General features: G+C 45.9%; 1 protein-coding gene across 1 annotated transcript; it reads right to left on the reverse strand.

Moving 5' to 3' along the window:
- Positions 1-8,373: 8,373 nt before the first annotated feature.
- Positions 8,374-39,084, reverse strand: LOC120928077. Its single transcript, XM_040339166.1, has 5 exons — positions 38,768-39,084; positions 31,384-31,641; positions 27,480-27,698; positions 21,638-21,759; positions 8,374-9,455 (listed from the first exon to the last, which is right to left on the reverse strand). Exons 1-5 carry the CDS (start codon positions 39,072-39,074, stop codon positions 9,051-9,053), a joined length of 1,311 nt encoding a protein of 436 aa, XP_040195100.1. The 5' UTR covers positions 39,075-39,084; the 3' UTR covers positions 8,374-9,050.
- Between the last annotated feature and the right edge of the window lie 33,005 nt (positions 39,085-72,089).

A 72,089-nucleotide genomic window follows, 5' to 3' on the forward strand; every position in this document is an offset into this window, starting at 1 on the left:
TTTTACAATGTTTTATTGTATTTGCTTTGCAGGTATGGTATGTTATACTGTAATGTTTGTTTTATTGTTAACCATCATTTGTTTAGCAGGTACGCCATTCAGTTGCATCGCGGATTTATTTAGCGTGACAGCAACAGCGTTTGCTCCCACGATTTATAAAGCTGTGACTCCAACGCTGTAGGAGGTGATTTCACCACCACGGTTAAAAAAAGAGCATATATGCCGAAGCATGGGGGCAGCAGGGGCGGAGGAGCGATTTTGCTCCTAATGCCGCGTACATACGGTCGAAATTCCGACGGAGGCTTGCCCGTGGAAAAGTTCGACCGTGTGTATGCGACATAACTTTTTATGCGGGAGGATGCCCCCATGCTTCGGCATGTATATTTTTTAGGCACAGGTTGCGTTAAAAAATGTTTTATTTTTTACTGTATTTATTTTTTTGGTATTTGCTTTGCAGGTATGGTATGGTAAGATCTTAATGTTAAAATGTAATGTTACTTTGTTATAATGTTTAACCATCATTTGCTTAGCAGGTACGCCATTCAGTTGCAGCACGGATTTATTTAGCGTGACAGCAACAGCGTTTGCTCCCACGATACATAAAGCCGCGACTCCAACACTGTGGGAGGTGATTTCACCACCACAGTTAAAAAAAGAGCATATATGCCGAAGCATGGGGGCATTAGGGGCGGAGGAGCGATTTTGCTCCTAATGCCGCGTACGTACGGTCGAAATTCCGTCGGAAGCTTGCCCATGGAAAAGTCCGACCGTGTGTATGCGCCATAACTTTTTATGCGGCGTACATACGTGTGTGAGCGGCATAACTTTTTTGCGGGAGGATGCCCCATGCTTCGGCATATATAAATGGTGCATGTATGCCCATCATTAGAAGTGGGTGGATGAAGGGAGGTATTCTAATGGTGGGCATACCCACCGATCAATTTTTTTTTCGTTCAGCCAACAGGCTGCATGAAAAAAAAAAAAGATTACAATACATGTCCAACAAGAACCATCAACGTATGGTATGTTGCTGGACTTTGAATGGTTATACCAGAATGATGCCTGCGGGTTTAGGTATCATCTTGGTATCATTCTTTTCAGCCAGCGGTCGGCTTTCATGTAAAAGCAGTCCTAGCGGCTAATTAGCCTCTAAACTGCTTTTACAAGCAGTGGGAGGGTATGTCCCCTCCCCGGATATAAACTGCGCCATTGGGAAAGTGGGAAAACATTTTATCACACCGATCTTGGTGTGGTCAGATGCTTTAAGGGCAGAGGAGAGATCTAGGGTCTAATAGACCCCAATTTTTTCAAAAAAGAGTACCTGTCACTAACTATTGCTATCATAGGGGATATTTACATGCCCTAAGATGGCAATAAAAATTATAAAAATAATAAAAAAAAAGTAAGGAACAGTTTAAAATAAAATTAAAAAAGCAAATTAAATAATAATAAAAAAAAAAAAAAAAAGCACCCCTGTCCCCCCCTGCTCTTGCGCAAAGGCGAACGCAAGCGTCGGTTTGGCGTCATATGTAAACAGCAATTGTACCATGCATGTGAGGTATCACCGCGAAGGTCAGATCGAGGGCAGTAATTTTAGCAGTAGACCTCCTCTGTAAATCTAATGTGGTAACCCGTAGAGGCTTTTAAAGGCTTTTAAAAATGTATGTAGTTTGTCGCCACTGCGCATTTGTGCGCAATTTTAAAGCATGTCGTGTTTGGTATCTATGTACTCGGCCTAAGATCATCTTTTTTATTTCATCAAACATTTGGGCAATATAGTGTGTTTTAGTGCATTAAAATAAAAAAATATGTATTTTTGCCCAAAAAAATGCATTCGAAAAATCGCTGCGCAAATACTGCGTGGTAAAAAAAAATGCAACACCCACCATTTTAATCTGTAGGGCCTTTGCTTTAAAATAATATATAATGTTTGGGGGTTCAACTTAACTTTCTTGCAAAAAAATAATATGTTTTTATGTAAACAAACAGTGTCAGTGGTTAGAAGAGTGGGTAATGTGTGACATAAGCTTCTAAATGTTGTTCATAAAATGCCAGGACAGTTCATAACCCCCCCCAAATGACCCCATTTTGGAAAGTAGACACTCCAAGCTATTTGCTGAGAGGCATCTCGAGTCCATGGAATATTTTATATTTTGACACAAGTTGTAGGAAAGAGAATTATTATTATTTTATTTTATTTTTTTTTGCACAAAGTTGTCACTAAATGATATATTGCTCAAACATGCCATGGGCATATGTGGAATTACACCCCAAAATACATTCTGCTGCTTCTCCTGAGTACGGGGATACCACATGTGTGAGACTTTTTGGGAGCCTAGCCGCGTACGGGACCCCAAAAACCAATCACCACCTTCAGGCTTTCTAAGGGTGTAAATTTTTGATTTCACTCCTCACTACCTATCACAGTTTCGGAGGCCATGGAATGCCCAGATGGCACAAAACCCCCCCAAATGACCCCATTTTGGAAAGTAGACACCCCAAGCTATTTGCTGAGAGGTATGTTGAGTATTTTGCAGATCTTGCTTTTTGTCACAAAGATTTGAAAATTGAAAAAAAAAAAAAAAAAAAAATATTATATATATATATATATATATATATATATAATCTTTCTTCATTTTCAAAAATAAATGAGCACTGTAAAATACTCACCATGCCTCTCAGCAAATAGCTTGGGGTGTCTACTTTCTAAAATGGGGTCATTTGGGGGGGTTGTCTGCCATCTGGGAATTCCATGGCCTCCGAAACTGTGATAGGCAGCGAGGAGTGAAATCAAAAATTTGCGCCCTTAGAAATCCTGAAGGCGGTGCTTGGTTTTCGGGGCCCCGTACGCGGCTAGGCTCCCGAAAAGTCCCACACATGTGGTATCCCCGTACTCAGGAGAAGCAGCAGAATGTATTTTGGGGTGCAATTCCACATATAACCATGGCATGTGTGAGCAATATATCATTTAGTGACAACTTTGTGCAAAAAAAAAAAAGTTTGTCATATTCCAGCAACTGGTGGCAAGATATAAAATATTCCATGAACTCAAAATGCCTCTCAGAAAATAGCTTGGGGTGTCTACTTTCCAAAATGGGGTCATTTGGGGGGGTTGTGTGCCATCTTGGCCTTTTATGGCCTTCAATACTGTGATAGGTAGTGATCGGTAGTGAGGAGTGAAATCAAAAATTTATGTCCTTAGAAATCTTGAAGGCCGTGCTTGGTTTTCGGGGTCCCGTACGCGGCTAGGCTCCCAAAAAGTCCCACACATGTGGTATCCCCGTACTCAGAAGAAGCTGCAGAATGTATTTTGGGGTGTAATTCCACATATGCCCATGGCATGTGTGAGCAATATATCATTTAGTGACAACTTTGTGCAAAAAAAAAAAAAATTGTCATATTCCCGCAACTTGTGGCAAAATATTAAATATTCCATGGACTCAACATGCCTCTCAACAAATAGCCTGGGGTGTCTACTTTCCAAAATGGGGTCATTTGGGGGGGGTTTGTGCTATTTGGGCATTTTATGGCCTTCAAAACTGTGATAGGTAGTGAGGAGTGAAATAAAAAATTTGCGCCCTTAGAAATCCTGAAGGCGATGCTTGGTTTTCGGGGCCCCGTACGCGGCTAGGCTCCCAAAAAGTCCCACACATGTGGTATCCCCGTACTCAGGAGAAGCAGCAGAATGTATTTTGGGGTGCAATTCCACATATAACCATGGCATGTATGAGCAATATATCATTTAGTTACAACTTTTTGTAATTTCTTTTTTCTTTTTTGTCATTATTCAATCACTTGGTACAAAAAAAAAAAATATTCAGTGGGCTCAATATGCCCCTCAGCAGATTCCTTGGGGTGTCTACTTTCCAAAATGGGGTCATTTGGGGGGATTTTGTGCTATTTGGGCATTTTATGGCCTTCAAAACTGTCTTGGGTAGTGAGAAGTGAAATCAAAAATTTGCGCCCTTAGAAATCCTGAAGGCGGTGCTTGATTTTCGGGGCCCCGTACGTGGTTGGGCTCCCAAAAAGTCTCACACATGTGGTATCCCCGTACTCAGGAGAAGCAGGAGAATGTATTTTGGGGTGCAATTCCACATATAACTATGGCATGTGTGAGCAATATATCATTTAGTGACAACTTTTTGTAATTTCTTTTTATTTATTTTTTTTGTCATTATTCAATCACTTGTTACAAAAAAAAAAAATATTCAATGGACTCAACATGCCTTTCAGCAGGTTCCTTGGGGTATCTACTTTCCAAAATGGGGTCATTTGGGGGGGTTTTGTACTTCCCTGCTATTTTAGCACCTCAAGAAATGAGATAGGCAGTCATAAAATAAAAGCTGTGTAAATTCCAGAAAATGTACCCTAGTTTGTAGATGCTATAACTTTTGCGCAAACCAATAAATATACGCTTATTGGCATTTTTTTTACTAAAGACATGTGGCTGAATACATTTTGGCCAAAATGTATGACTAAAATTGAGTTTGTTCGATTTTTCTTATAACAAAAAGTAGAAAATATCATTTTTTCTCAAAATTTCCGCTCTTTTTCCGTTTATATCGCAAACATTAAAAATCGCAGAGGCAATCAAATACCATCAAAAGAAAGCTCTATTTGTGGGAAAAAAAGGACACAAATTTTGTTTGGGTACAACATTGTATGGCCGCGCAATTACCAGTTAAAGCAGCGCAGTGGAAAATTGTAAAAACACCTCTGGTCTTAAGGCTGACAAATGGTCCGGTGGGAAAGTGGTTAAAAGAATTCCCCCTCACCGTCTGTGTCGTGCTCAGAAGTGTGGCTACAGAAGGAGGGGGCATGAGTTATGTTGAAGTGGGCAAATTCACTGGCAGGGACGGGGGTTAACCACTAGGAGGGGGGGGGGTTAAGTGTGTCCTAGGGAGTGATTCTAACTGTGGGGGGGCTGGGATACAAGTGACACAATGGTGATCTACTGCTCCTGTCATCAGGAGCAGTGATCACTGTCCTGTCACTAGGCAGAACAAGGAAATGCCTTGTTTACATATGCATCTCCCCGTTCTGCCACTCTGAGACGATCGCGGGTAACCAGCAGACATCGAGTCTGTGGGACGGAGCGCACCCCCCCCCCCCCCCCCGCACTGCAGCAACTTTAAAGCAGCTGTGCCTTTCTGCCGACGCATATCTACAGATGGCGGTCGGCAAGTGGTTAAATAGAAAGAAATTTCACAAATGTAATATGGGGGGGGGGGGGGGGGTGTACTAATGGGTGTGTTATTTTTTTTGTTCCGATTTAAAAGAAAATAATGCTTGAAATATATCACTGTGTGTGTAATGCATCTATATAATATACGAGTTTAACTCTTTGAATTGAATTACTGAAATAAACTTTTTTGATAATATTCAAATTTTGAGATGCACCGGTATACAGTCCTTTGAAAAAGTATTCATACCCCCTGAAATTGTTCAAATTTTGTCATGTTACAGCCATAAACATAAATGTTATTGGGGTTTGTGATAGACCAACACAGTCCACCTGTGTGCAAATTAATGTCCCTCTCTAGACGTGTAAAGCTGGTAGAGACATCCCCCCAAAAAAAAAAAAAAATATCAATCAGTTGGGGGTGTTTGTTGTGTTTGGATTTGGGCTTTAGGCCGGGTTCACACTTGTCCGACAAATGCTCAGACATTGGGAGCTCATGTCGCATGACATGTGAAAATCAATGTTTCCCTATGAGAGCTGTCTTAAAGGGTAACTAAAGGAACTTTTTTTTTTAGCTAAATAGCTTCCTTTACCGTACTGCAGTCCTGATTTCATGTCCTCATTGTTCGTTTTTGCTCTGATGTTGCTGTAATCCTTCTCTGTTTTGGACACTTCCTGGTTGTCCGTTTCCTGATGACCACAGTACTGGGAGATTCTAGTTTCATTTTCCGAACCATCACTGCTCTATGGCTCTGTATAGCACAGAGGCAGGATAACATGCAAAAATGAAACTAGATGCAAAAACGAAACTAGAAGGTACATTATATGATTGATTTGTATCTATTTTTAATCAATTTTAAAAGGAATCAGTTAACTATTATGTCTCTACCCTGTGTAAAAAAAAAAAAAAAAACATTTCCTTTACAACTCCTTTAACGGGAGTTTTTTTTTCCCCCTAAATAGCTTCCTTTCCCTTAGTGCAGTCCTCCTTCACTTACCTCATCCTTCCATTTTGCTTTTAAATGTCCTTATTTCTTCTGAGAAATCCTCACTTCCTGTTCTTCTATCAAGGCTTTCTCCCTCGTGTGAAGTGTCGTGCTCGCCCCCTTCCTTGGACTACAGGAGAGTCGGGACGCTCTCTACGTTGCAGATAGAGGAAAGAAGCCGTGTGTTAGAGAGCGTCCTGACTCTCCTGTAGTCCAAGGGAGGGGGCGAGCACGACACTCCACACCAGGGAGAAAGCCTCGCATTACTGTGTGGAGTTACAGACAGAAGAACAGGAAGTGAGGATTTCTCAGAAGAAATAAGGACGTTTAAAAGCAAAATGGAAGGATGAGGTAAGTGAAGGAGGACGGCACTAAGGTAAAGGAAGATAATTAGGGGGGGGGGGGGAGTTACCTTTACAACCCCTTAAAAAAAAAAAAAAAAAACCCTATATAAAATGGTTGTTGTACATTTTCTATTTTAGGGGCAAAACTACAACAAACTAAAAATTTAAGAGGAATCTTTTTTTCTGCCAGGTAAATAGGAGGAATTTTGCAATAAAGTGTGTCCTTGAATCCAGCCTACCCGGTGGAGCTCTGGTCTCTCTTTTTCAAACGCTTTTAAGTCTATTCTTATCTTTGCAAAACGATGTTCACACAACCTGAAATATTCACACACACACACACACACAATTTAGTCAGAGCAAACACCCCCCCCCCCCCCATCTCACCCTCTGCAGATATCCCGGAGTGCTCAGGGGATCCAGTGTCATGGCACAAACAATACTAAACATTTTTTGTAATAAAGATTTTATTAAAAAAAAAAAAAATTGTATATATTAAAATTTAGTTTAAAACCCATATACATATTTTTCATATGCACAAACGCATAAAAGTTTTCATACAAATAGGAAACGGAATAAGTTACATTTATACAATAGTAGGAATTTACAGAAATGTTTGACAAAAAACATGTACGAGAACGGAGGACAGTATAGAACCCTGGTGCCCAAAATGGGCTGCAAGAGATCCTCGGGCCACATCAGTCCATTGTGTGTGTGGCCTGTGAGCTGTTGGGCACCATTTACTTAGAGTGGCAGTGAGGTGGCAGGAGTTCTTGTGTTTCAGCACTAGGCCATTGAAGGATAGTAGACTGTACTCCCCAGACAGGGAAGGTAAAGTCCCGGCTGGTGGATAGAGGTAGAGCAGCACAGGAGTGTGCAATTGGGCAAGTGATCACCACCGACGAGGTTGTTGGGGGGGTTAATAGTTGCCATGTCCACCAAAGCAGGGGCAATGGGGCCACGGACACCAATGGGGTTATTTTCTATCTTTAGGCTGCATTACACCTCGGCGTACTAAATCGCGGCGTTTTGTCCCGCGAATTGCGGCGACAAATAGCGGCATTTTGTACCGCGATTCGCAGCGACAAAACGCCGCGAATGCAGCCTTCACCCCCTCTATGGAGATGGTTCACATCTCCTATGCCGAACGCCGAAAGACGCCTGAAAAAAAAAGGTCCAGGACTTTTTCTTCAGGCGACAGGCGTTCGGCGTGGAGATGTGAACCATCTCCATAGAGGGCAATGTTACATCATCCCTCTGGCGTGTCGGGGCGGCAGCGGGCGTCACACTACAGGCGACAAAACGCCTAGGTGTGAATGGGTCCTTAAATTCTTTATTTAGTAATAGAAAGTATAAACAAACTAGGGCTGTGCAAAAAAATTGATTTGAGTTAAAAATGGAGTTGAAGGTCAAATTGATTCAGATTTTGACCAAATCGCTGACACCGCACTGGTCCCGAGGCCTCGCCTAAAAACTCCTGCCCCCAGCGCCTCCTCAGGACTGGCTTGGTGTCCATCACAAAAATAATAAAAAATCGCCCAGCTCCAAAACAAACCATATCTGAAAAAAAAGGGACAAACAGTAAAATAACAAAAATTACAACAGTAGTCACATATGGAAAAAATATTTCCACAAAGGAAAAAAAATTGATAATGCTATAAGTGAGTAATGCATTTTGACAAAAAGCGATCAGTACCACGGCAGCAGACAAGTCGCTGTCAATAATAAATTAGGGGGAAATGGGAAAGCTAGGGGGGAGGAGAACGGGTCAAAACTGCAATGCTGATATTCAATGGATGAGGGAAAAAAAGGTCGGTAAAAAAAAAAAAAAAAAAAGAAAATAAAAAAAAAGAAAAGAAAAAATGAAAAGAAAAAAAAATTATTAAAAAAATAAAAAAAGGAAAGTCAGTTTCCAGAACCCGTTATAAAAACAAAAAGTCTTGTACTTCACAGAACACACACATTCCAGTGGACCCGTCTTAAGAGCATCGCCCCCGTCTATTCTGGGCAAAAAGCACCGGGTCTTCCAATGAGTTTACGTCTTCCACCTTATGGAGCCACAATTAGATAGAAAGGGGGGTGTGGGCCTTTCCATCTCAATGAAATGCAGAATGTCTTGGCATGGGAGGAGGAGGGGACGGTTATTGCATCCACCGACACCAATGCTGGGAGCCATTGCATTCACTGACTGAGGTCATTATTGCACACACTGACACCAATGCCGGAGTATTGTACTCCCAACTTCATCAGTGTAAATTGCGATACATTGCAAAAAAATAAATAAAAAAATGCAGCAGAACCAAACGTTTTTGGGGCACGGAGGTGGGTTCTAGCTGCCAATTTGATGTAATGCACCTCAATGCATGAAAATGTGCTGCTACGGTGCAGCCCTCTGGAAGTGTTAGGAACACAGATGAGTTTTTTAGTTCAAGTTGACAACCATTAGTATAAAGCTTCACATTGTACACAGTGCAAGATATCGATCTCCCGATCCTTCCAGTGACTGAATCGCATGATCTGTTGGCTACAGGGCAGTCTGCCTCATGCATAGATTTGTGACCGACAGCAACTCCAGTCTGAATAATGTTTTTTTAGATCCATTTTGGGTGCGACAGTGGGTACCGACCCGTTAGCCTGGGCAACAGCAGGCGCTGACCCGTTAGCCTGGGCAACAGCAGGCGCTGACCCGTTACCCAGGGCAACAGCAGGCGCTGACCCATTACCCAGGGCAACAGCAGGCGCTGACCCGTTACCCAGGGCAACAGCAGGCGCTGACCCATTACCCAGGGCAACAGCAGGCGCTGACCCGTTGGGTACTATAGCGACAAATTCATTATTCTCTGCGACAGTGGGCACGGATCCATCCTGGGGTGGTACGGTGGGCAAAGATCTATACAGCACATCATCTTGAGTTGCAGTTTCTGGGATCCGATTTCTTGAACGTTTCTGAGCATATAAAGAAAAGAAGACATGTCAGATGATGGATAGGATACCCCTCATAAAATAACGCTTACTGTAGCCAATATAAAAGCCGATTGTCCAGTGGAAGGCTTACTTCCACGCACCAATTCCCCCCCCATGTTTCCTGGGCTCCACTATGCCCCCCTGTGAACCTGGAACTGGGTAGAGGGAGGGAGGCCGGCCAGTGAATGTCCTTTGTGTCATCTTTCCTACCTAGTAAGCAACATGCATTAGGCTCCATCCAGAATTGTCAGGCAACTTTGGACATCAAAGTTGCACGACAAGCGTTTCCCATGTTTTCCAATAATAACCATTCATTTATGTGTGACTTAAAGGGGTTGTAAAGGTACAATTTTTCCTAAATAGCTTCCTTTCCCTTAGTGCAGTCCTCCTTCACTTACCTCATCCTTCCATTTTGCTTTTAAATGTCCTTATTTCTTCTGAGAAATCCTCACCTCCTGTTCTGTCTGTAACTCCACACAGTAATGCGAGGCTTTCTCCCTGGTGTGGAGTGTCACAGCTCCTTTATCTGCAATGTAGAGAGCGTCCTGACTCTCCTGTAGTCCAAGGGAGGGGGCGAGCACAACACTCCACACCAGGGAGAAAGCCTCACATTACTGTGTTTAGTTACAGACAGAACAGGAAGTGAGGATTTCTCAGAAGAAATAAGGACATTTAAAAGCAAAATGGAAGGATGAGGTAAGTGAAGGAGGACTGCACTAAGGTAAAGGAAGCTATTTAGGGAAAAATAATAATAATAAAAATAATAATAATAATAATAATAATAATAATAATAATACCTTTACAACCCCTTTAAAAGTGTTAGAAACTTCAGAGTAGTTCATGCACTACTTCGGTCGGACTTTCATGCAACTTGAGGGCCATAGATTTCAATGTTAAACCTCAGAAGTTGCATGAAAGTCGTACCTGAAGGTTATACAATGCAACTTGTGTGCAACAGTTATTCATTATCACTCAAGTCATATCCAAGTTGCATCCAAAGTTTTTTGTCAAAGTTGCTCTCCAAAGTCGGTGTCACTTTGGAGTCGTACAAGTCTGAATGGAGCCCAACATCACTTTTGGGTTCAGCCGTCCCTTTCTCTGGATGCTGGGGCTGGGTGAAAGCCAATGGTGCACAATTTGACCTCCATTAGCTTCAATTGAGGGCAGGTGAGACATAAAATTTCAGTAAAGAGAACCTGTCACAACAAAACTGCATCACATAGGGAACCTTGGCCCCCAATGTGATCTAATAATAAAAAAAAAAAAAAAAAAAAAAAAAAAAAAAAAGTCCTTTCTCCCCCCACTAAAATACACACACAACCCCCCCCCCCCCCAAAAAAAACAACAACACCCCTTTGATTCCCTGCCGCACATGGATGTAAAAACCACACAAGTTTGGGGTACCCCATGTATGGAAATGTAGATTGCGCAATGTTATATCAGAGTGAGATCAATAATTGTAGGGCCAATATTGACTGTTAAAAAGCCCCTACAGGTTATCAGTTTAGAGATAAATCATCACCTATGGAAGAATGGAGGCTACAGAAGTTTGTTGCCATTTCTTAGGCACAAGCAATTTCAAGGCTTCATATTTGGAATCTATAAACACAACACAACCTCTTATATTATCTTTGTGTTTCCCAAAATAAACTAAACTATAGTGCATTTCTACTGAAATAAAAAAAAAAAAAACTGTTGATAGAATAACAAAAAGAAATTGCATCCCATCACCATTTTAATTCTGGAGGATTTCTACTTTCTGAAAATATAATCACTGGCAGCTGCAAATACTGTGGCGATGCTTAACCACTTGACAACCGAAGGCCGTTAACGTCCTCAGCTTTGTGCGGCGATATCTGATTGATGGGGCAGCTACAGGCATCAGTCAGAAATCGCCGTCTTCAGCCGCCGATTCTCTGCACGATAAGAATGATCAAAGCGGCAGTTCCGCCCCTTGATTGTTTTTATAGGCTGCGGGAGAGGATATCCTCCCCTCCCGCCACCATCCGGTGCTTCCCCGGGCTCTCCCATGCCATCGGGGGCCCGGAGAACAAATCTGCCGGCGCTGGCTGGGAGGCATAGAGATGACTATGACCGTCGGAGGCCGAGCGCGACATTATGACGTCACGCCCGGTAGCCAGAAGTAAACAAAGCCGCAATTGCGGCTGTCGGCATGTGATCGAGAATTTTTTTTCACTGATTTCATGCTTGTAAGCCTGGAGGAGAGATGTGGGGTCTTATTGACCCCATATCTCTCCATAAAAAGAGGACCTGTCACACTGATTCCTATTACAAGGGATGTTTACATTCCTTGGAATAGGAAAAAATAGGATTTTTATAACAGCTTACCTGTAAAATCCTTTTCTTTTGAAGTACATCACGGGACACAGAGAAGCATAGTAATTACTATGTGGGTTATAGTGAGTACCTTCAGGTGTGGACACTGACACGCCCTTAAGGCAAGAAGTTCCCTCCCCTATATAACCCCTCCCATACCGGGAGTGCCTCAGTTTTGTAGCAAGCAATAAGTGTCCCAAATACCCCAAAAAGAGGGGCGGGTGCTCTGTGTCCCGTGATGTACTTCAAAAGAAAAGGATTTTACAGGTAAGCTGTTATAAAAATCCTATTTTCTTTATCGTACATCACGGGACACAGAGAAGCATAGTAATTACTATGTGGGACGTCCTAAAGCAATGCTATGAGGGGAGGGAGACCCCAAGAAATAAGCCGGTCGCCATCAGACATGAGGAATCAAACTGCAGCCTGCAGCACACTGCGCCCAAAGGCGCTCTCCTCATTCTTTCTTATGTCCAATTGATAAAACTTAGTGAAAGTATGGACAGACGACCATGTCGCGGCCTTGCAGACTTGAGCCATGGAGGCTTGATGATGTACTGCCCAGGAAGTACCCACTGCTCTAGTGGAATGTGCTTTAACCTTAAACAGGGGAACCTTTCCCCTCAAGCCATAGGCTTGAGTAATGACCTGCCGAATCCATTTGGAGATAGTGGACTTCGACGCTGCCTGCCCACATCTGGGACCTTCTGGCAGGATAAACAATGTATCAGTTTTCCGGACCTGAGCAGTAGCCTTAAGATAGATCTTAACTGCTCTTAATACGTCTAGCGTATGTAAAGACTTCTCCCTTGCAGAACTAGGTTCTGAGAAAAAAGACGGGAGGACAAGATCCTGATTCAAATGAAATTTTGAAACAACTTTAGGTAGGAAAGCCGGGTGGGGCCGTAGGACCACTCTATCCTTATGGAATATAAGGTACGGTTCCTTACAAGACAAGGCCGCCAACTCCGAAACCCTCCTAGCGGAGGTTATGGCTACCAAAAATATCACCTTCCTGGTCAGAAGGACCAAAGGAATATGAGCCAAGGGCTCAAATGGTTGTTTCTGTAAGACAGAAAGGACCAGATTCAGATCCCATGGACACAAGGGAATCTTGACTGGTGGACTAAGCCGGATCATACCTTGCAAAAAAGGTTTTGATCAGGGAATGTGTAGCTAGTGGCCTTTGGAAAAAAATCGATAAGGCCGAGATCTGGCCCTTAATGGTGCTTAGGGCCAACTTCATGTCTGCCCCTAACTGCAGAAACTCCAGAATTCTGCCAACGAGATACCTCCGGGGATGCCAACCCCTGGTCTCGCACCAGGCCACATAAGATTTCCAGACTCGGTAATAGATAAGTCTGGATGCCGGTTTTCTGGCATTAATCAAAGTAGATGCCACCGCATTAGAGAGACCCCTTTTCTTTAAGATATGGGACTCAATAGCCAGACCGTCAAATTGAGAGACGGTAAGGAAGGATGGAATATTGGCCCCTGGGACAATAGGTCCGGCCGAAGCGGAAGGGACCACGGTTGCCCCACGGACATCCTTACAATGTCCGCGAACCAGGCCCTTCTGGGCCACGCTGGAGCCACCAGAATCACTGGTCTTCCTTCCGACTTTACCCTGCGAAGAAGACGGGGTAATAATTGCAGCGGAGGAAACGCATACATTAGGGAGAACTGGTCCCATGGGAATACCAGTGCATCCGTGCCGTAAGCAAGTGGATCCCTTGTCCGGGACAGAAAGTTGCCCACACTTGCATTGAACCTCGATGCAAAGAGATCGACATCTGGTGTTCCCCACCTCTGACAAATGTTCTGGAAGATGTCGGGGTGAAGAGTCCATTCCCCCGGAAGCACCTGTTGGCGGCTTAGGTAGTCTGCTCGCCAATTGTCTATTCCCGGAATGAACACTGCAGATATGCATGGGACATATTTCTCTGCCCAGGTCAGGATTCGATTCACCTCTCTTTGGGCTGCACGACTTCTTGTGCCCCCCTGGTGATTTATGTATGCCACGGCAGTGACATTGTCTGATTGAACCCTGACCGGAAGACCCTTCAACCTGTCTGACCAAGCAGACAGGGCTAGATAGACTGCTCGAATTTCCAGCAGATTTATGGGTAGAGACCTCTCGGAGGCTGACCATATCCCCTGGAGAGACAAACCTCCCAGGACTGCACCCCAGCCTAGCAGACTGGCGTCCGTGGTCACAACCTGCCATGTCACGGGAACAAAGGACTTCCCCTTTAGCAGGTTCCGGGGAACCAGCCACCAACAAAGGCTCTGCCGGACTGACCGGGAGAGAGACATAGGGAGATCCAAGGCTTGAACCTTTCTGTTCCAAGCGGACAGAATGGCATGTTGAAGCTCCCTTGAGTGGAACTGCGCAAATGGGACGGCCTCGAACGAGGCTACCATCTTTCCCAGTAACCTCATACAGAGGCGAATGGGAGGCTGACGCTTTGCTTTGACTAGTTGAACTAGTTCTCTTAAAGCCTCGAACTTCCTTTGGGGCAGGAAGACCCTTTTTAGCTTTGTGTCTATGAGTAGACCCAAATATTCGAGCCTTTGCACAGGCATTAAGGCTGACTTGTCCAGGTTGAGAACCCAACCCATGGATTCCAGAAATTTCACGGTTCTGTATACCGCTGAGTTTAGATCGGCCACTGACCGGTCTACTACCAATAGGTCGTCTAGATAGGCTACTATGGATATGCCTTGAGACCTTAGATAGGCTAACAGTGGAGCCAATACTTTCGTGAAAACACGAGGAGCGGTGGCCAGACCAAAAGGTAAGGCCACGAACTGGAAGTGGCGCTGATTTACCGCGAAGCGAAGCAGCTTCTGATGGTCGAGAAAGATAGGAACGTGCAAGTATGCGTCCTTTATATCGATGGACGCTAGAAGTTCCCCTCCTTGCAGGGAGGCCACCACTGACCTGATCGATTCCATCCGGAATGATTGGACCCTTAGGAACTTGTTTAAGGCCTTGAGGTCCAGGATGGGTCTTACATCCCCGTTTGGTTTGGGGACGGTGAAGAGATTGGAATAAAACCCCAAACCTTGTTCTTCCACTGGCAGCTCTCTGATTACCCCTTGGGATAACAGATGATCTAAGGCCAATGCTAAGGACCTTCTTTTGCCGAGGTCCTTTGGGACGTTCGAGGTTAAGAAGCGCGGCGGAGGAAATTCGCTCAACTCCAGCTTGTAGCCCCCGGAGACCGTAGAGAGGACCCACCTGTCTTGGATCCTGTCTAGCCAAGCCTCCGCAAACAGCTGAAGTCTTCCCCCCACCCGGCTGAGTGGGGGAGAACCTTCATAATGCTGACTTAGTTGCTGGCTTGGCCTGTGGCTTACGGTTCCAAGGCTTTTTGGGGGCCTGAGGCTGGCCCTGTGGCTTCCCACCTGCATTGAATCGTCCAGGAGGCCGTCTGAACTGCCTGGTACCGGAAGTACTAGGGATAGGAGAGGAGGATCGCTTAAAGGAGGGGGGGACCCCTAAACCCTTTCTTTACTGGCAACAGTGTACTTTTGCCACTGGAAATTTTCTGAATGTAAGCATCCAGATCTTCCCCAAACAAACGCTCTCCATGAAAGGGAAACCCCGCCAGTAATTTCTTACACGGGGCTTCAGCAGACCAGTTCTTCAGCCAGAGTAACCTGCGCATATGAACTAGCGAGAGAGTGAGACGTGAGGACTGCTGAATGGAGTCCTTAATAGCATCTATGGCAAAACATAATGCTCTGGGAAACTCAGCCAAATTCTGGGCCTGTTGTGCCGGCAATTCCTTTAAGACCCCTTTAAACTGGTCCTTCAAGGCCTGGCAAATCCCAATAGCCGCAATTGCAGGCTGGGTTATTCCTCTCGCCGAAACAAAAGAGGTTTTTAATAAAGTCTCTAATCTCTTGTCTGTCGGATCTTTGAATACCAGAACATTGTCTACTGGACAGGTCAAAGATTTGTTTACGCAGGACACAGCTGCGTCAACCTTGGGGATGCCCCATTTTTTTAGTGAATTGTTCCTCCATGGGGTATAAAACCGAAAACTTTTTAGGAGGAAGAAAATATCTATCTGGATGTTCCCAATCCTTATAGATAAGCCCTTCCAGCAGGGGGTGAAGCGGGAAGGAATAATTAGCTTGAGGAGCTTTTAAGGAGCCTAAAGATAAGACTGTACTTGAAGCTGGCTCTGAAAGTGGCAACTTGAAAGCCGAACGGACCATCTCAGTGAGGGACTGGACCAACAATCTTTCGGATTGCGACGCCGAAAAGGGTTCTCCCAAAGTGGAATCCTCAGATTCCACTACTTCCAGCTGACCTTCTGCCAGATCTCCAGAGGGTAAATCAACCTCTTCTGAGGATGCATGCCCCAAATCGAGGGACTCCTCAGAGGGAGAGGGGGACCTTGTGCGTTTTTCCCTTGAGAGAGAGGATGTAATCAAGGTCGTTAATCTCTGCTCCAGACCCCCCATAGCTGAGGCCATAGCCTCCTGTGTCACAAAAACTGGAGCAAGTGGGACAAGGGCAGAACAGACATCTGACAGCCCTGATGGTTCACCTTGGGCCTCCTTGAATTTTTCAGGAGAGGAAGCCGCCGCAGGAGCATGCCCGAGATCCTCTGAGCCAGATGGCGATCCCTTTGCTCTTTTGCTTCTAGTCCCTGAGCCCTTAGCCATGATAAAGCTGTGGTGCTCACAATAGTTGCAACTACTTGCGAACCTATAGACCAGCACTGACGCTGCTATTTGATGGTTGGCAAGGTGCAGAGCCCAATATGCGCCTTAAGCAAATGTCACTGTCTACCCCCAGTACTAAATACTGAAGTATGTGCACAAGATCTCTGTGTCCACCGTCAGCCAGAACCAGTTAGGTGGACTGGAGCATATAAGGACTAGGTGTATCACCTGACCTGCTCTGTCCTGTAATCTCAAGTCTCATAGAGAACAGCTGAGATAGACCCCCTGCGCGCACCGCTGTTAGGCGTGCACCACGAGGCTACGCGCGCACACGTAGCCGCACGCGCGCACATGTCGTCACACGCATCTCACGGAGCACGCCGCGCACATTCGTGCGCCTCGGAGCAGCGTACAAAAAATTCATTTGTGCGCGTGCGCCTAAGACACATCAATGTCGCGCGCGCATGACGCGTGCCATGCATGAGGATGGAACCACAGCTCCATGTGAGAACCAGGTAAGCCAAGTGAAGCCAAACCTTTTGGACAACTTTTTTCTGCTTTTAACCTGCACAAGAGGGGCTAACTACCTGACTAGAGATACCCCTCCTCCCCACAACACACAGGACCATATAGGAGAAGCACAGACAGTTAGCTTTAGGCAAACATAATGGCTCAAATAAAGGAAGGTTACTCCTAGGACCAAGTCCTGAAGCACCTTCACTTACCTGATCCAACGCTGCAGGACTCTGCATAACAGACAGTCCAATCTTCACTCATCACGGAGAGCAGCGTCTATAGACCTTCAGGGACCGGGGTCCATGGACAGGAACACCACACACCTGGACCCATATCGCACCCTGTCAGTAAACTTTTGGTATTAGGAAATTGACCAAAGTACTGAATAACCAGGATCCAGCTCTCAAAGAGAAGCATTACAGGCCAAACCCCGTTCTTCTTAACCGGGGCCCGGGTACCGTCCACTTTGGCTCAGAAGCACTTTGGACGGATCCGGATTTCATGGAGGCTTTTTACATCCAATATGGATCCCTCCAGTAGAGCTCCTTGGAGCACATGTTCACTCGTGACCAACACCTAGACACTGACAAAAAACTGAGGCACTCCCGGTATGGGAGGGGTTATATAGGGGAGGGAACTTCTTGCCTTAAGGGCGTGTCAGTGTCCACACCTGAAGGTACTCACTATAACCCACATAGTAATTACTATGCTTCTCTGTGTCCCGTGATGTACGATAAAGAAAAAGTGATTTAAAAAAAAAAAAAAAACGCTGTTCAAACCCCACATATGAGGCATCGTCGCGTGCGTTAAAGTGTGTGCAACAATTCTAGCACTAGACCTCCTCTAACTCGAAAATAGTAACCTGTAAAAAAAAAATGGAGATTTTTAAGTACCGAAGTTTGGCGCCATTCCATGAGTGTGTGCAATTTTAAAGCGTGACAAGTTAGGTATCTATTTACTCGGTGTAACATCATCTTTCACATTCTAAAAATAAAAAAATAAAAATAATTGGGCTAACTTTACCGTTTTGTCATTTAATTCATGAAACCGTTTTTTTCCCCAAAAAAAAAAAGGCATTTGAAAAATTATTGTGCAAATACCGTGCAAGAAAAAAAAAGTTACAATGACCGCCATTTTATTCCCTAGGGTGTCTGCTAAAAAATATATAATGTTTGGGGGGTTCTAATTAATTTTCTAGCAAAAAAAAAAAAAATTTGATTTTTACATGAAGGACAGAAATGCCAAAATAGGCCCAGTTATCAAGTGGTTAAATCCAGGGGAAAAAAAAAAAAAAAAACTAGGGATGCACAGATACTGGTGCCGATATAAAGCATTACAGAGTACTGGTAAAAAAAAAAAAAATACTCCCGATAACGAAACGGATACTTTGCAGTGCGATTGTGTGCACGTGTAGGGAAGGGAATAGCACCATCTAGTGGGCATTTTATTACAAATAAATAAACCTTGCATATCTGGTCAAATGCAAAATCTGCATAGGTGTCTCAGTCTCAGGAGGGCGCGGCTCGTAGAGCTTACATTATAAAAAGGAGGGGTGGGGGTACAAATGGTAATAGCTGCAAAGAATGATTTGATGGGGGTGGCTCGGGACAGTTAGGTGGGGTGGGCTTCCCTGAATAAATTAGTTTTCAGGGATCTTCTAAAGGTGGCGAGGTTAGGGGCTGATCGGACATACTGGGGCAGGGAGCTCTAAAATGGGAGAGGCTCTGGAGAAGTCCTGAAGGCGAGCATGGGAGGAGACAACAAGGGAGCTAGAGAGCAGGAGGTCCTGGGAGGAGCGGAGGGGAAGATTTGGGTGAGATCTACAGAGGTTGGTGATGTAGAGGGGGGGGCGATGTTGTGAATGTCATTCTATGTTATGGTTAGCATTTTGAATTTTATACAATGGGGTAGGGGAAGTCAGTGAAGGGATTGGCAGAGAGGAGCAGCAGTCACGGATCAATTAGTGAGGTGTACAAATCTAGAAGCAGAATTCATAATTGAATTAAATGGCGGGGGGGGGGGGGGGACCTGCGCATGGGTAGGCCATTAAAAGGGAGAGAGTTGCAGTAGTCAAGGGGGGAAATAATCAAGGAGTGAAGAAGTTGCTTTGTGGTGTCAGTTAGGAAGGGCTGAACTCTGGAGATGTTGGAGGTTAAGGTGGAAAGATTTAGCCAGCGATTGGATGTGGGGGCTGAAGGAGAGGTCCGAGTCAGGGATTATACCCAGGACCCAGGACCTTGGCAATGGCTGTGCTGTCGATCTTAAAGCGGTTGTATACCCGCTGTCTTTTTTTTTTTAAACCTGAAAAGCAAAGCAAAAGCCATAATCAGCTAGTATGCACCGCATACTAGCGGATTATGAAATACTTAAAGCGGGAGTTCACCCAAAAATCAACTTTCTGCAGTTAGATCCAGCATACTGCTGACATCTGCAGTATACTGATCTTTTTTTTATTTTTTTGGTACTTATCGGTTTAGCAGTATTTCCTCTATGGCTCCGAGCGGGGAATCCTTCGGGGAATGGGCGTTCCCGAAGGCAAGCAAGTTGATTGACGGCCTTCGATAGCGCGTCACGGCTTCCGAAAATAGCCGAGGTGACACTTGGCTGTTTACGGCGCCTGCCGTGTAGAGCTGACTGCGCAGGCGCCGTAAATTGCCGAGTGTCACTCGTGTGTATTTTCGGAAGCCGTGACGCGCTATCGAAGGCTGTCAATCAACTTGCTCGTCTTCGGGAACTCCTATACCAGGAAGTAATCCCCGCTCGGAGCCATAGAAGAAATACTGCTAAAATGATAAGTACCAAAAAAAATAAATAAAAGAAGACCAGTATATTGCAGATGTCAGCAGTATGCTGGATCTAACTGCAGAAAGTTGATTTTTGGGTGAACTCCCGCTTTAACTTGGAACGAGGTGAGAGGAACTTACCTGGTCCACGCTGAGGGAGATGTCATCTTTCCTCGGCGTGTCATCTTTCCTCTGCGTGTCTTCCGGGTATCGCCGCTCCAGCGCTGTGATTGGCTGGAGCGGCGATGTAGTCACTCCCGCGCATGCACGCGGAAGACTTCCCTCCGGCAAGGTCCAGCGGCCCTTTAGCCGAGGATCCCGACTGCGCCGCTGCAGTCAGCGGCGCATTGTGGGGGGGGGGGGAGAATATCTCCTAAACCTTACAGGTTTAGGAGATATTCCTTAACCTACAGGTAAGCCTTATAGGCTTACCTGTAGGTTAAAGCCGAAGTACAGAGTTTACTACCAGTTGGTAAAGTCATTTGGGGGGGGACCAGGAAAAGGGAAATCCAACAAGCTCAGCTTTAGAAAGATTGAGTTTGAGGAAGTGGTGTGACATCCATTCCAATAAGTCATTCAGCAAGTCTGATATGTGAGGAGATCGAGGGGGCGAGTTGAGGAGTGGAGACAGATCTGGGTGTCATTGGCATAGAGGTGGTATTGGACACCAAGGGGAGGATATCAGTTGGCCCAGGGAAGAGCGACAATAGGTGGGCCCAAGGGCAGAGCCTTGGGGTACCCCAACAGGAAGAGGAGATGGAGTTGTAAGTGCACTGCGATAGGTAGGAGAAGCAGGATAAAAGCAGAATCACGGAGGCCAAGGGAGTGGGTGGTCAACTGTGTTGAAGGCAGAGAGGTCCAAGAGTAGGGCAGTTTGTTCCATGAATGAGTCATGGAAATGCCGGATTAAGATCGTGAGGGGTTGAATCGGGAGTGTATACACACACACACACACACACACACCTTGATCTCCTGTCCCAGGAGAATGCTTGTAATCCAAAGCACTTGCATATGAAAGCAAGTTTCCCCATATAAGTCAATGGAAACAGATAATTTGTTCAGCATTGACTTTTATTGTATGCAATACTGCATGTGGCCAGGGGTGGGGGGGGCCTCGGCGACAGCTCTGCTGTACTCGGAAACACTCTGGGCCCCGCACCTCTGGCCATATGCGGTACTGCAGAGGCTTGAATCCTGTTCCTTTTGCGAGACACTAGCAAACCAAGTATATATATATATATATATATATATATATATATATATATATATATATATATATATATATATATATATATATGTATGTATGTATGTATGTATGTATGTATGTATGTATGTATGTATGTATGTATGTATGTATGTATGTATGTATGTATGTATGTATGTATGTATGTATATATATATATATATATATATATATATATATACATACATATACATACATACATATATACACACACACACACACATACTATAAACTAAATTAGAGATGTAGATGGAGGAGATCACTGTGCTATAGGCATCACACACACACACACACACACACACTGTATATGTATACATATGCATTGCCATAACCCCTTATGTAGGTGGCAATGAGAGTTAATCAAGAAAATTACCAAACTGAAGGCCTCATATAATGGTGTCAACATTTTTAAATGCAAAGTAGTTATTTTACAGAGTAAGCCAAGGCTTCATAATGTGGTCTATCAGAAGGATTTGCTTACCAATGATGCGCACCTGCTGGCTGTGATCTGATAATGTATTAAATGCTTCTGTACCCCCCCCCCCCCCCAGCTGACTGCACATCATTGCAAAAAGCATAAAGAGAGATAGGTCATCACTTACCCGACGTTTCATGCAGATAATCCCCACTATCACCATCACTACTAGGGCGACGACAGCAAAAATACCGACAACGATGCCGACAATGATGCCGACAATGATGCCGACAGAGGTGCCTTCATTTTCTGTGATATAATAAATGTGATTTAGAAAAAGATTTACATGTAACATGTTTCTATCTGCTGTTATTGTTGTACTACTGTGGCCACTGTGGGCCTGACTCCTGTTATAAACAATTAAAAAAAGAAAAAAAAAAAAAGAAAAAGAAAAAGATTTACAAGACTTGGATAAATACAAAATCACGGAATTTTGACTTGTCTGTGAATGCTGTAACTTGGAATACAGTGCAGAACACAGGCCTACTACTCATAGGCTGGGTTACAGGATGGAGCCTTTGTATGTTTGGACACTGGCAAAGCTTTTTGAGGACTCGCCCCTTGGGAGCCTTTCCTATAGGTCGACCCCATTCCAAATTATTCGTTTTTTAACCACCAGACCATTTTGTAACTAAAAAAGGACCTTGCCCCCTTTGCGATTCTGCACGGCGTCACTTTAACTGACAATTGCGTGGTCGTGCGACGTGGCTCCCAAACAAAATTGGCGTCCTTTTTTTCCCCCACAAATAGAGCTTTCTTTCGGTGGTATTTGATCACCTCTGCGGTTTTTATTTTTTGCGCTATAAACAAAAATAAAGAGTGACAATTATATAAAAAAAATGTTTTTTTATAATATATATATTTTCCTCAGTTAAATATCGCAATAAGCCATTGATTGGTTTGCGCAAAAAAGTTACAAAAATAGGGGATAGTTTTATGGCATTTATATTTATTTTTTTGCTAGTTATGACGGCGATTTTTATCGTGACTGCGACATTATGGCGGACACTTGACACCATTTATTGGCACCATTTTGGTGCGATTGTCATTTTTTACAGTGAAAAGTGCTATAAAAATGCACCGATTACTGTGAAAATAGCACTGGCAGTAAAGGGGTTAACCTGTAGGGGGCGCTGAAGGGGTTAATAGTTTCCTAGGGTGTGATTCTTACTGTGTGGGGGCGTGGCTTGTGACGTCACTGATCGTCTGTTCCCTGTCATAGGGAACGACCATCAGTGACACTCACACTAGGAAGAATGGGGAAAGGTTTGTTTACACTCACCTCTCACCGTTCTTCAGCTCTGTGACCCAGTCGCTGCAGCCGGCCGGTGATCAGCGAGTATGAGACTTTTTTTTTTTTTTTTTTAACACACCGATCATCAGTCTAGTGTCCCCACAATGTAAAAAACACCGAAAGTAAACACACGTCCCCAAAACGCATTAAAAAAAAAAACACCTGTCCCCCCACATAAGTCCCAGTAAAATATGTCCCAATGATCATACAAACCAGTTCAAAAAGGTAAGGGGAGGGGGAAACATAAAGGCACTCACTTTATTATCATATTCTCGCCGAAAGATAATATTGCTTGTGAATGTATATCCTGTACTTTTTCACTGTATTTTATTGAAGTTATTGTATGTAAATTTTTTGTAATTAAATTTATATTTTTCTAAATCCCTATGTCCCTGTGATTGCCTGAAAAAGTCCGCCCTGTCACTACCTTGTGTAGTACGTTTTTCTTGATCATACAAACCAATTATACACTTAACGGGATTTTTTACCAAAAACATGTAGCAGAATACATTTTGGCGTAAATTTATGACAAAAATAGGATTGTTGGATTATTATTTTTTTTTAAATAGAAAGAAAAAATATTGCTCTTTTTCGCTTTTATCAAAAAAACTGAGTCGTGAATTACCACCAAAAGAAAGCTCTATTTGTGTAGTGAAGTTACTACCAGAGTGGGTGAAATGGAGTAGAGTGCATTCACATTGTAACGCCGCGTATGCGGCGTATTTTGCCGCGATTTGTTTAACTTTTTTTTTTTTCACAAATTATTTCCATTGCCGTCTATGGCCGAACGCCAATACCGCCTGAAAAAAAAGGGTCCGGGACTTGTTTTCAGGCGGCAGGCGTACGGCGTTCGATGTGAACCATCTCATAGACAGCAATGGAAATTCGCCCCTCCAGCGTCGCGCTTCAGGCGTTTTGTCGCCTAGGTGTGAATGCAGCCTTAGTGTGTCTAAACTTGATGGGTGTCTACCACTAACAAAATCCTCATGCCAAAAGGCTTAAGGCTGGGTTCACACTACTACACTACTTTCATCCTACTTTGCTCTGTGTTCAATGTTTCCCTATGAGAGCGTCTTGTAGCGTCCTACACAAGTCGGTCCGACTTTGAAAATGCTCCCTGTACTACTTTTGGTCCTACATTGATCCTACTTCAGGCCCATTGAATATCATTGAAGTCGGACCAAAGTAGTATCCCGTTCATGAAAGTAGGATGGATGTAGGACCAATGTAGGATAAATGTAGGACCAATGTAGCAGAGCAAAGTAGGATGAAAGTAGTGTAGTAGTGTGAACCCAGCCTAAACCAGTGGTCATCAACTCCTGTCCTCAAGGCCCACTAACAGGCCAGGTTTGCAAGATAACTGAAATACATCACAGGTGATATCATTTGCTGCTCAGTGATTTCAGTATTCTAGTCTGCATCTCCCCATGGTAATACATAAAACCTGGCCTGTTGGTGGGTCATGAGGACAGGGTTGACGACTACTGGCTTAAACTACTCACTGAAGACTAAGCTCTGCATGATGAAATTTTAGCATCAAGTTTGAAAAAGTTTAACACTGTATAAAAAGGGAATACGTTTCAAAACACATTCCCAGTTTCCTGATATTTTAAATGTACGAAAAAAATATTCAGGGTACACCAAGTGTAAAGCAAATGGCAAGTATGAGACATTAATTGGGCTACAGTTATGGCTCATATATAAAAAAGATTTACCATGCCTTACATACCACTAATCCCTATATAGGGTCCAGTTATCCCCCCATCATAGTGGGCATACCCATGAAGGGGGGGTCTTTAGGGTCTTGATGCTGTGTAGAGCAGTGGTCATCAACCCTGCCCTACAGGGCCCACTAACAGGCCAGGTTTTATGTATTACCTTGGGGGAGATGCAGTCTAGAATACTGCAATCACTGAGGAGCAAATGATATCACCTGTGATGTATTTCAGTTATCTTGCAAACCTGGCCTGTTAGTGGGCCCTGTAGGACAGGGTTGATGACCACTGCTGTAGAGAACCCTGAGGCCAACCACATTCGTTGCACCAAGTGTAGCATCCAGTGCCTGAAGCATCATTATAGGCTGTCCCCATGGAGTGGGGTCCAGGTACATCTTTCAAGGTGTTACAAGGTTCCACCAAGCAAAATGCACTACTTCTATTTTACGAGACAGTGAAGAGTTGATTGAAGAAGTCAAAAGTAAAATAAAAAAATAGTTCAGGAAATGTTTTTTTGATCGTGGACACACCAACTTTATTTTAGCACCACATCCCTGGATGTAATCGATGAACGGGGAAGATATTTGGGGATTTTTTGTTTTAGGTGCAGAAATAATATCAAATATAATTATTTAAAGGGGTTGTAAAGGTTCATTATTTATTTTCTAAATGGGTTCCTTTAAGCTCGTTCATTGTTGGTTCCCTTACCTCAGGCCGCGACAAAATCCAGGCGCCAGGTCGCAATGGTGTCAAGAAATTGTGACCTGGCGCCCGCCAGCAATTGAGGCCGCGGCTTTGAAGGCCGCGGCCTCAATTACCGGCCGTCACGGTGGTGCAGGATCCTGCGTCTCCGTGCGCCCCCCCCCACCTCTGCGCGGCGGCCGGTAATTGAGGCCGCGGCTTTGCAGCCTTGCGAAGGCCCAAGCCGCCTTCTGTGACCTGGCGCCATCTGGTGGTGGCCGTTGGCATTACAAGTAAAACAGCAGTTCTAATGTGTGTGTTTTTACTGTTTTCACTGCCATCTCCTTCCCTCCAATTAGAATCCCCAAACATTATATACATTTTTTTATTCTAACACCCTAGAGAATAAAATGGCGATCGTTGCTATACTTTGTCACACCGTATTTGCGCAGCGGTCTTACAAGCGCACTTTTTTTGGGAAAAAAATGTCCTATTTTTTTAATTAAAAAAATAGGACAACAGTAAAGTTATCCCAATTTTTTTTTACATTGTGAAAGATAATGTTACGCCGAGTGAATTGATACCAAACATGTCACGCTTCAAAATTGCGTCCGCGCGTGGAATGCTGACAAACGTTTACCCTTTAAAATCTCCATAGGCGACGTTTAAAAAAGTTCTACAAGTTGCATGTTTTGAGTTACAGAGGAGGTCTAGGGCTAGAATTATTGCTCTCGCTCCAACGATCGCGGCGATACCTCACATGTGTGGTTTGAATACAGTTTACATATGCGGGCGCTACTCACGTATGTTCGTTTCTGCGCGCGAGCTTGGCGGGACGGGCGCGTTTTCTGGCTCCTAACTTTCTTAGCCGACTCCTAGATTCCAAGCAAATTTGTCAAACCCTGCCTTACCTTTTCCTCCGATTTCCCTTCTAAATGTTTTTTTTCCCCCCTTTGTCTGAATTTCTCACTTCCTGTTCCTCCTCAGCAAGCTTTCCACCATCATCTGAGCGGTGGAAAGTCAGTCAGAACAGCTTACTGAACACCTTACTGAGGAGGAACAGAAAGTGAGAAATTCAAAAAGTGTGGCGACATTTGGATCTACTTTAGGAGATACAGAAGGCTTGTACTTCAAAACTGGACAGCCTCCCCTGAAGCCCAACATGGGCGAAACATGTTGGGAAATGCACCTTACAGTGCTGTCCTGCCAATACTGTACTTGCCAACTGTTTTAATAATTTTATTTCTCCAAATATTTTTTTATTTTTTATAATATTTGATATTACCGTGTTTCCCCGAAAATAAGCCCGGGTCTTATATTAATTTTGGCAACAAAAGACACAGTAGGGCTTATTTTCAGGGTAGGTCTTGCCATGTAATGTGCTGTTTTCACTCCCCCTCTCCCTCCCTGCCTGTCAGGAATCCCCAGTGTGAACTGAGTTAAAATGCTTGTAAAATCTTATAATCCACTCTATTACAGTATTATATAATGTACAATGTGTGTTTCTGTAATATAATTGTGCCAAATACCTTCTTTATAGTGCCACTCTACACTTCTGTGACCCGGCTGAGCTCTCGTCCCCGCATATATTATATTACAGAAACACTCACATTGTACATTAATTAATACTGTAATGGAGTGTATTATAGGATTTTAAAAGCATTTTAAACTAGGTCTTATTTTCGGGGTAGGGCTTATATTGCAACCCTTCTGAAAATAACGCCAGGTCTTTTTTTCGGGGTAGGTCTTATTTTCAGGGAAACAGGGTATTTCAGCATCTAAAAAAATGCCAATATATCTTCCCCATTCATCTAGTGAAGTTCAGGGTGATCTCTGGAAAAGGGATGAGGTCTATCACCTGAGAATACTCGCATAAAGCCGAGGACTCTTGAATGGAGGTAGGGTTATGGGTGGGTAGGAAACCCAGGGGGGAGCGTCTTTAAAAGCTTTGCCAGCGTCCAATCACCTGAAAAAGTACCAGCCCACAAACCATGGGTCCATGGATATCAAGTATGTGACCTTTACTGTATAAATTAAGATACATATGAGAGTTCTTCAAAAACATTGCGCACTTTTTCTTGTAAAAAAAAAAAAAGTGGGGAAACTTTTTGAAGACCCCTTGTACACTCTGTATCAGTTTGTATTTCTGGTGGTCACGTGATGTCTAATCTTCCATTAGGAGAGAACATATAACATGACACAATGTTACTATTGCGTGTCACACGCCAATATATCATCTATACAGATCACATTACTACCCCAGTAATTGCCCCTCTCACCTCTATTCTCTTTAGGAATCGGGATCGTGATCTCAACCCCGAATCTTCTCTTGGCGTCATCTCTCAGCGTCCCATTGTCATCCATCGACCGATTTTCTTTGGGGAGAGGCTCCCAGGTCACATTTTTATCTTCCTCAGACAAGAGGACATTCATATCCATGTCCTCGCCCAGCCGGCTGCTGTTACAGGTGATGTTGAAGAGGAGAACCGGATCTGAAACTATCAGGACAGTCACAGGTCACCACCACAGAGCCCAGATACATGAAATAAGAGTGCTAGCTCTTGTACATGCTCCGATTAGTCACACGATCAGCAGCCCCCCCACATACAGTACCCAGTGTTCAGTTTCCCTCAGTACAATGAGTAAGAAGTATCTAATAGTAGTTTCTCAATTCAACTAGGCTTGTTCTGTAATGTTAACCACTTAAGCCCCGGACCAATATGCTGCTAAATGCCCAAAGGCGTTTTTACAATTCGGCACTGCGTCGCTTTAACAGACAATTGCGCGCTCGTGCAACGTGGCTCCCAATCAAATTTGGCGTCCTTTTTTCCCCACAAATAGAGCTTTCTTTTGGTGGTATTTGATCACCTCTGCGTTTTTTATTTTTTGCGCTATAAACAAAAATAGAGCGACAATTTTGAAAAAAAAAAGCAATATTTTTTATTTTGTATTCTACATATTTTTGGTAAAACAAAAAAAAAAAAAAAAACGCAATAAGCGTTTATCGATTGGTTTGCGATTTTTTTTGTGACTGCGACATTATGGCGGACACTTCGGACAATTTTGACACATTTTTGGGACCGTTGTCATTTTCACAGCAAAAAATGCATTTAAATTGCATTCTTTATTGTGAAAATGACAGTTGCAGTTTGGGAGTTAACCACAGGGGGCGCTGAACGTGTTAGGCTTAACCTAGTGTGGGTTTACAACAGTAGGGGGGTGTGGCTGTAGGACTGACGTCATCGATTGTGTCTCCCTATAAAGGGGATGACACGATCGATCCCCGTGCTTCACTGTGGCGGTGTAAGCTGTGTTTACACACGGCTCTCCCCGTTCTTCAGCTCCGGGGAGCGATCGCAACGGAGTGGCTATAAACGAATAGCCGCGCCGTCGTGTCAGATCGCGCCCCGAGGGAATCCGCCCGCAGAGGGGGGGTCCGGATCGGACCCCCGACCCGCGCAAAGGCAAGGACGTATATATACGTCCTTCTGCCTACCGTGCCATTCTGCGGACGTATATAGTCGTGCGGCGGGCGTTAAAATGTTTTACTCTTATTTAGAGGCACTTGTAGAGCATCAACAATTTATGCAGCGATCTACATATACACTCACCGGCCACTTTAAAGCGGGATTCCACCCGCAAATTTTTTTTTTTTTTAAAGTCAGCAGCTACTAACAGTGTAGCTGCTGACTTTTAATATGGACACTTACCTGTCCTACTTGCCCGCGCTGATGGCCCCCCCGATGCCGATCCCACGATCGATGCAGGTCCCGTGCCGCCATTCACACTAGGGGAAACAGGCAGTAAAGCCTTACGGCTTCACTGCCCATTTCCTACTGCGCATGCGCGAGTCTCACGCCGACTTGTGAATGGGCGGCTGCTCTCTGAGAACACACACACAGTTCCCAGAAAGCAGCGCACCCCATTCACTCGGAGAAGATGAAGAAGACGGACCGCAGCTACGGAAGAGGCAGATTACGAACTTCCGCATAGCAACAGGTATTTCGGGTGAGTATAATTTATTTATTCCACATTTTTTTTCAATTTTTTTAATGATTTTTGGGCAAATGTTTTTCCTGGGTGGAACTCCACTTTAAAGAGGAAGTAAACCCCAATGAGTTTTACTTCCTCTTTGTTACCCTGCAAAGGTAAAGCATAATGGGCTACTATGCATCACATAGTAGCCCATTATGCGTCACTTACCTGAAACCGAAGCCTGCGATGTCCCAGAATTCCTCGCCTCCACGAAGCGTCCATCTTTCACCCTCTTCCTTCTGGGTATCGCGGCTTCGGCGGGAGCAGTCAGTCACGGCACGATCTCCTTTAGAAATGGCACGATCGCCGTTTCTAAAGTGCGCCTGTGCCGTACACATCTGCACCCGTCTTGCAAACCTCTTTAGGAGATATTTCGAGCACCTACAGGCAAGCCTTAAATCTATGCTTACCTGTAGGTAAAAGTGGTTGTAAAGGGTTTACAACCACTTTACTATAGGTACACCTGTTCAATTGCTTCGTATCAGAAATTGCTAATCAGCTAAATCTCATGGCAGCAACTCAAACGCATTTAGGCATCTAGGATGTGGTAAAAAAGGACTGGAAGTACAAACAGAGCATCAGAATGAGGAAGAAAGGGGATTTAAGCTACTTTGAACGTGGAAGAACAGCAAACTGAGGCTACGATTGGCACCAACATTGGACAATAGAAGGTTGGAAAAACGTTGTCAGGTCTGATAAGTCGGACTTAAGCTGCAACAATCAGATGGTGGGGTCAGAATTTGGCATAAGCATGGATCCATCCTGCCTTGCATCAATGGTTCCAGCTGGTAGTGTAATGGTGTGGGGGATTTTTTTTTTTTTGGTACACTTCGGGGCCCCTTAGTACCAATTGATCATCATTTAAACGCCACGGGCCTACATGGTCAGAGTATTGTTTCTGACCATGTCCATCCCTTTATGACTACAGTGTCCCCATCTTCTGATGGCTCCTTTCAGCAGAATAATGTCACCATGTCACACAGGTACAAAGATATACACTCAGGGGACAACCCCCCCTTATTTGCAAAATGACCAGGGCGGGGTAAACTTTACCTCCTCCAGTAACATGACAGGTGTATTCAACTTTCCAGCAGTAGACGTCTTTATGGAGGGGCTTCTGGAGAAATTCCCCACTCCCCCCCCTAGAATCGAACCCACATAATACTTTGCTCCCAAGGCAGACAGAAATAGAACAATGGGATACATGCACTTAACACATTGCAACCCCCACCCCAAACTATCTAGCAATGGTCCGAGACGAAAGGCGCAATTTATCTTTATATTTCTTCAGGGGTACCGTTCATAAATATAAATTAAAGAGCCCCTTCATTCCTTCAGCACAAACCACACATCTAGAACCCAGGATAACAGGGGTAAAAGGGAAATGCTGAGTCCAGTGTGGTTGTATGGAGCGTTGGATTAGTGCAGACCCGACTGGGGTTCTCAGTCACCTTGTGCCCCTAATAGACACAAGGTGACTTAAACCTAGGTGGGGCCGGGGGAACTGGACAAGGAGTTTCCCAAACTCTCCAAGGTAAGCTGGGTTCCACAAGCCCTCCCCCAAAATGACTCCCGTCACAGCCATGAACAAAAAGTGTGAATTTTTATTTTTTATATAAAATAAAAACCCTGTTGCAATTCCATAACCCATCACAGTGCAATGTGTTCATTTGTCAAGTTACATGGCTGAAGGTGTGAATTCTTAAATTGGTGGAGAAAAAGACATCTTAAAACGGCATTATACGTGGGTGGTCACCACCCCTGTTTAGCGATTCTGGTTTGATATAGATGGCCCTTTTCATACCCTTTGAGAACAAGTTGTCCTCTTTTAGGAAGAGTGAGGTACATTATACAATACACTTTTACATCTTGCACAAAACATCTGTCTTGAGCCATTCCATGGCGACGGGATGGAGGTAACCGAGATAACCGTGTATAATAGAATACTTGTAAGTGAAGCGACGTAAAAATAAAAAAGAAACCCACCACTGTATTCATCCAGCACACAAATCTCTTGCTGAGCAGTAGCACTGCTAGAGACTCAGTGATGAGAGGCCAGAACTCCGAGATATGGCTACAACATTACCAGTGTGACACCATTGATCACCTTCTATAGAAATCAGATTACCCCAATAATTGCCCCCTCACCTCTGATCGCCAGCTGGCAGTGCCAGGTGTCCTCAATGACCGGGATTGTGATCCTGACCTGGAACCTCCTCTCGGCACCGTCTCTCTTCATATTGGAGATAATCAGCGTCCTATTGTCATCCATCAGGCGGCATCCATTGGGGAGAGGCTCCTCGGCCCCCACCCAGGTCACAGCACCCACAGAGTAGTGAACCCTCACAGCAATGTCCAGACCCAGCAAGCTGTGGTTCATGGTGATGTTGAAGAGGAGAACCCGATCTGGAATTAGGAGAAGAACAGTCACCATCAGTCATGTGACACCAACAAGGAGTCCAGATACATGAAATAAGAGTGCTAGCTCTTGAACATGCACTGATTATTGGTCATGTGATCTGCAGACCCTCCCCCACATATACAGTTCCCAAGTAAGGAGTTGCTAGTAGTTAGTTGCATTCAGTTGGACTTGTAATGTAAAAGATATTAACCACTTCCGGACCGCCTCCTGCACATATACATCGGCAGAATGGCACAAGCACGTATATATACGTCCTGTACTTGTACCCGGTCGCGCTCCCGCGACCCGGTCCGAAGCTCCGGGACCGCGGGTCCCGATCGCCTCTCGAGTGCGGCGATCGCTCCCCGGAGCTGAAGAACGGGGAGAGCCGTGTGTAAACACAGCTTCCCCCTTCTTCACTGTGGCGGCGTATCGATCGAGTCATCCCCTTTATAGGGGAGACACGATCGATGACGTCACACCTACAGCCACACCCCCCTACAGTTGTAAACACTCACAAAGTGAACCCTAACTCCTACAGCGCCCCCTGTGGTTAACTCCCAAACTGCAACTGTCATTTTCACAATAAAGAATGCAATTTAAATGCATTTTTTGCTGTGAAAATGACAATGGTCCCAAAAATCTGTCAAAATTGTCCGAAGTGTCCGCCATAATGTCGCAGTCACGAAAAAAAAAAAAAAAAAAAAAAAACGCTGATCGCCGCCATTAGTAGTAAAAAAAATAAAAATGCAATAAAACTATCCCCTATTTTGTAAGACAAAAGAGAGAAGCGCCTCTGAGTATACTGCTTTTAATTTTAAAACATAAAAATATATCCAGCACTTACATCATAGTAGTATGGTGCAGTCGTGGGAGCTGGTGTACATCTGTAGCAGACAGTCCGCAAGGCATGAGAGCTGGGCAGCCGGGGAGAGAGACGGCTAAGTCCTCGTTGTTGTGCCGCTGCTAGGCAATGAGTTCATCAGCTGTTGCGTGACGTCAGATCGGACGGAGGCTGAGGGGGACCACAACGCGTTTCAGAGCATGCGCCCTTTTTCTAAGAGTCAGTGTCCCTCCCCCTTACATTTTTATATTGTTATTTATATATATTTTTTATATATATTTTTATATATATTTTCCTACACTCTATTACGTATCAGTCTCCATCTACATTTGGGCCTGCTATGCTCAATGATCGTTCCTACTTGTCCTTGTATTGTATTTCACTTTTGATATGATCATTATTTATTTAAATTCACATTCAATTCTATGTTTGTATCTGCCTCATTATGGCTCTGCGGGTTTTATACTAATATTAATATTGCCACTACCCGTAGTAATGCCATTTATAAGCATTCTCATTATAATATCATTTTAAATTTTAAATTGAGGTGCCTTCTATATATTCTTACTCTGGTGGCCCCCTAGTGTCCATTGTCTGCAACACGTTGCCTCTATTTGTCAATCATGCTTCCCCCTCTATATGTATATATAGACATAGCCCCTTTTTCTATACATATATTTATTACATATAATCTCTTTATATATACTTCATTACAGCTAAATTCACCCTCTCCAGATTATACTTTACAACATCTCCCAGTTTAAGTATTTTTTGTCCCGCTGTCCGTTTTAACTAAGCAACTTCATTTATTTTCATCTGCTCGTTATCCTTGCACTCCTATTGGTCGGCACTGATCACATGATTGTTTAAAATATGAGTCTTGTCTTCTATCCATTACACTTGAAAAAGGAGCGCGCTGGTTGTTTCCGTGCGCATGCTCTGAAACGCCTTGTGGTCCCCCTCAGCCTCCGTCCGATCTGACGTCACGCAACAGCTGATGAACTCATTGCCTAGCAGCGGCACAACAACGAGGACTTAGCCGTCTCTCTCCCCGGCTCCCTCCGGCTGCCCAGCTCTCATGCCTTGCGGACTGTCTGCTACAGATGTACACCAGCTCCCACGACTGCACCATACTACTATGATGTAAGTGCTGGATATATTTTTATGTTTTAAAATTAAAAGCAGTATACTCAGAGGCGCTTCTCTCTTTTGTCTTTCTCCTGTATACACTGAGCTGGCTTCGCTCCCGGATAGCAGCCCTGATTTACTGCCTTCATCCACAACAGTTCCTCATTGTCATCAATCACAGCCTTTTTTGGCATTCTGCTGGGACTGAACCTATCATGGACTTTTGAATATGAACAGTCATACCGTATATCCCCAATGTGGTTTGTGATTTTTATCTTAAATTAATTGATCCTTTAATTCCATTATTATTTTTATTATTATTTTTAACTTTTAACCCTTTGTTGATTGCTTTGTGCAAACACCCTGAGCGCTGTACTCCATCCATTTTTTCTGATCCCCTATTTTGTAAACGCTATAAATTTTGCGCATATCCAACCGATAAACGATTATTGCGATTTTTTTTACCAAAAATAGGTAGAAGAATACGTATCTGCCTAAACTGAGGGGAAAAAAAAATTATATATGTTTTTGGGGGATATTTATTATAGCAAAAAGTAAAAAATATTGCATTTTTTTCAAAATTGTCGCTCTATTTTTGTTTATAGCGCAAAAAATAAAAACCGCAGATGTGATCAAATACCACCAAAAGAAAGCTCTATTTGTGGGGAAAAAAGGACACCAATTTTGTTTGGGAGCCACGTCGCACGACCGCGCAATTGTCTGTTAAAGCGACGCAGTCCCGAACTGTAAAAACACCTTGGGTCTTTAGCCAGCATATTGGTCCGGGGCTTAAGTGGTTAACCACTTAACCAAGGAACTTTTTCAGCTCCAATGACTGTCAGCAACATACAACAATTCCAGCCGTGTGGGTAACTGTTAGCTCTATAAAATAATTGAATGTGTTGGGGCAGATGTTGATTGACTCGAAAGTTTGTAAAACTGTTTACAAAACTGTTTACATTCATTTCGTGAATGCAATGGGCCTATGTGCGCAAGATCGTAGATTGGGCCTCTTACAATAACCCCACAACACGGCAATGCATATATGGAAGAGCTCTCGATCACAAGACCAGGCTCTCACCGAGAGACCAGAGTCTCCTAGTAACCAATCGGGAACCAGAAGCCCCGTTCTCCTGATCACTGTGATTGGCTATTACAGCAATCCATCATGGTGGATCCAGCTTTTTCTTTTTTTCCCTTCCTCTGAATGCAGAGAAAGACACATTGCATCTTTCTCCTTGCCAGGGGTGTTAGGGTTTAATTGATGAACAGAGATTTTTTGAGGTGCTAGTCATGAAATATTATTAATAAATTACAAAAAGTAAATTTTTATTGAAACATACTATTAAAAGCATACATGATATGCACCATTTTTTTTCTTGGTTACAGTTTCCAAAAATGTAATTTGCTGTAAAGTTTTTCTTTGCGATGTAGTCAGTCAATCTCGACATGTTTTGCTGTAAAAAGCTTCTTCGGGAGATATCAGTTACCACACCTCAAGGACAGTGATAATCAGTTGACAAAACAAAAATCAAGACTTTTTGAAGGGAGAAAAAAAAGGGAGAAGAGAGCGAAGGGATTCCAATCTTGAACCCTCACAAAAAAAAAAAAAAAAAGGAATTGGAAGTCCAAGATCGGACAAACCCTGTATCTTCTTGGGGACCGTGAACAGATGGGAATGAATAACCCTGGAACCGCTCGGACTTGTGTACCGGGACAATCACTCCCCGATTAAGCAAGTCATATACAAGACCTGCAAACACTCTAGTGGGAGCGAAAGATTGAAGGGTACAAAAATCTGTCCGGTTAAATTAATGAAGTTTCATCTTGTACTTGGAAACCATTAGATCGCGAACCCACTTGTGAACAAAAGCGGTCCATGGATCCAAGAACTGGCAAAGACGACCCCCAACCTGGAAGGGAACAAACCTTCATTCTGAAGCGGGGATTTTTCTACAGGCTCGGAAAGCTTCTGGGACCAGGGGCACTTAGAACCACCTACAGGGGCCCTCAAAGGCTTAGAAATGGCAGGGGGGGGGGGGGGAATAAAAAATCCATTTATGACCCGTGAAGACAGGCCCAGGCTTTCGACACAACTCATCCCCCCTTTTTGGCTTGTGCTTTTGCCACCAGCATGCATGCTAACGATATCTCCAATGTAGCCCCAAATAAACAGTAGCCCTGGAAAGTCCATCTGGGCATTCTTTGAAGTCTGATCAGCAGACCAACACTTGAGCGACTGAACGCAGCCTCTACCTGGGAGACAAACAACTGCAGGACAAAAGGCGGTGCAACTAATGGGACATAGGGACTGGAACGATCCACCCCCTTTAGCAGAGGATCAGGAGGGGAAATATGCAAAACAAGGGACCCTGAAGGAAGGAGACAGTCAGGATAGCCCAACAGAGGGAGATACTCCTCACCTCCAGCTCCCCCAAGACGCGATGCATGTCGGCCCTGTGTGCCAACCTAGTCCTACAGCAGCTGCCGTGTGCCAGAGAGACCTAGAGTCCACACCCACAGGATATAGAGATGTTAAGGAAAATCAAGGTGGCCACTGCGATCCGACCCCACAAAAAAGGCTGCCCAAGCCTGTCCAGCCATCTTCCACAGCAAGGCCACCAGAACCCCTGGCAATATGGCCTCCAGAAACAGTCAACAGGACCACATGGTAGCCACAAACAGGCTTTACTAGGCCCCCACAGGGAGAAAAGCACCCGCAGCCAACCTCCCCTCTCTGCAACACCCCAGCAGTAGGGAAGGGGGTAAAGGGCAGCTAGTGTAGAAAGGCAGGAGGGAGATACAAATTGTAAAAAAAAAAAAAAAAAAAAAAAAAAAATGTAAAAACATGATATTTTCTACTTTGTTATAGAACATTTCCAATTTAATCAAATTACCTCAAATACACACACACATATATATATATATATATATCGTATTTATCGCGGGATAACGCGCTCCCGCGTATACCGTGCACCCCTAAAGTTGCCCCGAATCCTGTGGAAAAAAATATTTTTTGCATATACAGTTTTGGTGTCTTGCGCGGCGTCCTTCGGCGGGTCCGGCGTCCACCCCGCTCGTTTCCCGTGCCGACATATACAGAGCGCAGTACACTCGTGCAATGCTCGGCTACCCGCGCTGACGTCCTGTACGTCCAGGACGTGAGCGCGGAAGGAGCCGAGACTGCCCGACTATACCCGAGTGTACTGCGCTCGGTATATGTCGGCGCAGTATTCAAAACTCGGCGTGGGAAAGCGGGTATCGGCGTATACTGTGCACGCACAATTTTGCCCTGATTTTCAGGGCAAAAAAGTGCGCGGTATACGCCGATAGATTATAATATAATAAATATATATATATATATATATATATATATATAAATTTATCAATTCTAATGGCCGATTTAATGTCATCTGGGAGGCCCCAAAACGCCACAACAGTACAAATACCCCCCAAACGATACCTTTTTTGGAAAATAGACAGGCCAAGGTATTTAGTAAGAGGCATGGTGTGTTTTTTGTTAAAAAAAAATTGGAAAATAAAACGTTTTTTTTTTTACAATCTAATTGCTTATACAGTGATGATCACTCTATAAACAAACAATAGTTTTAGCTGTCCTGAATGGGTTAATTATTCATGAACATCTTGCTTATGGTTTGATCTGCGATTGGCCAAGCTAATAACATGGTACAGGTAGCCAGATACCATGTCATTGTTTTGGGCCAATTACAGATCACAACAGTAGGCAAGCTGTTCAAGAATAGATATCCATTCATGATAGATTTCTATTGGCATCGTGATTGCTGTGACCAATCATAGCGATCATACAATACCCAGTTAAGAGAAAAAGACTGCCGCTCCAGGTGAGTGCAATAAGCAATCAATGTCCTCCTCAGAAACCATGGGTGCCGGCAATGCACAAGGCAAAAATCAGGAGAAAAAAAAAGTATATGGACAGCCGTACACCAAAAATAACCTTGGAAGGTAGCCTTTATTTGTGCAAAAGGATAAAAGCACTACAAAACACAGCAAGCAGTGGGAAATAAATACCCAGTTACTGGATACTTATAATAGTGATCCGCTGTATCTGATTTAAATCAATCTATTTTGATTTAAATCAAATCCACCCTGTATACCAGGGGGGTCTCAAAGTGGTGGCCCTCGAGCTGTTGCAAAACTACAAGTCCCATGAGGCATTGCAAGGCCGACGGTTACAAGCATGACACCCACAGGCAGAGGCATGATGGGACTTGTAGTTTCACAACAGCTGGAAGGCCACCAGTTTGAGACCTCTGATGTATACAAATCAATGTATATGGCAATGGTGATAAAACTAGTAGCAGAGCTATTGAGATAAGACAGAGGGAGAGCTATAGACTGGCGGGGGGGGGGGGGGGGGGGGGGGTGATGATGGTCAGAGGTGGTGGTTAAACTGTAGTATAATGGGTAAGAAAAAAAATATCCAATAAGTATCATTCTTCGTTCAAATGTTTTCCTTTCCTTTCATGGAAAGCGGCTGAACCAAGAATGATACTTTTTTTTTTTTACACAAAAAAATAACGGCCTAAATTTAGATATTGGTTTCCTTACCCCATTAGTCTACAGTTTAACCACCACCTCTGTGACCATTACCCTGTGACCCCCCATGTCTATAGCTCTCCCTCTGTCTTATCTCACTAGCTCTGCTGATTTTATTACCATTGCTATATACTTTGATTTGTACGCGCAAGGCCCCTTTCACATTGGAGTGTTTTTCGTGCGTTTTTTTTCAGACGCTTTGGCATTTAGAAAAAAGCCTGTAAAGCGCCTAAAAGAAGCCTCATCTGCAATCCCAATGTGAAATCCTGAGTGCTTTCAGAGCCCTTTCACACTGCCAGCACCCAAAAACGGCAGGTAAAGTGCCGCTAAGACCCCTTTCAAACTGGGGCGTTTTTCAGGCGCTTTGGCATTAAAAAAAGCTCCCTCAATGGGCAGGGGCACTTTAGGAGGGGGGTATTCAATGCTCCTAAATTGCTGCAAAGAAGCTGCTTGCAGGACTTGCAAACATCACAGAAGTCCAGGTGAATGTGACCGACTTCTACCCGATACACCATGACCCGGATAATGGAGACCCTTCATAGACAGTGTGGGAGGGGGGGGGGGTATATTTTGGTTCTTACCTAGAACTTTGAAATCTGTAGGGACATCTTGAATGTTAGGGTCGGCATGACCGGTCTTATACACACAGTATTTATTCTTCTGATCTCCTAGCAGAATCATGCAGCATGTTCTCGGGTTGAAGAGGACTCCAGGTGCAGAAAATGTTATAGAGTTAGAATTACAGTTAAACGTCAAGAGAGTAACTATTCCTATTCCGCACTCGCTGTACAGATTCAGGATATCTTTCGGGTTAATACACTTTATACAGCCAGTGAGGTATCTTCCAGGCTGTACAGACACCATCACTGAGGACACCGCCGCAACCATAACGCATAGAAGACCTGAAAGAAAGAAAGAAAGATTTTTTTTTAATATTTTAATCTTCTTATTAAAGTTTTCAAGCAAATAGGCTTCCCTAGCGAGGGAAAGACAACAGAACACTAATAATGTTAACTACAAACGTGTCCCCCCTTCTGTAATTATTGAGTCATCACACTCGGTGACGGGCTGAGGAGGACTCTGGAGGCGGGGCCATAGAGATTGGCAATCAGATGAAATTGGTTAAGCAAATAAAATTCTACAAGTGTGCGGGACTGACCACAATCCCCACCCCCCCCCCCTTTTTTTTTTCTTAAAACCACACAAACCTTCAGATAATGCAGTTTTTGCACACAGCCTGAAACTATCCAAACTCCAGAGTCATCGTCCTCCCCAGAGCCCACCCGATTCCCCACACATCCGTCCCCAAGAGCCCACCCTATTCCCACACGACCATCCTCAAGAGCCCACCCTATCCCCCACACGACCGTCCCCAAGAGCCCACCCTATTCCCCACACGATCGTCCCCAAGAGCCCACACGTCCGTCCCCCAGAGCCCACCCGATTCCCCACATGACCGTCCCCAAGAGCCCACCCGATTCCCACACGACCATCCTCAAGAGCCCACCCGATTCCCACACGACCATCCTCAAGAGCCCACCCTATTCCCCACACGACCGTCCCCAAGAGCCCACCATATTCCCCACACGACCGTCCCCAAGAGCCCACCATATTCCCCACACGACCGTCCCCAAGAGCCCACCCTATTCCCCACACGACCGTCCCCAAGAGCCCACCCTATTCCCCACACGACCGTCCCCAAGAGCCCACCCGATTCCCCACACGACCGTCCCCAAGAGCCCACCCTATTCCCCACACGACCGTCCCCAAGAGCCCACCCTATTCCCCACACGACCGTCCCCAAGAGCCCACCCTATTCCCCACACGACCTTTAGATAATGCAGTTTTTGCACACAGCCTGAAACTATCCAAACTCCAGAGTCATCGTCCTCCCCAGAGCCCACCCGATTCCCCACACATCCGTCCCCAAGAGCCCACCCGATTCCCCACACGACCGTCCCCAAGAGCCCACCCTATTCCCCACACGACCGTCCCCAAGAGCCCACCCTATTCCCCACACGACCGTCCCCAAGAGCCCACCCTATTCCCCACACGACCTTTAGATAATGCAGTTTTTGCACACAGCCTGAAACTATCCAAACTCCAGAGTCATCGTCCTCCCCAGAGCCCACCCGATTCCCCACACATCCGTCCCCAAGAGCCCACCCTATTCCCCACACGACCGTCCCCAAGAGCCCACCCTATTCGCCACACGACCGTCCCCAAGAGCCCACCCTATTCGCCACACGACCGTCCCCAAGAGCCCACCCTATTCGCCACACGACCGTCCCCAAGAGCCCACCCTATTCGCCACACGACCGTCCCCAAGAGCCCACCCTATTCCCCACACGACCGTCCCCAAAAGCACACCCGCCACACGACCGTCCCCAAGAGCCCACCCTATTCCCCACACGACCGTCCCCAAGAGCCCACCCTATTCCCCACACCTCCTCCCATGCTCGCCTTCAGGACTTTTCCCAAGCCTCTCCCATCCTATGGCACTCCCTACCCCAATATTTCCAATTATCTCCTACTCTGTTTTCTTTTAGACAATTCCTGAAAACCCTGCCCCCACCTAAAAACTGTACTTTCATTTTCTCCATCACCTCCTCCCCCACAGTCATTACCTTTTGTATCACTTGACCCCTCACCCCTCCTAGATTGTAAGCTCTAATGATCAGGGCCCTCCGATTCCAAAAATTGGATCTGTTACTGTACTATCGGCCCCAATGTTGTAAAGCGCTGAGAAAACTGTTGGTGTTAATTATACAGGATCTATACAAGTATATCATGTTTGTGATTTAAACAGAAAACAAGACTAAAATGGTAGAAAAGCGCAGGTGGTTTAACCACTGGGCACTTAAAGGGGTTGTAAAGGAAACATCCCTTGTACCACTTCTGCAGTCTCTGACCATCTCTTATACCACTTCTGCAGTCTCTGACCATCTCTTGTACCATGTCTGCAGTCTCTGACCATCTCTTGTACCATGTCTGCATTCTCTGACCATCTCTTGTACCATGTCTGCAGTCTCTGACCATCTCTTGTACCATGTCTGCAGTCTCTGACCATCTCTTGTACCATGTCTGCAGTCCCTGACAATCGTCTACAAACTATGGGATAGATTTATGGCATTTATATTTAAATATTTTTTACTAGTAATGGAGGCGATCATTGATTTTTTAGCGGTACTGCAACATTGCAGCGGACACATCGGACACCCAATTGAGTTCTGTAAGCAACACCTTATTTTCTGGCAGTGCCCCTCCCGAGACTAGACTCTGGATCCGCCCTTGGTCAGGACACTACTTTTCAGATAGAGAAAGGAGCTGTGTGTTAGTGGGCATCCTGACCCTCCTGCTCGCCCCCTCCCCCCTCAAGATGCTTTCCCCACACCAGGGAGAAAGCCTCGCATTACTGTGTGGTGTTACAGACAGAAGAACAGGAAGTGAGGATTTCTCAGAAGAAATAAGGACATTTAAAAACAAAATGGAAGGATGAGGTAAGTGAAAGAGGACTGCACTAAGGTAAAGGAAGCTATTTAGGGAAAAAAAAAAAAAAAAAATCCTTTACAACCCCTTTAAACCCCCTTCCTAACCAGACCAATGTTCAGCTTTCGGTGCTCTCACACTTTGAATGACAATTACTCAGTCATACAACACTATACACAAATGATGTTTTTGTCCTTTTCCCCCCCAATACAAATAAAGCTTTCTTTAGTTGGTATTTGATCACCTCTGGGTTTTTTTTTTTTGGTTTTTTTTTGCGCTATAAATGAAAAAAGACTGAAATACATTTTTTTCTTAATTTCTGTGATAAAATTTTGCAAAATTAGTAATTTTTTCTTCATAAGTTTTGGCCACAATTTATACTGCTACATATCTTTGGTAAAAAATAACCCAAATTAGTGGATATTATTTTGTCTTAGCCCAGGTTCACACAGGCCTGCAGGAGTGAAGCCGTGCGAGTTCAGCACCGATGGCCGTGGCGATATCGCGTTCCAAGCTGACCCTGTTTTCCCATAGGCGCTAATGTTAAATTGGTGTCCTAGGGGCACTGCCTTTGGGTACCCGATACCAGCCGGCCGTAGGTGCCCTTGACCCCACACTTGGCATGAATATGGCTTAGAGTGTCCCCTACCAGTGTGCAAAGTGTGGGGCCACTAGTTCCTGAGATATTACATTTTAAATCTACTTTCTGAAATGGGTGCAGCGTCACAGATGCCATTGCCGGCAAATGCCGCCCTTTTGACATGCGATTTGACATGTCAAAACGCACCAGTGTGAACCAGTGAAAGTTAGAGTCCACAAGCTATGGTGCCAATCTCTAAAAAATGATCACACCTGAAGTACTGATGATCCATCTCATTTCTTGAGACCCCAACATGCCAGAAAAGTACAGATACCCCCCAAACCACCCCTTTTTGGAAAGAAGACATTCCAAGGTATTTAGAAAGAGGCATTGTGAGGTTTTTGAAGTTGTATTTCCCCCCCCCACACACAATTCTTTGCAACGGATTTTTTTTTTTGTTCACAAAATTGCCAGCACAGTGGTGTAGTGGTTAGCTCATTCACTCAGCAGCAAAAGGGTCGCTGGTTCGAATCCAGAGCACGACACCATCTGCCTGGAGTTTTCGTGTTCTCCTTGTGTCTGCGTGAGTTTCCTCCCACACTCCAAAGACATGCTGGTAGGGTAATTGGATCCTGTCCAAAATTGACCCAGTATATATGTATGTACCAAGCGTGTTGAGATCCTACGGGGTAAATGACCGCACACGCTAGGAAGTCACTGGCTGCAAAAAGCGCCTAGAGGCGATTCAGTTTGCATGTGTAGCGTTATACAAGTCACTCATTCATTCATATTATCAGGTTATTTCTCACACACAGCATATGCATACCACAAATTACACCCCAAAACACATTCTGCTCTCCATGGCCTCGGCCCCCAAAAGCCCCCCTGCTCTCCATGGCCTCGGCCCCCAAAAGCCCCCCTGCTCTCCATGGCCTCGGCCCCCAAAAGCCCCCCTGCTCTCCATGGCCTCGGCCCCCAAAAGCCCCTCTGCTCTCCATGGCCTCGGCCCCCAAAAGCCCCTCTGCTCTCCATGGCCCCCCAAAAAGCCCCTCTGCTCTCCATGGCCCCCCAAAAGCCCCTCTGCTCTCCATGGCCCCCCAAAAAGCCCCTCTGCTCTCCATGGCCCCCCAAAAAGCCCCTCTGCTCTCCATGGCCCCCCAAAAAGCCTCTCTGCTCTCCATGGCCCCGCCCACCTGCTCTCCATGGCCCCGCCCACCTGCTCTCCATGGCCCCGCCCATCTGCTCTCCATGGCCCCGCCCCCAAAAGCCCCTCTGCTCTCCATAGCCCCGCCCCCAAAAGCCCCTCTGCTCCCCATGGCCCCGCCCCCAAAAGCCCCTCTGCCCCCGGTGGAGCCCCCCCATATCCATAGATGAAGCTGGCAGTGCGGATATTCCGGTACAGTGACTCCCCTCCCCCATATCCCGGGCCTGTCAATGATCTCGCCGGCCGTGACATATCAGAGCCGGGCAGACCGGCTGGCCGCTTCCCGCTGTGTGCCGCCCGCATCTCCCCTGACAGCCGGACACAGACAGCGCTCCCACCCAACACACCGGAGACCCGGAGCGGTACCTATACCCAACACACCGGAGCGGTACCTATACCCAACACACCGGAGCGGTACATACCCAGAACCGGCACACCGGAGTTCCGCATCTCTGAGAGGCAGTCGCCGAGTCCCGCGAAAGATCTCAAACACAAGCGTCACGTCATGGCGGAGAGGACCAATCATCTCCTGGGGGGAGGGGGCACATGACGTGCGAGAAGCAATAACTCCCGCCCCCTCTACACAGCTGTGTTCGGGAATATTCCACGCGTTACATTATGTACATATGTCACCCGGAAGGGGCGGGGACACCGGTCACCATGGAGATCACCGATACACAACGTACTACGCTGATCTCCACTTCCTAGAGACAGGAACACCTATAGAGATCATAAGAGCCCCCCAATCAGAAATCACAAAGCACTCCTCCGCCACCACCCACTCCTCCGTCGTGCCCCCCCCCCATGTCAGAAATTACAGAGCACTCCACCACCCCCCCCCCCCATGTCAGAAATTACAGGGCACTCCACCACCACATCCCCCCCCCCATTTCAGAAATTACAGGGCACTCCACCACCCCCCCCCCCCCCCCCCCATGTCAGAAATTACAGAGCACTCCACCACCCCCCCCCCCCATTTCAGAAATTACAGGGCACTTCACTGCCCCCCCCCCCCATGTCAGAAATTACAGGGCACTTCACTGCCCCCCCCCCCCCATGTCAGAAATTACAGGGCACTTCACTGCCCCCCCCCCATGTCAGAAATTACAGGGCACTTCACTGCCCCCCCCCCATGTCAGAAATTACAGGGCACTTCACTGCCCCCCCCCCATGTCAGAAATTACAGGGCACTTCACTGCCCCCCCATGTCAGAAATTACAGGGCACTTCACTGCCCCCCCCCCATGTCAGAAATTACAGGGCACTTCACTGCCCCCCCATGTCAGAAATTACAGGGCACTTCACTGCCCCCCCCCCCCCCCCCATGTCAGAAATTACAGGGCACTTCACCGCCCCCCCCCCCATGTCAGAAATTACAGGGCACTTCACCGCCCCCCATGTCAGAAATTACAGGGCACTCCACCGCCCCCCCCCCCCCCCCTGTCAGAAATTATAGGGCACTCCACCGCCCCCCCCCCCCCATGTCAGAAATTACAGGGCACTTCACTGCCCCCCCCCCCCCATGTCAGAAATTACAGGGCACTTCACTGCCCCCCCCCCCCCATGTCAGAAATTACAGGGCACTTCACCGCCCCCCCCCATGTCAGAAATTACAGGGCACTTCACCGCCCCCCCCCATGTCAGAAATTACAGGGCACTTCACCGCCCCCCCCCCCCCCATGTCAGAAATTACAGGGCACTCCACCGCCCCCCCCCTGTCAGAAATTATAGGGCACTCCACCGCCCCCCCCCCCCCCCATGTCAGAAAAATTACAGGGCACTCCACCGCCCCCCCCCCCCATGTCAGAAAAATTACAGGGCACTCCACCGCGCCCACCCCCATGTCAGAAATTACAGGGCACTCCACCACCCCCCCATGTCAGAAATTACAGGGCACTCCACCACCCCCCCCCCCATGTCAGAAATTACAGGGCACTCCACCGCCCCCCCCGTCAGAAATTACAGGGCACTCCACCGCCCCCCCCCGTCAGAAATTACAGGGCACTCCACCGCCCCCCCCCCCATGTCAGAAATTACAGGGCACTCCACCGCCCCCCCCCCCCCATGTCAGAAATTACAGGGCACTCCACCGCCCCCCCCCCCCCCCATGTCAGAAATTACAGGGCACTCCACCGCCCCCCCCCCCCATGTCAGAAATTACAGGGCACTCCACCACCCCCCCAATCAGAAACTACAGGGGTCCTCTGTGCACCTCAATCAAAAATTACAGGGCACCCCCTCCACAAACTACAGAGCAAGGGCACCCCTACAATCAAAAATTGCAGGGCACCCCTCCGTCCTGCCTCCCGCCCATATGAGAAATTACAGGGCATTCCTTCACCGCCACCTCCCCCATAAAGAAATGGCAGAAACCCCCTCCATATCAGAAATTACAACCCACTCCTTTTTTGCCACCCCCCTGTAATTTTTGATTGGAGCGCAAGAAGGACCCCAGTAGTTTCCGATTAGGGGGTGGAGAGGTGCCCTTGCCCTGTAATTTCTGGAGGGGGGGTCCTGCAATTTTTGATTGTGAGGGTGGTGATGGAGGGAGCACCCCTTCCACCACCCCACCCCCCAATCATAAAATGACATATCCCTCCCCCATATCAGAATTTACAGGGCACTCCTTCGCCGCTGCCACACCCCCCGCCATTAATTACAGGTGCCCCCCCACCTCCATATCAGAAATTACAGGGGCCCTTCTATGCGCACCCCAATTAAAAATTACAGGGTACGCCGCCACCACCCCCCCCCCCCCCATTTAGAAATGACAAGGCACCCCTCCACCAACTCCCCCCTCAATCAAATTGCAGGGGCCCTGCATCACACCCCCATATCAGAAGTTACAGGGCCCCCCCCTCCATAAATTACAGAGTTTGTCCCCCCCCCCCACCAGAGATTAAAGGGCTCACTTTACCCAGAGGACATTTTGACAGGAGGCCACACCACCTGCAGTGCAACCCCTGCACTTAGGGCTCATTCAGCCTTGTGGGGGGGGGGGGTAAACCAGATGGTTGAGCTGTATTTTTTTTATACCCCCATAAACTGCATGGACGGGGAAAATCCATGCTGCATCACAGCACAAGTGATTCCCAGTGTCGCATTTGCCGGGCAGTGTCGCAATGGGGCTGCGACTCAACCACGCACACTGCACATAGTGCCGATGGGTCAGCATTTACAGGGTTAAAGCCGTAGTAAACCCAAAAATGTCATATTGCAGCGCACCAATCATTAGTTCGATCCACCAATCCGTTTGAGAGATGCATTTGGGGCGCCATTAAAAATAACCGCCACCCACGCCTGTCTCGCAGCGGCAGCACGTTCACGTCAGTGTGGGAAACACGCATTCAACGCACCTTTCCCGCACGGCCCTCCAGTCAGCGTCGGCCCTTAGATTAGGGGCACACTTGTGTGGTCTTCGTTTCCCACAGGAAAAAAAGGCGCGCACCTTTTCCAAACAGTCGCAGGGAAAACGCATGGGGACTTAGAGCAGGAGTTCTCAACCTCAGTCCTCGAGTACCTTCAACAGGCCATGTTTCCGGGATTTCTCTTACATAAAATATCTGAACAAAATACCAAACTATTGTCTCCTAAAGCACCTGTGCAAGATGAAGGAAAACCTGAAAACATGGCCTGTTGGGGGTACTTGAGGGGGGCAGGGTTGAGAAGCACCGATTTAAACCATGCGACTTCCATACAGTTCCTGCAACTGCAAACACGCTGCGGGTTGAAATGCGTGGGAGTGCCATTCAGAATGACCTGCGCATCTCCCAAGAGCAGCGCGAATTGGCTACCGGTGGGGGGGGGGGGGCGATTGGTCGACAGCTGCGATTCCTGCACCCCCCTGACCACAGAACCCTACACCCCCCTGACCACAGAACCCTATACTCCCCCCCCTTACACCATTCTGACCACAGAACCCTATACCCCCCCCCCCCTTACACCATTCTGACCACAGAACCCTACCCCCCCCCCCCTTACACCATTCTGACCACAGAACCCTATACCCCCCCCCCCTTACACCATTCTGACCACAGAACCCTATCCCCCCCCCCCCCTTTACACCATTCTGACCACAGAACCCTATACCCCCCCTTACACCATTCTGACCACAGAACCCCATCCCCCACCTTACACCATTCTGACCACAGAACCCCCAACCACACAATTTTTCTGACCATAAAACCCCCCTCACCATAATTCTGGCCAGGGATAGGTACCTCTCAGTAGGTGGCCATGCTGCCAGTGTTGTTCTCTTCCTCTCTCCTGTACTCCCGTATATCAGAGAACATTCCCCGGTGTGGAAGCTCCTCCCCCCGGACACCGGACAGAACGGAGGACACCGGGGGATCTTTCTCACTCTTCCACACATTCCCGCCATCTCCATACTGCGCGGGAAACGTTGTGTGACGGAGAGATGACACCTGGTGGGCGGGGCCAGAGCGGAAGCCGATACATTGTATAAAGTGTAATCTGTACAGTGTGTGTGATCTCTATGTACCCGCCAAGCTGACCGAGAAGGAGAGGGGTAACCCTATCAGTACCATGGAGAAGGAGAGAGGTAACCCTATCAGTGCCATAGAGAAGGAGAGGGGTAACCCTATCAGTGCCATGGAGAGGGAGAGGGGTAATCCTATCAGTGCCATGGAGAGGGAGAGGGGTAACCCTATCAGTGCCATGGAGAGGGAGAGGGGTAACCCTATCAGTGCCATAGAGAAGGAGAGGGGTAACCCTATCAGTGCCATGGAGAAGGAGAGGGTAACCCTATCAGTGCCATGGGGAAGGAGAGGGGTAACCCTATCAGTGCCATAGAGAAGGAGAGGGGTAACCCTATCAGTGCCATGGAGAGGGAGAGGGGTAACCCTATCAGTACCATGGGGAAGGAGAGGGGTAATCCTATCAGTGCCATGGAGAAGGGGGTGTTGTACCATGTAACACTATCACTGCCAGGGAGGAGGAGTCTTCAAAACTATTGGCAAAACATTTTCAAACGCAGCCACTGTGCCAATCAATTGCCGCCACTGTGCCATGAAACGCAGCCACTGTGCCCGTCAATTGCCGCCACTGTGCCATCAAACGCAGCCACTGTGCCATCAAACGCAGCCACTGTGCCCATCAAACGTAGCCACTGAGCCAATCAATTTCCGCCACTGTGCCATGAAATGCAGCCACTGTGCCCATCAAACGCAGCTACTGTACCCATCAAACACAGCTACTGTACCCATCAAACGCAGCCACTGTGCCAATCAATTGCCGCTACTGTGCCATCAAACGCAGCCACTGTGCCCATCAATTGCTGCCACTGTGCCATCAAACGCAGCCACTGTGCCCATCTAACGCAGCCACTGTGTCATCAAACGCAGCCACTGTGCCCATCAAACGCAGCCACTATGCCCATCCAACGCAGCCACTGTGTCATCAAACGCAGCTACTGTACCCATCAAACGCAGCCACTGTGTCATAAAACGCAGCCACTGTGCCATCAAACATAGCCGATGTGCCCATCAATTGCCGTCACTGTGTCATCAGACGCAGCCACTGTACCCATCAATTGCCGCCACTGTGTCATCAAACGCAGCCACTGTGCCCATCTAACGCAGCCACTGTGCCCATCAAACACAGCCGATGTGCCCATCAATTGCCGCCACTGTGTCATCAAACGCAGCCACTGTGCCCATCTAACACAGCCACTGTGTCATCAAACGCAGCCACTGTGCCCATCAAACATAGCCGATGTGCCCATCAATTGCCGTCACTGTGTCATCAGACGCAGCCACTGTACCCATCAATTGCCGCCACTGTGTCATCAAACGCAGCCACTGTGTCATCAAACGCAGCCACTGTGCCCATCAAACACAGCCGATGTGCCCATCAATTGCCGCCACTGTGTCATCAAACGCAGCCACTGTGTCATCAAACGCAGCCACTGTGCCCATCAAACACAGCCGATGTGCCCATCAATTGCCGCCACTGTGTCATCAAACGCAGCCACTGTGCCATATCAAATGCTGTCAGTGTGCCCCCCGCCCGCCGTCTGCACTTACCCTGTCTCAGTGGGGCAGCGGGTGACAGCAAGCAGTGTCCTTTGTGTCTTCTCTCTTCCCATCCTCTGCTATGATTGGACGCCTGACCAATCACAGCGCCTGTCGTTTCAACCAATCAGGTGACGGGTAACAGATCCGAGCACCTGATTGGCGGAGAGGCAGTTTAGTGTTAGGAAAGCGAATATTCATTCGCTTTTCTAACACAGCTGAGTGCCCTGCGAGTGCGCCCAGCATGGCGCTCGCAGGTTACCTTTTTTGACGCCTATCAAAACCATAAAAAGAAAAAACCCGCCGCTGTAATTCAGGCGCCGGGCGCCTGAATAGTGGGTGGCAGTGGCGGCCATAGATTCAATGCATGAATCTATCTATTGATGATAGGGGGGGTGGCTGGAGAGAGGGGGCGGCACCGGAGGGGCCCTTATGGGGGGAACCGCCACTGAGGGTAAAAAAATCTGAAGTTTTTGCTCTCTGTGTGCTATTGGGGGACGTCCCATCGCCGTTCTTCTCATAGCCAAACAGGAAGTGAGAGGAAATCCCCGGTTGTCACCGGAACTAGTGTCCCCATTGGCAGATTTCCCCTCTTTGCTCTCTATGAATGACATCTATTGATCTCTTCTATATAACATGGAGTCACCTTCACCGCACTTTAGTCTGGTGATCGGTGTGACGTCATAGTCAGAGATTGTGGTAAATTATTATAAACAGTTTATATCCTGAATTTGTCTGCTATAAACTTTTCTCGTTTTTTTTTTCTTGTATCTATATTGGGGATTTTGTATCTTTATTTCCTTCCCCGGTAATTTCCTCTCTGCTCCCCCCGGTGTCCGGTGATCGGTGTCTTCTCTCTCACACTCTGTACAGATGATCGGAGACGCTCCGCCCACACTGACTGCAGGTATCCGCCCACCCTCCAATCAGTAGCCCCCGTTCTGTAGCTGGGCGGGGCTCTGCGCACATGGCTACTTATTATTCATTACCTCAGACGCTGACGGGGGAGGAGCGCTATTAGCGTGAAGGGGCGGGGCTGTGAGTAGTGGAGGGGCGTGTCTGTGTGGTGAATGGAGGAGATGAGTGACAGTTGTAGGAAATGAAATAAAAGGATACAATGTTTAACCACTTCTCTACTTTGGGTGTTTTTCAGATTTGGTGTTTACAAGACTAAAACAGTTTTTTTTGCTAGAAAATTACTTAAAACACACAAACATTATATATTTATTTTTTTCTAACACCCTAGAGAATAAAATGGCGATCATTTCAATACTTTTTGTCACACCATATTTGCGCAGCGGTCCTACAAGCGCACTTTTTTTTGGAAAAAGATCACTTTTTTGAATTAAAAAATAAGACAATAATAAATTTGGCCCAATTTTTTTATATATTGTGAAAGATAATGTTACGCCGAGTAAAATGGTACCCAACATGTCACGCTTACAAATTGCGCCCGCTCGTGGCATGGCGTCAAACTTTTACCCTTAAAAATCTCGATAGGTGACGTTTAAAAAATTCTATAGGTTGCATTTTTTGAGTTACAGAGGAGGTCTAGGGCTAGAATTATTGTTCTCGCTCTGACGATCGCGGCGATACCTCACTTGTGTCGTTTGAACACCGTTTTCATATGCGGGCGCTACTCGCGTATGCGTTCGCTTCTGCGCATGAGCTCGTCGGGACAGGGCGCTTTAAAAAAAAATTTTTTTTTTTTTTCTTATTTATTTTTATTTATTTTATTATTTTTTACCCCCTCTCCCGCCGCCGATAACAGCGATCTCGCGGCGAATCCGCCGCGGAGACCGCCGTTATCGTTAAGAGAACCGCTGACACTAAACATTGATACCTCGGTTGTGGCAGCAGCTGCTGCCGTTACCGAGATATCAATCTTTAAAGTTAGGCTGTATAAAGATGTACGGCGGTTTAGAAGTGGATAACAATCACTGATCACCATTTATATCATCACCGGAAATCTCATCCAGAGAGAGCCGAGTCATGAGGGAGACATCCAGAGAGATCAGACAATTCATCAGTGGGGGAGGTGAGGGGGGGATAGGCTGCAGAGTAATGGGGGGGAGGGGTAATTAGATATAAACCAAATCACTAACATCTTATGTAAGCTTTACTATTACAATGTCATTTTAAAAGTCACTTTTAAAATGTTTAAACATTATATTTAATACCGGACATTTTTACCCCCTTCCTGCCCAGGACAATTTTCAGCTTTCAGCGCTGTCGCACTTTGAATGACAATTGCGCGGTCATGCTACACTGTACCCATATGACATTTTTTATCATTTTCTTCCCACAAATAGAGATTTCTTTTGGTGGTATTTGATCACCTCTGGGGTTTTTATTTTTTGATAAACAAACTAAAAAAGACCAACATTTTTGACAAAAAAAAATGTTTTCTTAGTTTCTGTCATAAAATTTAGTTTTCCCCTTCACTGACGGGCACTGATAAGGTGGCACTGATATGTAGAATTGATGGGCACTGATATGTAGAATTGATGGGCACCACTGATAAGGTGGCACTAATATGTAGAAATGATGGGCACTGATATGTAGAATTGATGGGCACCATTGATAAGGTGGCACTAATATGTAGAATTGATGGGCACTGATATGCAACACTGATGGGCACCAATAGGCGGCACTGACAGGCGGCTGTAATGGGCACTGATAGGCAGCACTGATAGGTGGTACTGATTGGCACTGACAGGTGGCACCGATGTGCAGCACTGATGATGAAGTACTGATTAGTCACTGACAGGTGTTACTCCTGGGCACTGTGGTTGGCACTGTAATGGGCACTGGCAGGAGGTTTTGATGGGGCATTGACTGGGCACCTTGGCAGCTTATTAGTACATTTGATGGGGGCTGTGCAGCACAGACTCCCCCCCCCCCCCCCCTGACAGGGTGAGCCACCGATCAGGGTGAGCCCAGGCCTATTTTCGTCACGGTCACGCTTTGAATGACAATTGCGCAGTCATGCAGCACTGTACACATATGACATTTTTATCACTTTTTTTTCACACGTGTAGCGCTATCCCCTCAGGAGCCGCTGGTTGTTTTGGGATCGGCGTATTAAGTTACCTCTATGTGATGTCTAGGGGTGAAGGTAGTGAGTAGAGCAGTAATTGAATGTCCAGTCTGCAGGTGAAGTTTTCTGAATGCTTTATTTCTTGGCCCAACACGACCAACATCAACTTGAGGTAGACAGAAAAGGTCGATGAAATAAAGGAACTTTGCAGTATCAGGCCTTGGATAAGGAAACGCAGTCCTGCTTCTCTACAGCTGTAACGATACGTCGCCACTCTAGCCAGAGTGGGTGAAGTGCCCCCGGACAGACCTCTGCCACAGGCCTGGCAGCCAGGGTGTCACTTTAGAAATGACACTTTGTATCTACAATGTTGTGTAGTGAGTGTGCAGCTTGTATAACAGTGTACATTTGCCGTCCCCCTCAAAATAACTCAACACGCAGCCATTAATGTCTAAACCGCTGGCAACAAAAGTGAATACACCCCCTAAGTGAAAATGTCCAAATTGGGTCCAATTAGCCATTTTTCCCTCCCCGGTGTCATGTGACTCGTTCGTGATCTCAGGTGTGAATGGAGAGCAGGCGTTTTTAAATTTGGTGTTATCGCTCTCACTCTCTCATACTGGTCACTGGAAGTTCAACAACATGGCACCTCATGGCAAAGAACTCTCTGAGGATCTGAAAAAAAGAATTGTTGCTCTACATAAAGATGGCCTAGGCCAGTGATGGTGAACCTCGGCATCCCAGATGTTTTGGAACTACATTTCCCATGATGCTCATGCACGCTGCAGTGTAGTGGAGCATCATGGGAAATGTAGTTCCAAAACATCTGGGGTGCCAAGGTTCGCCATCACTGGCCTAGGCTATAAGAAGATTGCCAAGACCCTGAAACTGAGCTGCAGCACGGTGGACAAGACCATACAGCGGTATAACAGGACGGGTTCCCCTCAGAACAGGCCTCGCCATGGTCCACCAAAGAAGTTGAGGTCACGTGATCAGCGTCATATCCAGATGTTGTCTTTGGGAAATAGATTTCTGAGTGCTGCCAGCGTTGCTGCAGAGGTTTAAGGGGTGGGGGGGGGGGGTGTGTTAGCCTGTCAGTGCTCAGACCATACGCCGCACACTGCATCAAATTGGTCTGCATGGCTGCCGTCCCAGAAGGAAGCCTCTTCTAAAGATGATGCACAAGAAAGTCCGCAAACAGTTTGCTGAAGACAAGCAGACTAAGGACATGGATTACTGGAACCGTGTCCTGTGGTCTGATGAGACAAGATAAACGTATTTGGTGTCAGGCGTGTGTGGCGGCAACCAGGTGAGGAGGACAAAGACAAGTGTGTCTTGTCTACAGTCAGGCATGGTGGTGGGAGTGTCATGGTCTGGGGCTGCATGAGTGTTGCCGGCACTGGGGGGGCTACAGATCATCGAGGGGGACCATGAATGCCAACATGTACTGTGACATCCTGAAGCAGAGCATGATCCCCTCCCTTCAGAGACTGGGACCGCAGGGTAGTATTCCAACATGATGACCATTGCCTTGCTAAACAAGCTGAGGGTAAAGGTGATGGACTGGCCAACCATGTCTCCAGACCTAAACCCTATTGATCATCTGTGGGACCCGACATCCTCAAATGGAAGGTGAAGGAGAGCAAGGTCTCCAACATCCACCAGCTCCATCATGGAGGAGGGGAAGAGGACTCCAGTGGGAACCTGTGAAACTCTGGTGACCTCCATGCCCAAGAGGGTTAAGGCAGTGCTGGAAAATAATGGCGGCCACACAAAATATTGACACTTTGGGCCCAATTTGGACATTTTCACTTAGGGGTGTACTCACTTTTGTTGCCCATCGGTTTAGACATTAATGTCTGTGTGTTGAGTTATTTTGAGGGGACAGCAAATGTACACTGTTATTATACAAGCTGTACACTCACTACACAACATTGGAGATACAAAGTGTCATTTCTTCAGTGTTGTCACATGAAGAAAATATTTCCAAAAATGTGAGGGGTGTACTTACTTTTGTGAGATACTGTATATCTGAAATATGATCGATGTACTGATGATCAAATTTCTTGAGGCCTGAAATGTCAAGACAGTGCAAATGCCCACCAAATGACCCCTTTTTAGACAGTCCAAGGTATATAGTAAGCGGCATGGCGAGTTATTTGACATTGTATTTTTTTGGCACCATTTGTTTTATAAAATGACATCTTAAAAATGATATATATATTTTTTTCACTTTCTTTTTTTACATGCTGCACCAGTGCAGTACGGCGTCATCATATTACTGTTGTGGTGGTGGCAGGGACACTGGTGACAATATATATATATATATATATATATATATATATATATATATATCAGGGGTCTCAAACTCAAATTACCTGAGGGCCACAAGACAAGTTTTCATATGCCATGGGGGGCCGCATGCAAACTTTCAAACTTCAAAAACAACAGCACTGGTGTCAGCGAGCGCATTATTACCACCAGCACTGGTGTCAGCGAGCGCATTATTACCACCAGCACTGGTGTAAGTCAGGGTTTGACAAATTTGCTTGGAATCTAGGAGCCAGCTAAAAAAGTTAGGAGCCAGAAAACGCACCCCGTCCCGACGAGCTTGCGCGCAGAAGCGAACACATACGCGAGGAGCGCCCGCATATGTAAACGGTGTTCAAACCACACATGTGAGGTATCGCCGCGATTGGTAGAGCGAGAGCAATAATTCTAGCACTAGACCTCCTCTGTAACTTAAACCATGCAACCTGTAGATTTTTTTAAACGTCGCCTATGGAGATTTTAAAGGGTAAAAAAGTTTGTCGGCATTCCACAAGCGGGCGCAATTTTGAAGCACGACATGTTGGGTATGAATTTACTCGGCGTAACATTATCTTTCATAATATTTAAAAAAATGGGGATAACTTTATTGTTGTCTTATTTTTTAATTAAAAAAAGTGTAATTTTTTCCAAAAAAAGTACGCTTGTAAGACCGCTGCGCAAATACGGCGTAACAGAAACTATTGCAACAATCGCCATTTTATTCTCTAAGGTGTTAGGATAAAAAATATATATAATGTTTGGGGGTTCTAATTAGAGGGAAGAAGATGGCAGTGAAAATAGTGTAAAATGACATTAGAATTGCTGTTTAACTTGTAATACCAACGTCCACCACCAGATGGCGCCAGCTCACAAAAAAAAAAAATTTTTTTTTTTTTTGCTCCCCCCACTTCTGCCCTGCCTGGGGGCCATTTATAACTGGTCCGCGGGCCGCAAATGGCCCGCGGGCCGGTACTTTGCGACCACTGAGATATATATATATATATATATATAAAAAAAAAAAAAAAAAAAACTTATTCATTTTTCTTTTTCAAATTTTTTCTTTTTTAACCACTTAAGGACCACCTAACACCGATATACGTCGGCAGAATGGCACGGCTGGGCACAATCACGTACCTGTACGTGATTGTTAAATGCCTAGCAGTGGGTCGCGGGCGCTTGCGACCCAGTCCGCGGACCCGATCACCAACAGAGTCCCGCAATCGGTCACAGGCGCTGAAGAACGGGGAGAGCCAAGTGTAAACACACCTTCCCCGTTCTTCACAGTGGCGCTGTCATTGATCGTGTGTTCCCTGATATAGGGAAAGGCAATCAATGACATCACACGTCCAGCCCCACCCACTTACAGTTAGAAACACATAAGAGGTCACACTTAACCACTAGGGGGCGCTGAAGGGGTTAACTCCTAACTGCAATTGTCATTTTCACAGTAAACAATGCATTTTTATAGCACTTTTTGCTGTGAAAATGACAATGGTGCCAAAAATGTGTCAAAATTGTCCGATGTGTCCGCCATAATGTCGCAGTTACGAGAAAAAAAAAAAACGCCGATTGCCGCCATTAGTAGTAAAAAAAAAAAAAAATTATTAATAAAAATGCCATAAAACTATCCCCCATTTTGTAAACGCTATAAATTTTGCGCAAACCAAATCGATAAACGCTTATTGCGATTTTTTAATTTTTTTTTGCAAATATAAGTAGAAGAATACGTATCGGCCTAAACTGAGGAAAAAAAATGTTTTTGATAAATAAAAGTGGGATATTTATTATAACAAAATTCAAAATTGTCGCGATTCTTTTGTTTATAGTGCAAAAAATATAAACCGCAGAGGTGATCAAATACCACAAAAAAAAAAAACTAATTTGTGGGGGAAAAAAAAGGGACGTCAATTTTGTTTGGGTACAGCGTTGCACGACTGCGCAATTGTCAGTTAAAGCGACGCAGTGTCGTATCGCAAAAAAATGGCCCGGTCTTTGGGCAGCCAAATCATCCATAGCTTTAACAAAGCCAGTTCGAAGCTTTGTTTTGAAGCAAGTGTAAACTAGCCATTGATGGGTGTAGAAGCCGAAACAAGTGTAAATGAGCTGGCCCCTCCCTGCTTGTTGAGTGCCCCCACATTAAGCAGCTTGCTATGGGGGCACCCGAGCCGAGCTGCAGCTCTGTGGGCCGGATTCATGTAGATCTGCGGATCTTTTAGATCCGCTCGATCTACCTGGTTTACGATCCGCCGGTGCAATTTAGCGAGGCAAGTGCATGATTCATAAAGCACTTACCTCGCAAACTGCACCGTCGGATCCTAACTCCCCCCTGCGGAATGCAAATTCCGCGGCTAGGGGGAGTGTACAATTTAAATCAGGCGCGTTCCCGCGCCGATTTAACTGCGCATGCGCCGCCGCGAAAAAGCCCAGTGCGCATGCTCCAAATGACGTCGCTAGGACGTCATTGTTAGCGGCGGGTACGTCAATTGCGGCCATCGGGATTCCCGACGGACTTATGCAAACAACGGAAAAAATTTTAATCTCGGCGCGGGAACGGCGGCCATACTTAACATTAGCTACCCCTCATATTAGCAGGTGTAGCTATCCGCCGGAAAAAGCTGAACGCAAACGACGTAGAAAAAGAGCGACGGGCGGGCGTACGGACGTGAATCGGCGGTTTTCCTCATTTGCATATGCGACGTGTAAAAAATAGCGACGACACCTAGCGGCCGGCGGGAGATTGCAGCCTAAGATTTGACTGGTGTAAGTCACTTACACCAGTCGGATCCAAGGGAGATCTATGCGGAACTGACTCTTATGAATCAGTCGCATAGATCCGACCGTCGGGTCTCACAGATACGACGGCGGATCTGTGTATCCTTTTAGACACAGAGCGGTTATTTGGCTGAGTTTGATCAACAGCAGTGGGTGCCAATGGGGCTGCTGCTTTGTCTCAGCCAATCAGGAGGAGAGGGCCCTAATGGACAGACTGCCACTTCATTTTCTTCGCAGAAAATAACCTTCTATTGCTCTCAGGCTCCTCCAAATCTTGAAATTTGTTTTAATTTGCTGCTGTGATCAGATTTCCTGTTAGAGCAGTGGTCTCAAAGTACCGGCCCGCTGGCGCCATCTGGTGGTGAGCCGTTGGTATTACAAGTTAAAGCGGTAGTTCACCCTCCTTCACCCCATTATTCCATTACTTTCGGCATCGTAGCGCGAGCTACGGTATGCCGGTCCTAAATTTTTAATCCCCGTACTCACTGTGCTATTGTTGATTGAAGAATCCGACTCCCGCGGGGAATGGGCGTGCCTATGGAGAGGGAGGATGATTGACGGCCGGCTCTGGCACGTCACGCTCCCCGAAGACAGCCGGAGTAGGTCTCGGCTATTCACAGCGCCTGCGCACAGGCTATGCGCAGGCGCCGTGAATAGCCAAGCCTATTTCGGCTATTTCCGGAGAAGCGTGACGTGCCAGGGCCGGCCGTCAATCACCTTCTCTCACCATAGGAACGCCCATTCCCCGGATTCTTCAATCAACAATAGCACAGTGAGTACGGGGATTAAAAATTTAGGACCGGCATACCGTAGCTCGCGCTACGATGCCGAAAGTAATGGAATAATAAAAAAAAACATTTTTTTTTTTTTAACAGGGTGAACCCCCGCTTTAAGCATTACAAGTTAAAGCGGGGGTTCACCCTTAGAGGACACTTTTTCCCCTTAGCTTCATGCTCGTTATTACTAGGGGAATCGGCTATTTATTTTAAAATATGTGCAGTACTTACCCGTTTACGAGACGCATCCTCTCCGTCGCTTCCGGGTATGGGCTTCGGGAATGGGCGTTCCTTCTTGATTGACAGGCTTCCGAGAGGCTTCCGACGGTCGCATCCATCGCGTCACGATTTTCCGAAAGAAGCCGAACGTCGGTGCGCAGGCGCAGTATAGAGCCGCACCGACGTTCGGCTTCTTTCGGCTACGAGTGACGCGATGGATGCGACCGTCGGAAGCCTCTCGGAAGAATGTCAATCAAGAAGGAACGCCCGCTCCCGAAGACCATACCCGGAAGCGACGGAAGAAGATGCATCTCGAAAACGGGTAAGTACTGCACCTATTTTAATACAAATAGCCGATTCCCCTAGACCGAACGAGCAGGAATCTAGGGGAAGAAAATTTTTTTTTAGAAATGGGTGAACTCCCGCTTTAAACAGCAATTCTAATGTCATTTTACACTATTTTCACTGTCATCTTCTTCCCTCTTATTAGAACCCCCAAACATTATATATATTTTTTATCCTAACACCCTAGAGAATAAAATAGCGATCGTTGCAATACTTTCTGTTACGCTGTATTTGCGCAGCGGTCTTACAAGCGCACTTTTTTGGGAAAAAATTACACTTTTTTTAATTAAAAAATAAGACAACAGTAAAGTTATCCCCATTTTTTGTAATATTATGAAAGATAATGTTACGCCGAGTAAATTCATACCCAACATGTCACGCTTCAAAATTGTGTCCGCTTGTGGAATGCCGACAAACTTTTTTACCCTTTAAAATCTTCATAGGCGACGTTTAAAAAAATCTACAGGTTGCATGTTTTAAGTTACAGAGGAGGTCTAGGGCTAGAATTATTGCTCTCGCTCTACCAATCGCGGCGATACCTCACATGTGTGGTTTGAACACCGTTTACATATGCGGGCGCTGCTCACGTATGTGTTCGCTTCTGCGCGCAAGCTCGTCGGGACGGGGCGTTTTTAAAAACATTTTTTTGGTTTTCTTATTTCTTTTTATAATTTTTTACACTGAAATAAAAAATAAAATAAAAAAAATATCACTTTTATTCCTATTACAAGGAATGTAAACATCCCTTGTAATAGAAAAAAGCATGACGGGTCCTCTTAAATATGAGATCTGGGGTCAAAAAGACGTCACATCTCATATTTAGGCTTAAATGCAAAAAAAGAAAAAAAAGTTAAACTGTCATTTTTTTTAAATGACAGAAAAAAAAAAATGTTGCTTTAAGAGGCTGGGCGGGACTGACGTTTTGACGTCACTTCCACCCAGCAGAGCTATGGGGACGGGCGAAGGAGATTTTTCCTTCAGTCTCGTCCCCAGTCACCAGCCGAACGGTCCCGATCTCCTCCGCTGCTACCGACGGCTCCGGTAAGCGGCGGAGGGCGCGGGAGAGCGGCGGGAGGGGGGGGCTGTGGAAGGTGCGGCCGGCTCAGGCCCTCAGTGACTCGCTGATAGGCTGAGCCGAGTGTCGAGTGTCGGTCCAAGCAGCTGACGGATCCAGACTCCATTGCCGTGATGACGCCAAGCCTGGACCGACTCGGACCTCAGCAGAGGTCTCCTGAAAACAGGTCACAGGAGTGCAAAACCAAACTGTACTTCTGTGACCCATAGAAGAAGTACAGCCAAACAAGCTTTGGCTGTACTCCAAGTCAGGGGGTCTCAAACTGGCGGCCCTCCAGCTGTTGTGACACTACAAGTCCCATCATGCCTCTGCCTGTGGGAGTCATGCTTGTAACCTTCAGCCTTGCAATGCCTCATGGGACTTGGAGTTTTGCAACTGCTAGAGGGCCGCCAGTTTGAGACCCCTGGTCTAATTAGGGCAGGGATCCTCAAACTACGGCCCTCCAGCTGTTGTAGAACTACACATCCCATGAGGCATTGTAACACTGACATTCACAGACATGACTAGGCATGATGGGGATTGTTGTTCCTGAACAACTGGAGGGCCTTAGTTTGAATACCCCTGGATTAGAGGATGTTTTTTGGATTTTTTTTTTTAACCACTTACGGACCCCTTCACGCCGTTATACGTCGGCAGAATGGCACGGCTGGGCACAATCACGTACCGGTACGTGTCTCTTTAAGCCCAGCCGTGGGGGTACTCAGATTTCCACTCACACCCCAAAGACATGCTGGTAGGTTAATTGGATCCTGGCCAAATTGGCCCAGTATATATATACTGTATTTATCGGGGTATAGCGCGCTCCCGCGTATAGCGCGCACCCCTAAAGTTGCCCCCATTCCTGTGGAAAAAAAAAAAGAGTTTTTTGTACTTACAGTTTTGGTGTCTTGCGCGGCGTCCATCGGCGGCTTCGGGTGTCCTCTTCGTCGCGTCCTCCCCGCTCGTTTCCCGCGCCGAGTTTTAAATACTGCGCCAGCATATACTGAGCACAGTACACTCGGGCAGGCTCGGCAACTGTCACGCTCACGTCCTGTACGTCCAGGACGTGAGCGCGGAAGAAGCCGAGACTGGCCGACTATACCCGAGTGTACTGCGCTCGGTATATGTCGGCGCAGTATTCAAAACTCGGCGCGGGAAAGCGTATATCGCGCACCCACGATTTTGCCCTGATTTTCAGGGCAAAAAAGTGTGCGATATACGCCGATAAATACAGTAATATATATATATAAATATATGTGTGTGTGTCCCAAGCGTGTCAAGATCCTACGGGGTAAATGTATAACAGTGTAAATTTGCCATCCCCTCAAAATAACTCAACACACAGCCATTAATGTCTAAACCGCTGGCAACAAAAGTGAGTACACCCCTAAGTGAAAATGTCCAAATTGGCCCCAATTTTCCCTCCAAGGGGTCATGTGACTCATTAGTGTTAGAAGGTCTCAGGTGTGAATGGAGAGCAGGTGTGTTAAATTTGGTGTTATCGCTCTCACTCATAATGGTCACTGGAAGTTCAACATGGCACCTCATGGCAAAGAACTCTGAGGATCTGAAAAAAGAAAAAGAAAAGAAAAGAATTGTTGCTCCACATAAAGATGGGCGAGGATATAAGAAGATTGCCAAGACCCTGAAACTGATATGCAGCCCGGAGGCCAAGACCATCCAGCGGTATAACAGGACGGGTTCCCCTCAGAACAGGCCTCGCCATGGTCCACCAAAGAAGTTTAGGTCACGTGCTCAGCGTCATATCCAGAGGTTGTCTTTGGGAAATAGACGTATAAGTGCTGCCAGCATTGCTGCACAGGGTGAAGGGGTGGGGGGTCCAAAAGAAAGCTCTATTTGTGAAAAAAAAAAAACCGCCAATTTTGTTTGGGAGCCACGTCGCACGACCGCGCAATTGTCAGTTAAAGCGACGCAGTGCCGAATCACAAAAAGGGGACAGGTCCTTTACCTGTATAATGGTCCGGGGCTGAAGTGGTAAAATAAGATTTTAATTTTTTTCCTGCCAGGTAAAATAAGGCAAAATGTTTTAATAAAAATATGTCCTTCTATCCAGCCTACCCGGTGGAGCTCTGGTCTGCTTTTTCAAACGCTTTGCAAAGAAAAAAGTGTTCACGCTCGACCAGAAAATGTTTACACGCAATTCAGTCAGAGCAGACACCCCCCCATTCTACAGAAATCCCGGAGTGCTCAGGGAATCCTGGGTCATGGTATACATACATAAAAAACACAATACTAAACATTTTTTGGATTATAAATATTTTTATAAAAATAAACTCTTTAAAACCATATACTTTTTTTCAATAGTCACAAAATATAAAAAACAAAGTTTTTATTTAAAGATTTAGGACAAGGAATAAGTTACATATATACAAGTTAATAGTAGGAATTTTGAGACATTTTGGACAAAACATGTAAACTGTACAATACAGGGAGAGGACGGTATAGATGGCCACATTGTGGCCGGAGGGTCTCTTGCAGCCCATCAGTCCTCTGTGTGTGACCTGCCATTAAGGCCCCTTTCACATTGAGGAGTTTTTCAGGCGGTACAGCGCTAAAAATAGCGCTGCTATCGCGCCTGAAAAACTCCTTCACTGCAGACTCAATGTGAAAGCCCGAGGGCTCTCACACTGAGGCGATGCGCTGGCGGGAGACAAAAAAATCTCCTGTCAGCAGCATCTTTGGAGCGGTGAGAGGAGCGGCATGTATACCGCTCCTTCCCATTGAAAACAATGGGAAACCGCGGCAATACCGCCCGCAATGCGCCTCTATAGAGGCGCATTGCGGGCAGTATTAACTCATCGGCCGCTAGCGTGGGGTTAATACTGCACCGCTAGCGGCTGATACCCGCGGCAATTCCGGCAGTATAGCGCCGCTATTTTTAGCGGCGTTATACCGCCACCGCAGCTCCCGCCCCAGTCTGAAAGGGGCCTTAGGGAGCAGAGTGGGGGAATGTTCTTGTGTTTCAGCACCAGGCACTGGAGGATAGACTGTATTCTGAGACAGGACAGGTAAACTTCCATCCGGTGGACTGAGAAAGGAGCCGCACCAGAGTGTGCAATTGGGCAAGTGATCCCCAATGTGGTGGGGGAAGATTAGAAGGGGGGGGGGGGATTAACTTTAATTGCAAAAGCAACGGGGCCACCAATGGTATGTGTATGTGAGTGTGTGTGTGTGTGTGTGTGTGTGTGTGTGTGTGTGTGTGGGGGGGGGGGGGTATTATTGCAGCCACCGACACTGATGGCGTTACATAGTTAGTCAGGTTGAAAAAAGACACAAGTCCATCCAGTTCAACCACAAAAAATAAACAAACAAAATAAAAAACACAGTACAATCCCATACACCCAACTCCATACCCACAGTTGATCCAGAGGAAGGCAAAAAACCCCAGCAGAGCATGATCCAATTTGCTACAGCAGGGGAAAAAATTCCTTCCTGATCCCCCGAGAGGCAATCGTATTTTCCCCGGATCAACTTTACCTACAAATCTTAGTACTCGGTTATATTCTGTACATTTAGGAAGGAATCCAGGCCTTTCTTAAAGCAATCTACTGAGCTGGCCAGAACCACCTCTGGAGGGAGTCTGTTCCACATTTTCACAGCTCTTACTGTAAAGAAAACTTTCCGTATTTGGAGGTGAAATCTCTTTTCCTCTAGAAGTAAAGAGTGCCCCCTTGTCCTCAGTGTTGACTGTAAAGTGATCAACTCAACACCAAGTTCACTATATGGACCTCTTATATATTTGTACATGTTGATCATATCCCCCCTTATTCTCCTCTTCTCAGGAGAGAATCAATTCAGTTCCTCTAATCTTTCCTCATAGCTGAGCTCCTCCATGCCTCTTATCAGTTTGGTTGCCCTTCTCTGCACTTTCTCCAGTTCCCCGATATCCTTTTTGAGAACTGGTGCCCAAAACTGATCTGCATATTCCAGATGAGGTCTTACTAATGATTTGTACAGGGGCAAAATGATATCTCTGTCTCTGGAGTCCATACCTCTCTTAATACAAGAAAGGACTTGTGTTTGTGTAGAGGGGGGGTATTATTGCAGCCACCGCCACCAATGAAGGGGGGCTGGTCATTGCACCCACTGAATGACAGGGGCTATTATTGCACTCGGTGACACCACTGCTGGAGTATTGTGCTCCCAACTTCCATCAGAGTTATTTGAGATCGCTGCATTTTTTTGCAATGGGTTTTCGGGCATTGAGGTTATAGCTGATAACTTGATGCGATGCACCTCAAATACATGAAAAATATGCTGCTACGGTGCAGCCTTCTGGAAGTGTCACTAGTTCTAGTTTTCAAGTTGACCACCACTAGTATAGAAGTATACCGTACAAGATCTATCTCTCTCATTTCTTCCAGTGCCTGAATCTGTTGGCTACGGGTCCATCTGTGTCACGCATAGACTTGTATGCGACAATCTCCAGTTTGGATAAAAAAGTAGCATTGGATCCATTCTGGGGGCGACAGCAGGCAAAGACCCATTATGTACTATGATAGCCTCAGATTTGTTACTCTTGGTGACAGCGGGCACAGATCCATTCTGTAATAGGCTAGCCTCAGGTTCTTCATTCTCAGTGACAGGGGGCACGGATCCATTGTGTATTAGGATAGCCTCAGGTTTTTCATTCTCCGGGACAGCAGGCACAGATCCATTCTGTAATAGGATAGCCTCAGGTTCTTCATTCTCAGTGACAGCAGGCACAGATCCATTCTGTAATAGGATAGCCTCAGGTTTTTCATTCTCCGGGACAGCGGGCACGGATCCATTCTGTATTAGGATAGCCTCAGGTTCTTCATTCTCAGCGACAGCGGGCACAGATCCATTCTGTAATAGGATAGTCTCAGGTTTTTCATTCTCCGGGACAGCGGGCACGGATCCATTTCTGTATTAGGATAGCCTCAGGTTCTTCATTCTCAGTGACAGGGGGTACGGATCCATTGTGTATTAGGATAGCCTCAGGTTTTTCATTCTCGGGGACAGGGAGTACGTATGCATCATGTATTGGGATAGCCTCAGGTTCTTCATTCTTGGGGGCAGGGGGTACGGATCCATTGTGTATTAGGATAGCCTCAGGTTCGTTACTCTCTGCAACAGTGGGCACAGATGTATACGGCGCGCCATTTTGAGTTGCTGGGATCAGTTTTCTGGAAAATTTCTGAGCATATAAAGAAAAAAAGGAGGACATGTCAGATGGTATAGGATACCCCAATATATATTAAAAAATAAACCTCTAGTGTTGCTCTAACTCAATCTTCCACCATATGGTACCACTGCCAACACCCAGAAGCCGATTCCCTCAAGATCCTCCCATTCCCTCTTTCATGCAAACCATTCTGTATGGCAGTGGTCATCAACTCCTGTCCTCAGGGCCCACTAACAGGCCAGGTTTTCAAGATAACTGAAATACATCACAGGTGATATAATTTGCTGCTCAGTGATTGCAGTATTCTAGTCTGCATCTCCCCAAGGTAATACATAAAACCTGGCCTGTTGGTGGGCCCCGAGGACAGGATTGATGACCACTGCTGTACTCAGTCTTCTCTTCCTATCTGATTCAGTGTGGAACTCCATCGGCGGTGGTACAGTACAATGGAAGCTTTAAAAGTGACACCATCACTTTGTTCATACAGGTGACAGGGTCTCCCTCTACACTCACCTTACAATATCTCTCCATTCACGAGAATACCCGGTACTACCAGGTATGGATGAACACCTGGCCTGCTCCTGTGTGATGGTGCCCCAGGTCCAGTAGCCATTCGCAATGCCCAAGCACAATACCAGGGGAGCAAGGTCACCACTTCCTCTGGATTGCCCACATAGCTGATCTCAGTACCAGCTGCAGAGGAGTAAGGAGCTGTGAGGAGGCACAGGTTGTTCTCCAGAGACTTGCAAATAATTGTGTCTCATGTGTCTCCCAGAAGACAGTGGGGGGGGGGGGGTGGACGTGGTGTAGACTCCTGCAGACAATATAGGGGTCTATGCAAATACCTGTCACCGGGGGGGGAATCCAGACAGCGGAGGTTCCATTTTTTGTGTGGACCTCTGCTTTAAAACTGCCTTGTTCATTCCTTTCCTGCTTTCGCCTGGTCAACATATCTGGAGTGTCAGTGCTGTGTTCCTGTGAAAGACTTTGCCCGGCTGATGTCCCTTCTGGTTCCTGAGCCTGTTCTTCTGCCTCCGACTACGCTGATCTCCCCGATTACTGGCTTGTCAGACTATACGCTTTGGTTAACAATCCCTGGCTTATGTTTTGACTACTTTTACCGATCTATACCATTAGATTAAAAGGTGCGATTTGCACTGCATTTGTCTGATTTATGGTTCCCGATATAACTGAAGCATTGGCTGTATGAGGCCCTGTATCAAGTTGTCCATTTGGGGGCCCCCTGGTTTCCAGTAGCAGCCCTGGCCATATCCATGGAAGTGATTGGGCGTTGCTTCTACAAGAAGCCTGACAGTCGTCTGAAAAAGCACACACACACACACACACACACACACACGTGCATAAATGATAAGTGAACATAAATCATACATCGCGCTAGAAATGCTTCAGAAATCAAATAAAGCCACACAAATAAAAGTATAGAAGTTCCATATAGTGATTAAAGTGCTTGTGCTTAAAATCTTCAGAATGAAACAGGTGCCCCACTATTGCTCAATTCAAGTGCCCTACATGTATGTGCACTCACCCCGTATGTGGACCAACTATTTCTAGTATGGTCACTTAATGTAATTTTTACATTTTTTTTTTTTATTAACTTTACAGAATTTACTGAATTATCTATTTTTCCAGAGTTACGATGTTAGTGTCATATTTCATATGGTTTGATTCCCCTCCCAAAAGTCTCCCCCCCCTCTCTATATCCAATATGAGAATGCAGTTTTTAATTTAGCCACAAGATGGCATGTACACACTCAAACGCCATCTTGTGGCTAAATTAAAAACTGCATTCTCATATTGGATATAGTGGGGAGGGGAAAAAAAATAATAAATATATATATATATATATATATTTTTATTTTATTTATTAAAAATAAAGAAAAAAAAAATCACAAACCATATGAAAAACATAATAACTGGAAAAAAAATTAGATAATACCGTAAATTATATAAAAAGTTAATAAAATAAATAAAAATTTGTATAAAATGTTTTATTTTTCAAGTGACCATACTAAAAAATAGTAATGTCCACATCCATCAATTGAGCACTAGTAGAGCACGGGTTTCATTCTGAATATTTTAAGCACAAGACTTGTATATTTATTTCTGCGGCTTTATTTGATTTCTGCATTTTTAAACACGATGTAGGATTACGCTCATTTTCTGAGTTTTGCATGTAAGCTCACGATGGCGTCGCAGCTGGTGTGAAGTGTACAATACTACCACTGAAGGTTAAAAATATGAAAAAGAAAACAAAATCAGCACAATAGTATAACCCTATAGATGAGCAGCTGAACACCAAGTGTCAATAATCAAATCTACAAGGCAAAAATTGTAAATAGACAGTGCAGCGCTAAATATATCATTATTTACTAAACACATCATCTGTGAAATCTTCAGTGATGATACGTGGATATAGCATGCAGGCGACTCCGTGGGTAAAAAAAGGAACCTCCACCAATGATATGAATGGCCACTCACCTTACACAGTGGACCCCTTTGATTAAAGAGGGTCATATACACCTTCCCTTACGGGCTAGAGTAAAGATGGTTCTGACGAACAGCCAACAAATCCAGGATCAGTAGGGGATAATTTTACTCCAAGGTCACATGGATCATGAAATCATAAAAACAATACATAGTGCTCTCCGCAAAAGGAAAGGTTTAAAATTATAAATAAAAAAATTAATTGGCACTGGATTAATGAATTTTTTATTCACATTTTATCATTAAAACATTTCCTTTTGCGGAGAGCACTATGGCACTGGATTAATGAATTAACAGTTCATTAAAACAGCGTGCGTTAGAAAAAGAGTGTGCGATGGCTGCGGGTGAAGTCACGACACTCCCATCCGTACGCGTTGCGTCCCTCTAGGTGTGACTTCATCAGCAGATACGGAAGTGACGTGCGTACCCGCTATAAGTAATGAGGGGGACTTCATCAGCGGATCCTCATTACTTATAGCGGGTGCGCACATCACTTCCGTATCCGCTCGTTTTCTAACACACACGCTGTTTCACCTGGATTAGTGCCATGTTTGTACATTTTTATTCATATTTTATCATTAAAACATTTCCTTTTGCGGAGAGCACTATGTATTGTTTTTATGATTTCATGATCCATGCGACCTTGGAGTAAAATTATCCCCTACTGATCCAGGGATTTGTTGGCTGTTCGTTAGAACCATCTTTACTCTAGCCCAGGATTGGACAAACTACGGCCCGGCGGACCTTTTAATCCGGCCCCCACCCGCGATCTCCTCGTGCCGCGATCGCCGCTAATTGAGGCCACGGCTTTGCGGCCTATGCTTTGAGGGGGCTGGAGATAGGCTGCGGGCGCTCCACCTCCGGCCGCCTCTAGCCCCAGGGGATTCCTCTGAGAGGGCGGTGCCACCTACGTCACTGCCATAGGGAGACACAGGAAAGGAGCTGGCCAGAGGCTGCAGATATCACGGCGGTCACGTGATCACACAGCGCGCGAACAGCAGGATATGGTAAGAGAGGCCAAAAAGACTAATTTAAAATATCCACTTTTATATATGTGCCCATTATATAGTTTTTCAAATGCACTTGGGGGCAGTGGCGGCTGGTGCTCAAATTTTGGGGGGGGGCGCAAACGGAAAAAAAAAAAATGCAGCCTGACTGTGCCCATCAAATGCAGCCACCGTGCCCCATCAATTGTCACCACTGTGCCATGCCATCAAAAGCAATCACTGTGCCATCAATTGTCACCACTGTGCCATCAATTGTAGTTTTGTAAAATAACTCTTTATGCTTTTCTACCTTAAATGAATCTAAACATTTAATGTTACAAATTTAAATTTAATTTATATTAATTCACACATACACACCGTAGATCTACTCTTGGTCCGGCCCCAATATATGAACCCATTGCAGCCCTCGAGTCAAAAGGTTTGCCCACCCCTGCTCTAGCCCGTAAGGGAAGGTGTAGATGACCCTCTTTGATAAAAGGGTCCACTGTGTAAGGTGAGTGGCCATTAATATCATTGGTGGAGGTTCCTTTTTTACCCACAGAGTCACCTGCATGCTATACCCACGTATCATCACTGAAGATTTCACGGATGTGTTCATTATTTATAAATGTATGGACTGATATTTAGCGCTGCACTGTCTATTTACATTTTTTACCACTGATGGTTATCTAATACTTTTTCATTTTTTTCGTTATTTATTCACAAGATCTGTGGCGCCAAAGTAGAAATTTTCATACATATTTGATAAATGGTGTGAAAATATATATTTAACAGGCAAAGTAGTTAAAAAAAGGTAAAGTAATCCATTACATCAGGGATCCTCAAACTACGGCCCTCCAGCTGTTGTAGAACTGCACGTCCCATGGAGGCATTGTAACAAACTTACATGACTGGGCATGATGGGAATTGTAGTTCCTGAACAACTGGAGGGCCGTAATTTGAAGACCCTTGCATTACATACTAAAAAAAAAAAAAAAAAAAAAAACCACATACCTAATTATCACTGCATTATAATAAAAGAGAAATAAGTCATAACTCACCCGATTTATAATGTAGAGAATCACTAATATTATTATGACATCTGCAACAAAAATAGCAGCAGTGACGCCGCGATTTCTTCTATTTGGTCCATAATCTGTGATAAAATAAGTTTGATTTAGAAAAATGTGTAAGACTTAAAGTACTTCTGTACATCCTAATATTAGGCACATTTACACATTAGAAATATTTTCCAAACTGCAAAGAAAACGCAACAAAACAAAAAACAAAAACCCGACTACCTTTAAACCCATACTTTATATTGCAGTCACATGACCTCTGTTATACACCGTTCCACAGGGGGGTGCCTGTGTGTGAGAGAGAATCGAGTAAACGTTACAGGAGACTGTCTATGCCACAGCATGCCTGTACTTCCCACAGTCCAACACGTCCCCGCCCCCGCCCCCAGCATTGCTGTATTAAAGGGTTTGTTAACCCACATGTGCAAATCCCTGGCAGCCCCTCTATTATAGGCAGGCATAGCACAGCAAGTCATTTTATAAAAACAAGCGTTCTAAATACCAATTTAGGGCGATCTTCAGGCTGGTCACGTGACTCGCGGCCGCTGTATACCTCCGATATATGGCTTCTGGGGGAGGGGCCGAGATCTCCCTCTGACATAAGAAGGAAAGATCACATGGCCGCTCAGCCCCTCCCGCAGTAGCCCTGGAGACCGGCCAAGTCACGTGACCGGTCTGAAGATCGCTCTAAAAAAAACTGTATTTACAACACTCGTTTTTATAAAATACTTACAAGTTGTGCTATGCCAGGCTATAATAGAGGGGCTGGCAGTGAACATTTTGTAAAAGTTTATTTATACCAATAGCGGTAGGGATGGAGGGGGGCGAGACAGACACGGAACCGACAGGAAGGGAGGGGGGAGAGAGAGGAGAGCTGAGAGCAGGCTGTGGATGACAGAGGAACGTACACTGACCATGGTGGTCAGGGCTCAGCAGCCCTGATTTTCGTGGCCAGTACCAGGAAGTGGCAGATTCAGGGATGTTTTTACAGTTTAGAGGGGGGGGAAGATTACCAAGCACTGTGCCGTTTAATCCGCTTTAAGGAACCAGGATCTGTAATATTTTTTTGGGTAAACGCTTTAAATTGATAGCGGCTTTCAGTAGAACCTGCTGGTCAATCAACACAGAAGGGTGCAGGGTGGGTGTAGCAGCCAAACTCACTACAGTTCTGGAACACCAAGCAGCGCACAGTTACACAGTTAAAAGTTCAATTTAAATTTGCATAGAAGGGGAACCGGCAGCATTACCAAAGAGATACGACGGTATATCTCCTGATACGCCGTCGTATCTCTGAGTTCTGCCGGTCGTATCTATGCGCCCGATTCATAGAATCAGGTTCCGCATAGATCTCCCCAAGATCCTACAGGTGTAAGTGTGTTACACCGTCGGATCTTAGGCTGCAATTCCAGGCCGGCCGCTAGGTGGCGTTTCGTGTTTTTTTTTTTACGCAACGAATATGCAAATGAGGAGTTACGCCGATTCAGAAACGAACGACCGCCCGGCGCTTTTTTTTTTTACGTCGTTTGTGTTCGGCTTTTTCCGGCGGATAGTTACCCCTGGGTCCATGAGGCGCAGCCAATGTTAAGTATGGCCGTCGTTCCCGCGTCGCGATTTGAAAATTTTACGACGTTTGCGTAACTCGTCCGTGAATGGGGCTGGACGCCATTTACGTTCACGTCGAAACCAATGACGTCCTTGTGACGTCATTTAGCGCAATGCACGTCGGGAAATTTTAGGGGCGGCGCATGCGCAGTACGTTCGGCGCGGGAACGCGCCTAATTTAAATGCTCTACGCTCCCTACCCGACTCATTTGAATTACGCGGGCTTGCGCCGGAGGATTTACGATACGCCGCCGCAACTTTACAGGCAAGTTCTTTGTGAATAAAGCACTTGCCTGTAAAACTTGCGGCAGCGTAACGTAAATGACATACGTTACGCCGCCGCAGAGATACGCAGATCTGAGAATCTGGTCCAGAAGGTGCATTCTATGTATTAAGATAACCTGTGTGTAGCAGCCGCCCCCAGCCCCCCCAATACTTACCCGACGTCCATCTAGATCAAGCGATGTTGCAGGAGTGTCTCGACCTAACGGGACTTTCCCTCAAAGGGAGTCAGCCAATGAGGAGAGAAAGGGGGCGGAGTGGGGCCGAGCCACGGCTCCGTATCTGAATGGACACAGGGAGCTATGGCTCGGCAAGCTGCTTGCTGTGGGGGCACTCAACAGAAGGGAGGGGCTAGGAGTGCTGGGGAGGGACCCGAGAAGAGGAGGATCAGGGATGCCCTGTGCAAAACCAACTGTACAGGACAACTAGAATGTTTATTTTAGTTAAAAACAAACAAGG

This window comes from Rana temporaria, chromosome 2 (assembly GCF_905171775.1).
Source record: "Rana temporaria chromosome 2, aRanTem1.1, whole genome shotgun sequence".
In the NCBI taxonomy this organism is placed as follows: Eukaryota; Metazoa; Chordata; class Amphibia; order Anura; family Ranidae; genus Rana; species Rana temporaria.

Excerpts from the sequence above, each read along its gene's own strand:
- LOC120928077 (XM_040339166.1), bottom strand. The coding sequence starts at position 39,074 with ATGGTTGCGGCGGTGTCCTCAGTGATGGTGTCTGTACAGCCTGGAAGA. Across the intron at positions 31,642-38,767 it reads TACAGATTTCAAAGTTCTAG|ATCGGGTTCTCCTCTTCAAC; the intron begins GTAAGAACCAAA and ends TCCTAATTCCAG. Across the intron at positions 9,456-21,637 it reads TTATCTGCATGAAACGTCGG|AAACGTTCAAGAAATCGGAT; the intron begins GTAAGTGATGAC and ends TTATATGCTCAG.